This window comes from Phoca vitulina, unplaced genomic scaffold (assembly GCF_004348235.1).
Source record: "Phoca vitulina isolate PV1807 unplaced genomic scaffold, GSC_HSeal_1.0 scaffold4, whole genome shotgun sequence".
Lineage (NCBI taxonomy): Eukaryota > Metazoa > Chordata > Mammalia > Carnivora > Phocidae > Phoca > Phoca vitulina.
In genome coordinates, this window is record NW_022589707.1 from 32,897,353 (window position 1) to 32,969,441 (window position 72,089).

The 72,089-nt window shown below is 37.7% G+C and overlaps 3 protein-coding genes across 4 annotated transcripts; 1 reads left to right on the forward strand and 2 right to left on the reverse strand.

Moving 5' to 3' along the window:
* Positions 1-20,178: 20,178 nt before the first annotated feature.
* DNAJB9 (DnaJ heat shock protein family (Hsp40) member B9) lies at positions 20,179-23,885 on the reverse strand. Of its 2 annotated transcripts, none has more exons than XM_032401757.1 (3): positions 23,782-23,885; positions 21,768-21,994; positions 20,179-20,790 (listed from the first exon to the last, which is right to left on the reverse strand). In XM_032401757.1, the coding sequence occupies exons 2-3, from the start codon at positions 21,982-21,984 to the stop codon at positions 20,339-20,341; spliced, it is 669 nt and encodes a 222-aa protein (XP_032257648.1). In that variant the 5' UTR covers positions 21,985-21,994; positions 23,782-23,885; the 3' UTR covers positions 20,179-20,338. The 2 variants fall into 2 exon arrangements, with proteins under 2 accessions (XP_032257648.1, XP_032257647.1); XM_032401756.1 differs by having other exon boundaries at positions 23,640-23,881.
* A 150-nt stretch (positions 23,886-24,035) lies between these two features.
* THAP5 (THAP domain containing 5) lies at positions 24,036-31,602 on the forward strand. Its single transcript, XM_032401758.1, has 3 exons — positions 24,036-24,247; positions 27,677-27,869; positions 28,374-31,602. Exons 1-3 carry the CDS (start codon positions 24,168-24,170, stop codon positions 29,280-29,282), a joined length of 1,182 nt encoding a protein of 393 aa, XP_032257649.1. The 5' UTR covers positions 24,036-24,167; the 3' UTR covers positions 29,283-31,602.
* A 23,403-nt stretch (positions 31,603-55,005) lies between these two features.
* Positions 55,006-57,235, reverse strand: GPR141 (G protein-coupled receptor 141). The gene has a single exon (XM_032401759.1). The coding sequence runs from the start codon at positions 57,031-57,033 to the stop codon at positions 56,131-56,133; it is 903 nt and encodes a 300-aa protein (XP_032257650.1). The 5' UTR covers positions 57,034-57,235; the 3' UTR covers positions 55,006-56,130.
* Between the last annotated feature and the right edge of the window lie 14,854 nt (positions 57,236-72,089).

The following is a 72,089-nucleotide window of genomic DNA, read 5'->3' on the forward strand; positions in this document are numbered from 1 at the left end:
CTTTTAGTTGAGGGAAGGAAGGTGGAGGAAGAGAATTTATTTGTCCCCATTTTTCCCCACTTACAGGACTGTGAAAAGGCAAAGGCTTAGGCAGATACTTTGTTTCTTAGTCTTTTTAAGATAGTTTCCTCATCTGTAAAAAGAGAGATAACAGTATCTGCCTCACACAGAGTGTTGTGAGGTTTAATTAATGTTCACAAAGTGCTGAGGATAACTGTTAAGGATTATCAATTAACATTGCTGGTTAATCCTGGTTGGGGGAGCCTCAGTTTCACCTCAGGCCCTTAGCTACTTCATTCGGTCATTATCAGCCCGAAAATGCTCATTTTATCTATAATTGCTTAACTGTGGCCTTGTACTGTGTAGTGTGACTGGACAGGTTTTGAACACATTTTATGAACAAATTAGTAAGTTCATAAAAAGGATGAAATTAGAACTAATTTCCACCACTGAGGAAGCTGGGGACATGGGAGATGGCACCTAGATACCATACCATGTGTTCTACAGGAAACTCCAAGGAGGACAGATTTGGGCAACAAGAGTTGGGCAACAATTTAAGTTGCAGATTTTAGTAGTCTTCATTCTGACCTCAAAATGAGCCATGTGGTAAAAAGGGGGGGGGGGTGTAACTGAAAAAGAGGGTTGAGAATTTCTGATTTTCACTGTAGCTCTAAATCTTTTAACCTCGATTTTTGAGAAGAAGGGAAAGGACAAATCTATATAAAATAAAGAACATATTTGCAGGCCTTAGCCCTACTCACTTTGTCTACCTGTAGGCATGGAAGATAAAAGAGGTAGAATATGACCCAGAGCTCTGGGCCCACCTAGCTCTTAGTCCTTAAGAAGGAAGACCTGCTACTTTAGGATCTGCTTGGCTGAGGAAATCAGACCAGCCTTAGCCACTTCCTAACAGTCACTGCCATCTGACTGCTTCCAGTTTGTTGGACAAACTGGACCCCATAGGGCATAGAGTGCAAGCAGAGAGTGACTATGGGTTCTCCCCTCAACTCTCCACATTGGCCCTTACAGCTTTCTCTGCTGTGCTCTTGAAGGAAATCCTGGGCGGGTCTGTAGATATTCAGATCCGTATAGGTAATAAAAAGTCCTCCAGAGTGTTGGTGAGGATGTGGAGAAAGTGCAACTCTTGTGCTTTGCTGGTGGGAATGCAAAATGGTGCAGCTGCTAAGAAAAACAGTTTGGCAGTTACACCAAAAGTTAAACAGAATCAACATAATCCAGCAATTCCACTCCTAGGTGTATACCCAAAAGAATTAAAAAACAGGAACTCAAAAACTTGTAGGCCAATGTTCATAGCAGCATTATTCACAACAGCCAAAAAGTGGAAGCAACCCAACTGTCCATCAGCAGTTAGAGGGATAAACAAAATGTGATACGTACATGCAATGGAGTATTATTCAGCCTGGGAAAAAGGAAGAAAATTCCGACACACGCTACAAAATCCTTGAATACATGATGCTAAGTGAAATAAGTCAATCACCAAAGGACAAATATTGTGTGATTCCACTTATATGAAGTATACCTAGAATAGTCAAATTTGCAGAGACAGAAAGTAGAATAGTGGTTACAATGGGCATTGAAGATGGAAGAGAAAATGGGGAGTTACTGTCTAGTGGGTACAGAGTTTCAGTTTAGATGAAGAAAAAGGTCTGGAAAGAGACAGTGACGGTTGCACGACACTGTGAATGTACTTCATGCCACTGAACTATACACTTAAAAATGGTTAAAACGGTAAACTTTCTGTTATGTATATTTTATCATACTTAAAAATTTAAGTCCTCAAAGTATTTTGGGCGACAGAATACCTGACCAAATTTAATACTAAAACTTTAGTCTTTATCCAGTTTTACTCCCCTCCCCCCTTCCTCCATCTGCAGGACCCACCCTTGAGGCCAGAAAACTCAAGTAGTGGGGAAGCCTCAATGCATAAAAGCTCTTCAGTGAGCACAGTATTAGATGAGCCAAATATGCATGTGAATCCAAATGAGGAAACGGGTCACTGGAAAGGTACGTCTTGATATAGATCAGGAGTGCCATATGCGCATCCTACATGTCCAGGAGCAGGGGGCAGGTGGGGGTGGTGATGTGATGGGCAAAAGGGAGGGACTGAAGGAAAACCCCAGCCTGCCTCAGAGTGGAGCTTGTGCTAGTAGCAGTGCTAGCCTCCGATTTTCCTACTGTCACCGCTTGTCTTGACTCTCTCTTTTTTATGGCCCTCTCCAAAGGACAAAAAGCATGCACAATGCACAATTGATGGCTAGCAATAGAAAGAGCAACAGAACACAGAAAGGGAAAGGAAAAACCCTGTAGAATGCTATTCATTTTGCAGCACACTGCAGCGCCTGGGCGGTCCACAGCTTTAAAGCAAAGCAAGGCCTCCATCTAGTGGGGAAGCAGAGGTGTCCAACGTTGCAAATGTTAGTTGCAAATTTATGAAACCCTCCTCCACCCTCCATATTAAATTTGGCAGCTGTTCTAAAGCTATACGCCAGCTAAATCATGCTTGACAATCACATTTGTTTCTGGCTACTTAATTCATTCATTTAGTCCAGTAATAGATATTAACAACATTATATTCCCTAGAGCAATGCAAACAATTACAGACATTTGTAATGTTCCAGCTTCTGTTGTGTCACAGATGCTAATGCATCAGTGAAACTCAATGAAAAAAATCTGTCCCTCAGGGACAAGCTAAATAGAATCAAGGTGTTTTTCTTCTTTACCAGTAATAATGGAAAAAGTGAACAATCTGGCCATTTTGAAAAAAAGTCTTTTCACCTTTGGGTAATACGTATTTTAATCCATCTAATTAAAACAAACACTACATCTGGAACTACAGTTCAACCAATATATACCAAGTGATTTTTATAAGAAATAATGGCAAAATTTGCAACGACGTGGATGGAACTGGAGGGTGTTATGCTGAGCGAAATAAGTCAATCAGAGAAAGACATGTATCATATGACCTCACTGATATGAGGAATTCTTAGTCTCAGGAAACAAACTGAGGGTTGCTGGAGTGGTGGGGGGTGGGAGGGATGGGGTGGCTGGGTGATAGACACTGGGGAGGGTATGTGCTATGGTGAGCGCTGTGAATTGTGCAAGACTGTTGAATCACAGATCTGTACCTCTGAAACAAATAATGCAATGTATGTTAAAAAAAAAAAAGCAGGAGGGGAAGAATGAAGGGGGGGAATAGGAGGGGGAGACGAACCATGAGAGACGATGGACTCTGAAAAACAAACTGAGGGTTCTAGAGGGGAAGGGCGTGGGAGGATGGGTTAACCTGGTGATGGATATTAAAGAGGGCATGTTCTGCATGGAGCACTGGGTGTTATACGCAAACAATGAATCATGGAACACTACATCAAAAACTAATGATGTAATGTATGGTAATTAACATAACAATAAAAAATTTTTAAAAAAGAAAGAATGGCAAAGTTACTCTTTATGTTGTAGTTTAATGAGGAAAATTCTTCAAGATATATGAAAATTAGCATCTGACTACCCAAGACACAGTCAACAAATAAAATTAAAGGTCTGAGAGTGTAGTCTACACCTTCCTATCCCTATTCAGAGTAGTTAGGGGAAGAAGAGTGGTCTGGCAAAAATGTGACCAAGTACCACCAATGTAAGAACTTATTAGTACAATTAGTGGTATGCTTCCATATGAAATGAAATTGAATCAAATTTTTCCGTGTTTCTATTATTCAGCAAAAGCTGCATAAACTGTTACAAGTCAACTTCTAATTAAAAGCTTTGGGCAGCTGATAGACAAATGATTATTTTTAAAAATGTGTTTAGAATTCAGTGGAAAGGTGGTGAGAAGAAAAAAAATCAGAGAATGGAATTAAAAGAAAGCTTTCAACAAACTGCAACCAGCAGAGTTTGGGGGAAAAAAAAAAACAGAACCCCAACAGAGGATAAGTTCATGCTCATTCCTGACAATCAATGCCTTTAAGATAACAGGACAACAGATGTCTTCAGAAATGAGAACGGAAAGAGTGAGAAGGGCCTAATGACTTTCACTGAGGTAGGAGACATGGTCAAGAATAGAAGAAATGAGACTGTAGTTAGCTGGGTATTGCTGAAAGTAGATGCAAGGTGAAAAAGAGATCAAGAAAGTTTAGTGGTGATTATCAACAAAGAGGGAGTAATGCTATTGCTGGTGAGGATAAGGTCAAAAGGGAGACGCACATAAACTTCAAACAATAGAAATCCTCCAGGTAAAGGACAGTGGGGGGGCTTTACAGACACGTGAAGACTTGAAAAAGTGACTTCAAAAGAATATAAGTGAACAAAATTCAAAATTGATGTTACGTAATTGGTAAGGAATATTACTGGGTACAGATTTGTTTCATGATACTCTGATGCAAGCACCTAATTTTGCAGATAAAGTTAATCTGGTTTGGATCCCTTACCTACCTGCTGATGGGATGGTCAGTATCATCCTTATCGATGTACTCTGCCACCCTCTGAGAAATGTACAGGAATCCTGGGCTAACAAGTGACAGCACAATGGGGCGGGCCTGGCCTTTAGTCCACGTCTGTCACCGCCCTCCACCGTGCTGCCTGATGTTGCCATTAAGCACTGAACCTCTGTCCTCTATGAGACACTGTGTTCGTTTCCTATTGCAGCTGTAACAAATCACCACAAACAACACAAATTTATTATAGTTCTAAAGGTCAGAAGTCTCAAATGGGTCTCACTGGGCTAAAATCAAGGTCTGGCAGACCTGTATTCCTTTCTGGAAGCTCTAAGGGAGAACCTATTTTCTTGCCCCATTCCGGCTCCTAGAGGCTGCCCTCATTCCTTGGTTAATGGCTCCTCCTGACATCTTCAAAGCCAGCAAAAGTAACTCAAGTCTTTCTCCAGATACCATTTCTCAGATCTGACTCTTCTGCATTCTCTTTCCCATTTAAAGATCCTTGTGAGTATATCAGGCTCACCTGGACAGCCCAGGATAATCTTGTTACGTTCAAGTCAGCTGATTAGCAATCTTAATTCCGTTTGCAAATTTAATTCCCCCTTGCCCTGTACCTGAACATATGCACAGATTCTGGGAATAACATGGACATCTTTGGAGGGCCATTATCCTACCTACTACAGACACTATGATAAAAGCTCCACATGGCAATCCTCTTCTAGTGCTTCCCAGCCTCTTTTTACATCAGGGAACATAGTGGAAACGAATATTTTGTAGCATATTGAGGCTATTTTACAGCAACTGGATCACCCTGTTATGCCCCAGCACAATTTTTGGGTAGCCCTGCAGTCTGCGCTGACCACAGGATTGATCATAGGGGCTCACACTACTGCTATTAAGGCTGAGGCACTCATGGGCCTGCATGTACTATCTCCAGAGCAGCTGAGGGAGGGGAAGCTCTGCCATTCAACTTGCCATCCCTACTTCCTCCCATTCTCAGAGGATCACTTGCTCCACCAGGCCAGCACCTAAGTATTACTTCCCCTTGTTCCTGTCTTCCCCTTTCCTTCTACGGGGCAACTCAATGTGATTCCTTGCTGCTCCTGACACTTGATGAAGGGTTTATTTAAGTGATGAGTGCTAGAATTCAACTCAGACTGTCTTAAGCAAAAAGAAGTTATCTTTGGTCTTCCATAACTGAAGAGTCCAAAGGGAGTTCTGGCTTCAGGCATAGCTGGATTCAGAGCTAAAAGGCCCCAAAATCCTCTGTAGAAGCTCTTTTTCAGCTCCCATGAAGTAGCTCTTGGCAGAATCAGGTTCACATCAATCTTTCTGTTAGCTGTCCATGAAGAAAAGACTCTCTATAATCTAAACATGAATTCATTGAGATTTCTTTTGGCCTACTTTATGATCAATTTGAAGATATTCTATATGTGTTGGGAAAGACAAAATTCCTTTGTTTATAATTACCAAATAGGGGAAATTATCACTACACTATTTATTATGGCTTTAAAATGAAATGTAAATTATATGTTTGGGTGCCTATGGCAAGACACACAGCTCAAAGGGACTGGGAGAAGGAGGATTCTTTTAAGGGTTTTTAAAAGATGGCTCCCACAACCCCATTCAGGAAAGAATGTCTATATAAAAAGAGTTAACACTTGACTTTAACTTTTTTTCTGAAGATTTTATTTATTTGACAGAGAGAGAGAGACAGAGAGAGAGGGAACACAAGCAGGGGGAGTGGGAGAGGGAGAAGCAGGCTTCCCGTGGTGCAGGGAGCCCAATCCCAGGACCCTGGGATCATGACCTGCGCCAAAGGCAGATGCTTAACGACTGAGCCACCCAGGCGCCCTTGACTTTAACTTCTTAACTCAGTAAGTTTTTCTAAAGTTCCCCTTCGATCTTCTTATAACTGAGGGGCAGTATCCTAGTTATCGGAGTATCTAAAGAGCCACTAGCATCCATATATAGACTAATTTTTATTTCCTTTCAAGAGAAATTTCTCATGAGACAGTATCTCTGACAGTTTGGACATGGTATATGAACAAAAAATTATTTTCTAACACTAAAATGTCTGACAAAAAATGAGAAAAAATTAAAAACAAAAGAGATGTTACTTGGGATAAAAAAATTGCTGGATGACTGTCCGATTCTCAATATCTTTATCAACATATGTCACTCTTATTTAGTATAGTCAATTCAGATTAATCTTTTATGAGATGAAGGATTCTGTAATGTTTCAGAAAATCAAATTGCTGAGATATGTGCATTGTGTAGGATGTCAAATTCATTCTTTCATTATTTATCGAGTATTCACTCTATGGCAGTCATAGATCTAGGCACTTAAGATGCCCAGTGAACAAAACAGAGATTCCTATCCTAATAGAACTTCTATTCTATCAAGAGGAAACAGATAATAATATACTAAGTAAGTAAATAAGTGCTGCGGAAAAAAAAATGGAGATGAAAAAGATAAGGAGTGTAGAGGAGGATGGACACGGCGTGGTATTAAATAGGATGGCCCAGGAAGTCCATTGGAAGAGTAACATTTGAGCTAAGACTGGAAGAAGGTAAAAGGGTTGGCCCTAGGATAGAAGAGCCCAAACTAGAGGAAATGACTAGTGCAAAAGCCCTAAAGAAGAAGCATGCCTGGCATGTTCCTGGAGGAGTGAGGAGACCAATCTGGCAGGAACAGAGTGAACAAGGGGATAAAATTAGTGAATTAAGGGGGAGAGGTGGGATGATTGTACAGGACTTCATAGACCATCATAAAGGATTTAGTTTTTATTGTAAATGAGAAGGGGGTAAATAAAAAGCTTTTGGTAGAGAAATAATAAGCTCTGATTTATCTTACGAGAATAATACTGATTGCTGGTTTGATAACAGACTGTAAGGGGTAAAGGATGGAAATTTACCTTTACTCAATAATCCATATGAGATGATAATGATATTTGCATTGGGGGTGATAGAAAGTTGTGAGATTCTGGAAATAGTTTGAAGGTATAGCCAGTAGGACTGACTATGGGGTGTGAGTACAAGAGCATAAAAGGAATCAAGTCACTCCAAGGTTTCAACGTAAGCAACTGGAAGGATGGATTTGCAATCAGCTGAGATGGAACAGATTTCACTTCGAATATCACAAATTGCATTTTGGATGTGTTGACAGGAGTTGTACTTTAGATCGTTGAATATATGGAGTTTAGGAGAGATCTGGGTTGGAGGTAGAAATTTGGAAATGGCAGGTATATTGACAGTTTTAAAACCATGAAAAGAGGACATATAAGTAAGAAGTATAATAAGAAGAAAACAGAAGAAAGAAACAGGAAGGAAAAGGAAGAAGAGGAAAGAGAAAAAGAAGTGGAAAGGAGGGAAGAACCAGGGCTAAGATGCAAAAGACAAGAAGAATCAACAAAAGAGACTGCAAAGGAGCAACCAATGAGGGACAAGAAAGACTGAGAGTTTGTATTCTGAGAGCTAAGTGAGGAAAGAATATTAAGGAGGAGAGTGTTGAACTGTGTGTAAGATGAGGCCTGAAAAATGATCAATTTATTTGTTATTTGACATCAATTTTGCAAAGTAGAGCTCATCAACAAGAGAACACTGACAAGAAAGTGTGGGTGGAGTGGTGTAGCAAAACTTCTCCAAAGTAGACATATGAGACAGCAATTGGTTGACAAAGTGGAGTCAGGAGAAGAATTTGTTTTTAATGTGGGAGAAATAACAATAAGTTTGTTCGTGGGAATAATTGAATGGAAAGCAAATCTTGATAAGAAGGGAAGAATTTCTGGAGCAATGTATTGAATGCCCTAAGTGACATGATCCAGGGCACAGTGGAAGGGTTGGCTTTCAGTGGGAACATGAACAGTTTCTTGATGGTAATGGGCTCATGCAAAGGCACAGAAAGTAGAGCTTGTGCTTTAGAAGGATAATGGGAAACTTGGGAAGTTCTTTTCAGATCGCTTTAGTTTTCTCAATGAAGAAAGATCTCCAGCTAAGAATGAATACGGATGCATTTGCCTTTGAATTTTTTCTCCCATCTGAGTGAAGTTTCTAATTTCCCCAATACTGGCTTTCTACATTCATAATTTTTATGTCAATTTCCAGGTGGCAAACAAACAGAGAAGTCAAACATCACTCTGGGAATAAGAAAAGGAGGACTTTTGGACTCTTACTCCTTTTGAGATGCATTGCCATAATCACGGGTATTCTATCTTTATGACCAACATCCAACTTTAATCTGGAGCTTCCTAATATTTACAACAAAGAAAAACAAGGTAACACCATACACGTGTACTTTGCACTTTTAATATAACTCTCCTCAAATCACTCTTGTAATAAATTCCCTCTAACTACCCACAGTAGCTCTCTGGGGACATTAGTCCTAACACTTGTTCATGGAAAGCTTTTAGACTAAAGTTTTTAGAAGTTTGCCTTTTCTGTAAATGTTTGTTCTTTAATTAGATTTAAAGATATGTCTAGTCCACAGTTTCCAAAGAGTATCACACAGAATTCTTTTACTTAACTGGTCCAGAAAGCTGCTCCTTGAAAAAGGATTTTTTGTCATAGATTTTAGAAATGCCTCAAACTGTATCTGCTTCCTGGAGATATCCAACATAAATTAGCATATTAATGACTTTGAGAAGTCTTAGGATAATAAGAAACTTTCATAATCCAGTGTTTACCATACTTGACTATAGAATTCTTACTTTCATTAAACACACATATAATGCATTCTGCAAAAAACTAGTTTAGCAGTATTCCATTTTTTTTTTTAAGATTTTTATTTATTTGACAGAGAGAGAGCACAAGCAGGGAGAGCGGCAGGCAGAGGGAGAAGCAGGCTCCCCGCTGAACAGGGAGCCCAACGTGGGACTCGATCCCAGGACCCTGGGATCACGACCCAAGCCAAAGGCAGCCACCCAACCAACTGAACCACCCAGGCACCCAGCAGTATTCCTTTTATGGATATATAGTATTCCTAATAAAATCACTAGACATATTTTATTTTGCTAATATTTAAGAAAATGAATGTAGCTAATACATTATTGCAGCATAGACTAGCCCATGACAACTAACATTCACCTCTACCTACACAGGAGAAGAAATAGAGGTGAATGGATCATAACCTTCCCTGAAAAGCAAAGAAAAATGTTTTTCTCCCTATCTTATATCCCAGATCTATCTAGGCCTATATTCCTGATCTGTGTGTCAGAGAATGAGAATCAGTATTACCTAAATGACAAGAATGAATACAAATAATCAAATAATGTGCATTAGCAAACACCGGTTCGTTCTGTTTTTAATTATGAAATATGTAATATAGAAAATGCTAAGGTAAAACAAGAAAATGTTGTGGTACTTTTAATTACCTACATGTCAATACATTTAGTTGTAACCGAAAGTCAATTGTTAACTATCAGCAAAGAATTTTATTTTAATGAGTTTTCCCTAATATATGTAATGAATCATGTAATGCTTCAAGTGATTATTATTATGCAAAATTATATTTAAGTAATAGGAAATTAAGTTTAAAATATTGAATAGTTGAAAGTTCTTGCAGTACTGATTTAAACTGCTAATTTAGTGAGTGATAATTACATAAGGTGTCACACCCCAAAAAAGATTCTACCATGAGGCATCCTTGGGGCCTCAGCAGCATAGGTTGGTTGGGGAAAAGATGAAAGCAATTAGTTGGTATGGCCAAGATTAACGGAAATGATCCAGATGTCGATTTGACTCCCTACAGGCCAGTAGATAAAAATTCAAAGCCAGTATTCAAATAAATGAGGAAAAATGAGGTTTGTTTGACTGAGGCAGGATGGGGCAGAACAGAGAGGTGGGTGGCATCAGGTCAATGGGACATGGTAGCAACCATCTTCACACACACACAAAAAAAAGTAGATTATAATAGCCTTAACTTTGATGAAAGGGACTTGGATCTCTAATTTAGTGAACACCATGTAGCAAATAAGTCCCCTCTTAAAATGCCTACATAATAACAAACTATCCACAGATACTTTGATACATAATATTTTGATAAAACTATCCACAGATATTTTGATACATAGATGTTGAATAGGTGGCTAGGCCTGCTTTCTACCTAACAGTAGACTAGTAAGGCATAGAATTCAATTTTGTACTTTAGAAAAATCACAAATTACTGTATTATGGAACTCTGGGGTCTGTTCCAAATAGTTGAAAGCATAAATGTTAAACCTACCAATGCCAAGATTCTACAGTATTTAAAGTGAGGTTGGTTTCTAACTCAAACAAAAACTCAGCCACTATTTGGGGATACAAAGAGAAGAGCCCAATCCTCTGTTAAAACATCTATCTAATAGTAAAGAATAAATCATAAAGGAAGTAAAAATGTTCAAGACCACTGGAGCCTTTTTTTTCTTTTAGTATTCAACTATTCGTGGTATAGACATCCTTCCCTTCCATCCTTCCAATCCCTCTCTAATAGAGCACCACTTCTTTCTCCAGGTGTCAATACTTTTCCAGGAGACCATGAGTTGTAGGGGAGAAGAGCCCCAGTGCACGGTCTTGATTGGCCAAAACCAATCATGGTGGTCATATTCCTTGTTAGTGATTGGTCTAGCTGTGGACATGTAACCACATGAAACATTTCAGGCCAATAAGATGGGAGGGAAAGTTCTTTGAAGACCTTCCAAAGAAGGTTTCATTGCTCGTAACAGCCAACAGAATGAAGCCATCAAGGAGATCAGAGGAAGACAGCTACAAAGAAGCAAAGCCAGATTCCTGGCAAACTCCTAGAGCTATCTGACCTCCAGACTCTTTGTTAGACAAGAGAAGAGAGATTTTATTGCTTGGGTAAATTTAGGGGTTTTCTATTAGCTGTAGACGTACTAACAGATAGACCAGGTTTTTTCCCTTTCTTTTCTTTTCTTTTTTTTTTTTATTCTCTAGGTATATACCAAAGTAGAAAAAAAAATGCATTCACAGAAATTCAAACATCACCGGTTCATGTAAAATGCAAGTTTTCCCTGGCCTCTCAGTGCTATACCTCAGAAATGATGATGTTAGCAACTCTTCTCATATTGGTCATTAAAACTGCAAGTGTGATATATGCTTAAATCACTGGTCTTTGATTTATCAACTTTCAACAGAATCGACTGATTACCTACCACAAAAGATGACAGAATACACTAATCTTTTCTTCTACCTTGCCTTCTTTTTCCTTCCATTTCTCAATATGTGAGGTACATTTTACATAATTCCTATAAAAATAATTAAATCTTTTGTGTACTGTTTATAGATTGAAAAACATTTATAATTATGTAAACAACTTAATTGTAAATTAATTAGATCCATGAAAGAAACAAAATTCTTATTTTCCAAATGAGAAATTCCCAAGTGTCAAATTCTAATGTATGTTTTTGATTTCTTTCTAGCTTTCTTTATTCCTTTATGAAGATGCTCAGCTGCCACTGTCTTGTTTCTCATGCTGTACCCTTTCTTGCACATTGTAATTTAAAGTAAAAGTCAGTATTTCTTCCATAAAGGATATGTGGGTAATAATCTTGGAGTTCTTGCATTTTTAAAATGGCTTCATTTTTGTCTCACCTTCTGTTAATAATTTATCGAAGTTATGAAGATCTAAGTTCAAAAGTATTTTTTCCTAAGATCTTTGAAGACATCGCTCCATTCCACTTCAGCACCTGGTATTATTTTTCAGATGTCTATTAAATTAATTCTTGCTACTCGGTAGGGAAACTTCTTTTAACCCCACTTAGCCAACCAATTTCTCGGCAGCTCTTCCCAACCAAACTCTATACACTGCTTTTCTAGACTCGGTGTCTTCCATCGTCTCTCCCCTTCTCTCTCCCACCATTTTGTAATGATTTTTTTGGTGGGGTTGGGGTTGGGAGAGAAACTAATCCTTATATTCTCTCACAAGATGAGACCTTCTTGCCAGCACTTGCCAGAAACTTTATTATGAAAGTTGGTACTAGGAATAAGGTCAGTAATTTTTTACTTATGCATATACAGAAAAAAAGGAATTAATCCTAAAAACACTGTGATAAATTATTCACTATGTTAGCATTTTGCAGACACAGCCAAAGGATATTTCATCAAGAAAATGTATGTATACATATAGAAATGGGTGTGACTATTCTATTCCTCACTGACTAGAAATAACCTCAATTCACTACTCAACTGTCAGAACCTGTTTGATACCACTAGCTGCTAATACTGGTCCAATTAGTAAAGGATGACACCGTAAGAATCATTTGCTCTTTATCCTAATAGTCACATTTTAATTCTTCTGTTCTCAAATACTATCTTATTTTAAAAATACAATTTAGTAACAATGACTAGTTTTGATTTTCTTGGGAGAATAATAAAGGAGTTCTTCGTTTAATTAAATTGTACTGGCTTATTTTGCTTGGTGATGACTTTTATAGGTGTATAGTCCTAAAAAAACAATGTTTATTTAAATAGCTATAGCAGTGATCAAAAGAAAAGCATGGTAATGAAATGTAGGCAAGACTAAATAAAATCATAACGGGTCTGGTAGGATTTTTTTCAGGTCATAGTTAATTCAAACAGATGAGAGAGAATGGGAACACAGCATATCATTTTTGCTTTACTTAAAGTATTACTATTTAATATGTGTTCATGCACATATTCGAAAGATTATGATTTTTTTACTCAGTTTTATTTAGGTCAGTATTTACCAAAATTTGTCGGTGGCGCACCTGGATATAATTAAAGGTACTCACACTTGAATATAATTAAATGGTTCCATGGTCCAGTAAATATGGCAAACAATAATTGGTATATCTGCTAGAAATTCATAATATCGACTAGCATATTGAAAGCTCTGAGAAGCCACTTAACAGGATTATGTTCTGGGACTCAAAATTCCAATGCGTGGGTGCATGTTTGTTCCCACACCACAAAGCAATGCTCTGACACCAGCTGGGTGTCCTACAATTCAACTTACTTCTGGCACTAGCTACCTGGAGACATCATCAGATCCCACAGGTTAAGGGCTCAGTCCTACCAGACTGCCCCCACTTCCAATGCCAAATGCAAGCCCAGCACATTACTTGTGTTTCTGACTAACTGGCTACATGATTGGAGGTTCCCACCATTTCCTCTGCAGGTTGGATTTATTTGTTAGAGCAGCTCACAGAATGCAGAGAAATATTTTCCTTACCAGATGACAAGTGATTATAAAGGATATAACTCAGAAACAGCCAGATGGAAGAGAAGTACAAGACAAAGTATGGGGATAGAGCATGGAAGTTCCACCCCTTCTCTGGGTACACCACTCTTTCCAAGCTTCCATGCGTTCACTAACTGGGAAGGAAGGTTTCTGAACCTTCTCCTTTTGGGTTTTTACGGAGGCTTCATTACTTAGGCACAATTGATTAAAGCATTGCCATTGGCTATTGATTCAACCTCCTGCCCTTGTGCCCTACCTGGAGGACTGGGGATGGGACTGAAAATTCCAACCCTCTAAACACTTGGTTGGTTCTCCTGGCAACCAGCCCCCTCATTGGGTGTGGTCCCAAAGTCACCTCATTAACAAAACAAAAGACACAGTTATCACTGTTCTCATAGGAAATTCCAAGAGGTTTGTGAACTCTGAGCTATGAACTGCGGACAAAAACCAAATATATATGAGAAATATATCATGATCATCTGAATGACCAAATATATATTTCGTATAATTCACAATATTGTACCCACCTATAAAGAAACATATTTGACAAGGTTTGAATCTTAATCTAGATTTCACAAAATTATTTAAACACCTTTTTTTTTTTTTGCAACATACTTATTAACATCCTATACAAGCTATTTGCTATACGGATGGAGTAATAATTGAAACTCTACTAAAATATCCATGTTAAAAATTCTGTCCAGAAATATATTCACTATAAATTATTTAACAAATAATTTCTTTAAAAGCACTTAGTTGGGCTGCCATTCTCTTAAACCTACTCCAAACAGGTGGGGGAACCCCTACCACCTGATAGAAACTGGTCTTGTCAAACTCATTTCTGACCTCTATATTGATGGAAAAAAAAAACCCACAATGGTCAGTTCTTAGGGATTATCTTACTGGACCTAGGGGCAGCATTTCACAGAACTGACCACTTTCTACCTCTTGATAGACTTTTTTTCACTTTTTCCCAAGACACAAAACTCTTAAAACACATTGGCTGTTTCTTCTCATATTCCTTTGTAGGTACCTCATTTTCTCCTTGTACTTTTAGAGTACCCGAGGGCTCAGTTCTTAGATTGCTTTATTTTTATTTTTATTTATTTATTTTTTTTTTTTTAAAGATTTTATTTTATTTATTTGAGAGAGAGAATGAGATAGAGAGAGCATGAGAGGGGGGAGGGTCAGAGGGAGAAGCAGACTCCCCGCTGAGCAGGGAGCCCGATGTGGGACTCGATCCCGAGACTCCAGGATCATGACCTGAGCCGAAGGCAGTCGCTTAACCAACTGAGCCACCCAGGCGCCCCGTATTTTTATATTTATAAATACTCCCTTGGTGATTTCATTTAGTCTCAAGGTTTAAAATATCATCTGTACTTTGACAATTCCAAAATATACATTTCCAGCTCAGCTCTCTCTTCAAATTCCTGACATATCTCCACCCTCTCGACATTGTCTCAAAGTTGGTGTGCCCAAATTGAACTTCTGATCTTCCTTCTTAAATGCCTTTATCCTGTAGCCTTCCCCATCTTAGTTAATGGTGACTATCTTTCTGGTTCTCTATAAACACAAAGTTTGGAATCATCCTTTTCTCCTCTTTCATGCCTATATCCAAACCATAAGCAAATCCTGCTGGCTCTACTTGCAGATTATGTGTGGCATCCAAACACTTTCCACCACCTCCACTGCTATCATCCTGGTGCACTGTGTGAGCTGCACCAATTTCTCATTCTGGAATGCTGAAATAGCCTAACTGGTGTCCCTATTCCACTGTTGTCTCTCCACATTCCATTATCAACACAGCTGCTAGAATGATCTTTTTTAGTACGGAAGGTGAAGTCATTTATTTGCTCATAATTCAGCTATCATATCACATTGCAAGGCCAAATTCTTTACAAAAGCCAAAAAGCCCTAATCTGTCCTGCTCCCTACTCTTACTACCTTTATGAACTCATCTCTAGCTACTCTTATTTACAGGCCTCTAGCTACACTGGCTTTTTTGCTGTTCCTAGAACTTGTCATACATGCTTCCATCTTTCATGCAAACAACTTAAACCTATGCAAATTCACCTTCTCAGTGAGGCCTACACTGACCATCCTGTTGATAACTGCAACACATGCTTAGCCTGCCTACCCTCCCAATATCATATCCCTCCTCTGTGCTACATTTTTTCTGTAGAGTTTATCATCTAACATAGTAATTTACTTACTTATTATGGTTATTGCCTGTCCCCTTCCACTGGAATGTAAGAATTGGTACTCTATGACATTATTATAATGAATAACAATAAATAGGACTGCACAACAAATTATCTGCTGTGAAGAAGTAAAAATAATTTTCCCTCTTCCTTTCCAGGTTATTGACTGAGACACCTCTTCCCCCATCCCCTGCCCTGTAAAAAAAAAAAGAGAGATTAACTGGAAGAAAACAAACAGATGTTTAATAACATGTATACCTCCTGTATACATGGGAGATACGCAGGAAAACTGAGGAACTCTCCAAAATGGCCCAAGCTATCACCTTAAATACCATCTCCAGAGAAAGACAAAAGATGTTGGGGTTGAGGGAGCCAGTTATGGAAGGTTTTCATGTAAAGCACAGTAAACCAGAGTAAGTAAGGTTGTTACACGGGTTTAAGTCCATGCCTTCTCCATTGATCAGAGTTTCTAGAGATTTATTTTTCCTCCTCTTCCTATTACAGATGGAGACACCCTTACAAATGGAGATTTTCCTTATAAATGTCAGTATCTCTTAGAAAAGGCAACATCTTCTTGGTTTTCAGAGCTTCTCCCTTGTCTACAGTTTGTTTTGTTTTTTGTTGTTGTTTTTGTTTTTTTAGAAAAGTAATCAGCCTAAAATAATTCTTATGCCTTAAAGGCATATTTTGAGGTGGCAAATTCTGCTCTTCTTCACTAGATAGCTCCACCATAGAGCAAGGTCTGGAGTAAAGTTGGGGAGGAGGTTGAGTAGCAAAGCTGAGATAAGAGGAAGAATCTGAATTTTGTAGAAGGGTCAAAGGCCTGCAGGGTAGGGAACATATGTACCACATATTTACTGTTATCTTCCAGTGATTTCCGTTGTAGTTGATGTACATGGAACTTGCTTCATCCAACCTTTCTGACACCATCGTCAGATGGAAAGAAATCTTGGAGAAGCAGGTTAGGTAAGACAAGGACCTACGCCTGATTCATTGATGCAATATTTTATCAAAAGTCCGGTAATAGTAAAATTTTAAATTATCTCCTAGTATTGCAATTATCTCCTGAATTATATTTTTTCATCAGGGTTGGATGTTGGGGTTTCTCTTCCCTGCTATTGGTTTTCTATAAATAACTGATATTCCTTGGACATCTTTTATGAAAGACTACATCAAAATGCAGATAGCTGTGAAAACCAAGTTTCCTCAGCAATTATTATCTATGCCTGCATTAGACATCCATTTTGAACAGAAGCTATGGTTCTGTGTAAGTTGTCAGGACATTTTACCCAGCAGGCACCTACAAGCATGTGGGCAGCATGCAGAAGTTACTGTTCCCTACACATGCCCAAGTAAGGAGGCTTTACTCTGGAAGTGGAATGCTGCCATTATTCACCCTCCTCATCCCCAGGTAAAAATTCACTTTACCTCCACTCTCCTTTCTATGGCACCTCAATACCCTCACTAGGGAGCCTCCCTAGGAACAGGATCATCTGTATCTTTGAAGAGTTATTCTTTTAGGCTTTACCTAAGGGTAAAGCCTAAAAGAAGTCTTTTACCTAAGGGTAAAGCCATCTTTTACCTAAGGTTAAAGCTATCTTTTACCTAAGGGTAAAGCTTAAAAGCTATCTCAGTCAATAACAGTTTAGCTGGAAGAAAGAAGAAAGGGGTGGGGGTGGGGGCTCCCAATACAATTCTTCAATGAATTAGCATGATTGAACATTGGCCCATTCCTTCTTTTTGTCTCCTCCCATCCTCTCCCACACAAATCTAAGCCTTAAAACTTCTCCAGGATACCCTGGCTGTGGTCCTTTGATTTTTCTCTCAATACAATTCCTTCTGCTTTATACCTTCCTGAATGTCTCCGAACTCCTTGTTTTCCAAGCACTTTTATGACTTCATTCTTATATTTTCTGTCACTGGGACCAAGAGAGAGGGGAAACAGTCATGGCTGGCTGATTATATTCAACCTGTCATCTGGAATTGAAGGTACCAGCATTAACATGAATATAAAAACTTTAGAATCCTACTGGTGGTACCAGTATCTTCTTTATTCTGTTTGGCAATGGTCTCTTCTTCCCCCAGTGTGTTCTTTTAATTGCTAAACAAACTTCCATTTCAGAAAATTAAAATAACTACTCTAGAAATGTACAAATTTTTAGTTGCCCTTGGGCAACCTGAATTTTCATAGAACTAATCTCAGAATTGAAACTGAAATTCATAGCACAAAAATTGCCTAAGATCAACCATCAGATCAGGAGTTAATTATGCCAATTCTGGAGCACCAAAAAAATCTCATGCCTACTATATGCCCTATAGCATCCAATTCAAGGCACAGTCAATCCAGAAAACTTGTAGAATTACAGAAATTCATTCAAAAGAAAGACTAAAGTCATGTTATATATATTACTATTTTGCCTAGAAGGAAAAAAAGACTGACAAATTTCATGTGTTGATTTGCATAGGGAGTATAGATTAAGCCATTGTACTGATCATTTTTTAAGTATAGAAGTTTTCCATTTTCTATCTGTACACCTGTACAGACTAAAAAGAAGAAAAAGCGTTAAGTTATCGAGGAAACTTCTATGTTGATTACTGGTCTAATTTCCAGTTGCTTATCTATCGAACCACACACACACACATACACACACCACACACCCGTAGATTACCTAAGTATCTTTCTGATATTTAGTTTGTACCTTAAGTGCGTAGGATTCAGGGTCCATTTTTTCCTTGCAAAAATTATGCTTAAGAGTCAAAAAGGAGATTAAAAAAAAAAAAAAAAAGGAGAGGGTTGAAATAAATGTTTAGAATGGGAAAAACAAGGGATAATCAGGCCCTGAAGAAAAAGGGGACATAGTTAATCCTGATTTGAAAATGGCTTTTTTCTTGCCTCATTTGTTCTGTTTGATAGGCTAGGGATGATCCTTAGACCAAAATTCAAGGTGTGGCTATTTTCTTATTATCAGACAAAAGCAGTAGGTATACCTTTCAGAAAATAAGATACATAAATTTAATAGAATAATTTCATTTTCTTCACAGTTTTCAAATTAAAGATTATAATTAACAAATAATAGCTTTATGCAATGTCTCTCCTTTTTCCCAATGAGGCCTAAAGAGGAAAGAATACTTGCTCCTAGCAAGCAAATACAACAAAATTATAATTAACAAAATCTTTAAGCTACCAAAATTTCTGAGGGAAGGAGGATAAGAAAGAGAAATTGTAATGTATGGTGATTAACCTAACATAAAAAAAAAAAAAAGAAAGTAAGAGAAATTACCAAATGGCAATCAAACAAGGCCGTATCAGGGTTTTCTAGTCAAAAGTAACTTCTGGAATATGGTCTGTGGTCAGCATAAGCAGCCCCATTGTTTATATACTATCCATAGCTCTAGAATTACAGAATAAACTTTTAACAATAAAATGAGAACCAAGAACATCATATTGTAAATATTGTATTTCTCTCCCTCACACACAATGTTGTATGAGACATTTACTAGTTTTAATATGTATCCATAGGATTAATACTCATATGGAGTATAATGCAAAAAGTGCCGAACTAAAGAAATAAGTCTATATGAAAACAAAAGCACACATTTCTTAGGATTTAAAAATATTGCACATAATAAGGTTGCACAGAAATTACTGGCTGTTTTTACAAACAGAATGAGGTATTAGTCAATCTCTAGATAAAGATGAGTGCAAAGAAGAGGAACCACACACACAAAAAATACATAAATTCATATAAGACCTACTGTGCCAACAAATAAAGAAATGTGAAAAGATGTATAAATTAGCTATGATTTCAACGCTACAAAATCATTAGCCAGGGACCAAACATGTAACAATCTCTTGGTAATATTTCAAAAGTTTTCAACTTTCTTTCAGCCTAAATGGCTATAAGCAATATAATAATTTCCTTTATTCCAATTTTACTACAGAAAGGTATGGTTCTGTGGTAAATATTAAATTATGCCTTTCTGAAGCTCTCAGTGGAAAAGATATGCTATCCTTTGCTGAATGACTCAATTACAGTTTCATGTACATTTAGCAACCCAAGTCAGAGATGCTGCAGAGCATGCAATTTTAAATTAGCAAAGGTTTCACTGCAAAAACCATTCAAGTTCACACAATTTAAATCTACAATAAGTTTCAAAGTTTACCCTTTAAATATGTATCAGGCAAACTCAATCTTATCTTGGTAATAAAACTGGCCACGCAAGTAAGCCCAAGGGCAGGTAGAGAAAAAAGACCAGGCAGAATTATAGTATCTTTTTTTAAAGAATCTTTCCTAATCAGGAGAATTAATAATTAGCTATTTCTCTACTTAACTGAGTGTTGTTGAATTTGTCAAAAAACATTTAAATACATTTAATATCTATATCAAGTGAAATCATGCACTTGTCAAAATAGTTCACAGAAAATTGTTTTGCATCAAAGATATTAAAGAAAAGTCAACTAGTTGGGTTTAGTGAGAACAAAAAATAGTGAACTACTGTCCTGAACAGTCAGTGTATGTAGTAACCATATTTCCTCTTCGTTGAGTGACAGTCCTGCAGTGCTTGCTAGATCCGTGGAATCTATTTTCAGTCTGTACTGTATGCCGATTGGTTGTGTCAAAACCACTAAAAGAAAACATTTTCTCCATATCTTCAAACATGTCATCAAACAGTCCACCTCCAAAAGAAAACTCCTGGAAATGATGTCTTTGTCTACTGGAACCATCCTGGCGTGTCTGGAAGTGATTCTCAAAATGCTTCTTGGACCGAGTGTTTTGGTTTTGACCAAAAAACCCAAAGTCTTTAAATAAGTCATCAAAATTGAAGTTAAATGATTGCTCAAAAGGACTTCCGCTACCTCTTTGTCCTTTACCGTTAGTAAAAGCACTGTGTCCAAGTGTATCATACTCTTTTCGCCTATTAGCATCTGAGAGTGTTTCATATGCTGAAGGAAATAAAAATACTTTAGTAACTGAAGATAATTAAAATTACATATACCCAAACCTCTTCAAATAAATGAATTCAACTCTCTATTTTAGGGAAGGATTTCACACCACCAATAAAGCCAAAACATTACAAACATAGGAAAAAAGTTAAAATGAAAGCTACAAAAGGTAGGGCCTTTGTCCTATTTGCTATGTAGTATCAGCTGTTAGAATAATGCCTGCTCCTAGTAATATCCAATAAATATTTTTAAATGAATGCTACCATTACTTACAAATAAGCATGTGGGAAACAATTACAGAGTTATTTTTCATATTATTTGGGAAAACCATTACTTGTATTAAATAACTTAATGGTCCGATATAACCAATTAAGAAGAATTCAGATTTTTCACTTCCTTACTAGTTGAAGTGTTTAACTCCAACTCTCTACTCAATTACCTCCACCCACCATTAATTACTGAACTCTCAGGAGGTGCAATTTGTTTTAGAACTAGTGTTAAATCAAAATGTTTCATTTTTCCTTCAAAGACAAATGTGGCTTTTAAATATAGACCAAGTGAAGAAAAAAACCAAAACAGTTCAAAGTCTATTTAAATTTTTTATACTTAGTATTTTTTATATCTAATCTCCATACTTAGTAAAAACTGTTCCATAAGTTAGCTTAAAAGTTTTGGGTACCTAAAATTCCTTTTAACATGGAAACAAGCAATTTCATAAACAATAGAAGAATGAAGTGATACATTTTCAACATTTTAAGATCTATGTGACAATAAAAATTTGTACTACCATTCATCCATCCATCCTGGAATCCAAGTAATTGTGATAAGAAGATAGTCTCAAGAATCTCACTTTATTTAAATGTACACCCCACTCTGCCACCCATCGTCACAGTATCTCCAAATACACACACTTCTTAGCTATCATTCTCCTTTACTAGTTAGTTTCTGTGAGACCTCAGAGATAGCCATTTACTTACCTTCTGCAATCTCTCTGAATTTTGCTTCAGCATCAGGGCTCTTATTTTTGTCAGGATGGTACTTCATGGCCAACTTATGAAATGCTTTCTTGATTTGGCGCTCTGATGCTGATTTTGGCACACCTAAGATATCATAGTAACTTTTTGATGCCAAAATTAATTCCGTTATCATTAATATGCAGATTGCAAAGACGAAAACTGACTGGGGAGTAGCCATTTCTAATACCCTAAAAAAGAAAAAAAAATTATCCATGCAGCTAATCTTAAGACTTTTTCTTTTAAAAGAAACCCAGTGAACTTTTAGGATACAAGGTATACTTAATGAAGTATCAAAATGTTAAGCATATAATATCTTGTACTTGTTCCCATGTTATTTTATTTTTACAGGCTTTATTACCTCTTTGCTGGTTGTAACCTTCTTAAAAGCAAATGTTATTCAACCAAATTGAGAAAAAAATCTTTCTTCGCTTTACCTTTTCACTAATACTCTGGTCATACACAAGTAGACACAAAAATATACTCAATGACTGTTTTTTACCAGTAAATACCGAAGACTCATCATTTGTAAACATTGTAAAAAGGGTGGAAAATCCAAATAATTTTTAAAAGGATATCAATTTTCCTTTCAAGAATTCATATTCTAAGAGGATTAAAAATAAAAGTAACTTCATGGGAAAAAAAGTACATTACCAAGGTAAACAGCCCAGTATGTCTGAATTGGTAATCCTCCCTCTCTAAGAAAGCACCAACTTCAGCTTTCATTTCGGCAAGGTCAGAAAGGATTGCAAATAGAGAATTTCAATATCATATTAATATTGACAATACTACTGAATGTAATGATTTTTTAATTGTAAGATCCCAAATATTTAACCAAAAAAAAAAAAAAAATGTATAAATGGGTTCTGCTAAGGCTACCAGAAAAATAAACTTTCATAGTCTGTACTTTAGATAAGTTAAATACTTAAGTTCAAACTTCTCCGTAGTCATTAAAATATTTCTCTAACCTTAAAGAAGTTTTACCTAAGAATTCCACTTAGAATTCTGGAGAGTACAGATTTAATGACTTGGGATGGAAAACGAATGTGATCCTGTTTTTTGAACTCTGTACTAGGAGTTCTTAATAACCTATGATGACATAACAAGGCTGACGAAAGACACTATGGTTTGTGGAAACTGCCTGCCTTCCTCTCCTGTGGCCTCTTCTGAGCCTAATTAGCAGACGGATTCCTGCTTTCCAAAGAGTTACTCATAGTCACGGGTACTAAAGATCAAGTACAACCCCTCGTTTAAAGAACGCAAACCGGGCGAGTACTGTGTGGACGCCACAAAGACTGCAGGTACTTCCCTAATCAAAGGGCCGGTCTAAAACTGACAGGGAGGCACACTACTGGTTTTTAATAAAGGTTACTCCACAGCTCAAGTTTATTATCTGACGCTTTTTTAGTAGGCCCACTTTCGTATTATACGGACTTCTCCTTCCCAAGAGGGACCCACGGGCCGGAGGCCTGGGCCTTACTCCCCAGAGCCGACAGCCGGCTGGGTTGCACCATCCAGCCTTCACCCCAAGATGACCGGTACTCGTCCTGTCCGTCCAGGCGCCGCCCTCGCGGCTGTTCTCTGCCGGGAGGCCAGCCCTGGGAGGAGCTGTCCGACGCCCGAAAAAGCCAGCGGCCAACACAAAACACAAAACGCCCTATTCTTTGGTTCCGTCATCTCCTTTTCCCTAAACCCTCAACACCACCAGGCAGCCTGAAGCCCTTGCGACGACCGTGGCGGACTCCGAGGCCAGGTCAGCCCACAAAGACCCGCCGAGGCCCTGAGGACGCTCTAAACACCCTTCCCCGCGACCCCGGCCTCATCCCTCATCCGCACCCTCAGACGGCTGCAGCTCCTCCGCAGAGCAGACGCGCCGGGAGACGACTGGCTGCACACAGCTGCTCGGCCCGGCCCCTCGCCCCGGTCTCCGAGGCCTCCCGTAGCCGGCGCGCGCCCCACTCCGGGTTTCCACACTGACCTAACGCTCCTCCAGCCGCCGCCGCGTCCCCTCTCAGCCCGCTCCCCACTGGCCGGCGGCCGCTGCTGCCGCCACCTCCGGAGAAGACCTACACGAAACGCTTCCCTATTGGCTCCTGCTTCCCCACCTGACCCTGGCGCCCTACGCGCACGTGGAAAACTGTTGTTGCCGCTCAGCCTGTGCGTCACTTCTGGCCCCAACCTCCAGAAAGGGCGGTGCTGAAGCCTGCAGAAGCGGAAGTGAGTCGACGATTGCGACGTCTTTCCTCTCGGCCTATTCCAGCGCAGGCGCAGTGGCTCGGGAGGCCTGGATTTGCCGTTCAACCTTCGTCAAGCAGGGCCCGCTGCTTACTCGCGGGCCCCGGTTTTGGGAGCCTCACCCAAGCGATGCCTCGCTATTGCGCAGCGATTTGCTGTAAGAACCGTCGGGGACGAAACAGTAAAGACCGGAAGCTGAGTTTTTATCCGTAAGTTGTCTCTGGAGTAGAAGCGTCAGCCTTACCTTTGGGCCACGGTCCTGTGGCGTCCGCGGCTAGGATTTGAGGTATCTGGAAATTCGTCCTCGGCTCTCCCGGCGTGGTTCTTCCCTGCGCGGGAGAAGGACGCGAAGGCTCGAATTCAGTTTACCTAGAAATTTCCTAACTGAGCAAGGTCACGGGGCTGGTGGTGAGGCATAGGGGCCTTTTTGGGTGTTAAATAACCCACTAAAAAAGTACAGTTTGGGGCGGTGCTCCGTGCTTTTCGGAGCGTTTCTCCACCTCAGCTGATCTCATGTCACTGAAGGACACTAACCACCTCTTAAGGTACACATCACATCTGTCAAGCGGAAGGTGCACTCAACAGTTAACTTACACCTTCTGTGAGTTAGTTTACATAGGTGTTCCTTAATTACATTTTTCTCCCGAGGAAACCGAGGCCTTTTAGAAAGTAGGTTACCTTGAAAGTTTTGTGAGAGAGCCAGGATTACAACCTGTCCTGCTCAGGGCTCTATATATACTCTTCGTTCGTACAGCGAACAGGGTGAGTGTTGTCCCGAATTACTACTGCCAGGAAATAGTTTCCGTGAAACCACAGAAGTACCCATTTTTATTTAGAAGAACAGGGAAGCGGTAATGTGTAGTAATGTAGAGTCCAGGCTCCAAAGCCGGACTCAGTAGCTTCAAAACCTGGCTCCACCGCTCTGTAGCTGACTGACCTTCTGCAAATTATTTAAACTCTGTATGCCTAAGATCTCTCACCTGTAAAGTGGAGATACTAATTGTACCTACTTCACTTAGTGTGTAAATAGGTAAAGCAGCACTTGACATTCAGTACGTGCGTAATATGTGAGAATCAACATATTTACAATATTTTATTTCCTTTTTTCTTGTTTGTAAAAATAATTCATTTAGCTCTAACCTGGCCGTCTTTTACTCTCTTAGATTTTCACCAGCTATTTTGTGAAGCCTGTTTTTCTTTAGACCAGAAGCGCTCTGTTGATGGACACGGTTGCTTTCCATTATCTTAACTAGTGGAAAAAAACCTGATAACCTAAAATAATTCACATGTGGCAGTATTTCCGGGATTGTTTCCCACTTGAAGCCCATGAGATGCAGAGAGAGAGTTTTAGGGAAATGCTAGTATATCAATAGCTGTGGCTCTTGAAGATTTGTAAAAAAAAAATCATCTGGAACTTGATGTAGCCCCATTTCCCAGATTTATTCGGCCTTCATTTTGGGGGGGAAATAACCAACCCCAGACTCCCAAATTCTTTAAATCTTTCCATAGTTACTGTTTTTAAGGAGGGAAAAATAATGTGAGAGGAAGTCAGTTATAAAGATTTTTTTCCTCAAAATGTGAAATTACTGAAAGTGGATGTTTTATGAGTTTATTTCCATATGTAATCCACAAAGTAAAAATTGAATCACTTTTATTCCCCTAATAGCACCAAACTTGAAGAATTGAATTTGTTAATGCTAACACTGTAGCAAGCTATACTGTATATTAATTTGAGAATTCAGCTTATGTACACATATAGTGTTAAGTTTATACTGTGATTATTTTATGCTTTTTGGGGAATTAATAAGACAGTGAAACAAAATTACAAAACAAAATGAACCACTGTAAAGATACTAAGTTATTTAGGAAACCTATTCCAGGAGGTTGCTTAGAGATTTACCTGCTGAGAAAGCATTGCAATCCAGTTACCAGCAAGGATATTCATAGGGTGATTTTTTTTTTTAATTGTTTGGTAACGTAGTATATAGGAACAATAGAAATAATTTGCAAACAGCATCCTTATACATGAGATTACATGTGAAAATATTGTAAAGGGCATATTCTCATTTTAGATGTAGCAGAAAAGGTATGAACTTTTCTATGGCTAACAGAATTCAGGTCTTCTGAAAAAATTCTCTTTGTCTTTAAATGCCTTTTCTGGTTATGTCTATTATATTTATAACCTGAATTCTTGATGTGTGCAAGGTTAAGGACTCTTCAAACCATGTGTGAACATTATATCTGTGGTAAGAATTTCCAAAGGTAGATCATCTGATTTTTCCATGTAAGGGTATCTGGGTTAAAAATTATTTCCTACAAAGTACCCATACTCCTTTTCCTTAGCATCTTAAAAAGTTACCAATATTTGCTGGGATGGGGGGGAGGCATGCTATTATAAAAGCATAAACTAAATGGTCTGGATTGAGAGGGAATGTATAATTGCTGCTTTTTGTATGGGAAACCTTAGGTTATTATTTTTAAAAAAAAATATGATATTAGATTGTTCTCATAAAATCATTGAAAGAAACAAATACTATTAACTGTTTAATACAGTTTTAACTGAAACCTATTTAGACTGGTAGGAAAAAGTTTTCTGTGAGATTCTGTCATTAGCCTAATTTTGCTTATAAAATATATTTCAGTGTGTTAGCACCAACTCTAAATAAAGGTTATTGTCAGCAAAGAACAACACATATAAAGAACTTTCTTTGTATTTTCTATTTGATTTATTTCATGTTATAAAATATCTGAGTGTTCTTTATAACATGTTTAGTTCTTGTTTCAGTTTTCTTTCAAAACTTGAATTTTAGGGTTCTCAGTTTAGAAATATTAGACTAAATTACATATGGGTAGAATTGAGGCTGATTGTGGTAAAGGGAATGGAATATTAGTAGTTTTATAAGATTTAGTATTCATTTTCAATTAAATCACTTGTTTGAACTAATTTCTTATTTTTAAAATGTTAATATAAATAAGAGCCTAAAGCTTAATACTTCCTTGAATTACAGACAAGACACCATTTGACTTGTAGTATTAGTATAGAATACATTTGAATGGGACTTTGTAATTTATGTAGTTCTAGGCAAAATATCCAACAAAATAAAAATAAAGTATAATCCACAGAAAATAGGAGTAGATTTTACCCTTTGTTGGAACACACATATTTTACTTGAAAGGACTTAAGTTATGTTTTACCAGCCTTTTTTTTTTTTTTTTTTTTTTAAGATTTTACTTATTGAGAGAGAGAGAGCGTGTGCGTGTGTATGCATGTGCAGGAGCAGGGGAGGGGCAGAGGGAGAGAGAGAATCTCAAGCAGGCTCCACACTCAGCATAGAGCCTAACATGGGGTTCAATCCAGGACCCCGAAATCATGACCTGAGCAGAAATCAAGAGCCGGATGCTCAACCGACTGAGCCACCCAGGTACCCCTACCAGCCATTCTTCTGAAAAGCTTTGCCTGCACATCTTATAGCTTAGTCATCTTTACTGTAGAGATGATGTAGTAATGCCGTGAAGATGCTCTTACATGGTGTGGATGGTTGCCTTTCCTTTTTTGCAGCACTCAATGCATAGGTTACCTGTATATGCAGTCCTGGAATTTGCAAAAAATACAGCGAAGTTTCCTTTTTTAATTTCAGGTTTCCTCTGCATGACAAAGAAAGACTTGAAAAATGGTTAAAGAATATGAAACGAGATTCATGGGTACCCAGTAAATACCAGTTCCTGTGTAGTGACCATTTTACTCCTGACTCTCTTGACATCAGATGGGGTATTCGATATTTGAAACAAACTGCAATTCCAACAATATTTTCTTTGCCTGAAGACAATCAGGTATTGGAGGAAGAGCATAGGGGAGTGGGGGATAATGCTGAGTAGGGTGGTAGGTTGCAGGGTGGCAGGTAATGAGGTTAAGGGAGGGAGAGGGAAAGGTGACTGCTGGGAAAAGATACTTAAGAAAAAGGAAGACTAATTGACACTTTTACTAAAAAGTATGATAATTTAAAAATTTTAAACCATTAAAAAGATTTAAACTGAAGAACAAAAGATAACGTGTACATAAATCATTAAGTTATTAATGTAAGTTAATGATCTAAGATTTTGCTAGTGGTCTTTGAGTGATCTGAAATATTTCCATCATATATTGAATATGCTTAATACTTTTTAAAAAACACTTTAAGGTGATTTTGAGTTGTTATATGCATAGAACATTTTTTAACTGCATTAATTTACTTGGCCAATATACTGCTCAAAGTTATAATTAAATATTCAGCACTGACTAAAAAGAGAATAAGGTTAGTGAGGACATCTTTAGAATTTGAAAATATTATTTTCTAGGAAAAAGACCCTTCCAAAAAAAAATCTCAGAAGAAAAAATTAGATGAGAAAGAAGTGTGCCTAAAAGCCAAGTCACAAGAATCATTTGCATCAAATGAGCTAAAGAAAAATACAGTTAATACAGATGTCCTCCCTGAACACACAGAATTACTTAATTCATCTACCTTGGTGAAGCTACCAGCTCCAAAACCAGAAAATATACAAAATAACATATTAACTCTTAATCTGGTTAAACAAGATATTGGAAAACCAGTATCTACCTTGGAAACATCAGTTACCCAAGACATAGATATAGGTGGTTTTCACACATCTTTTGAGAATCTAAATTCTACAACTATTACTTTGACAACTTCAAATTCAGAAGATGTTCAGCCATCTTTGGAAACCCAAGAAGTGTTTGAAATAACTACAAATCATCTTGCTAACCCAAACTTTACAAATAATTCCATGGAAATTAAGTCAGCACAGGAAAGTCCGTTCTTATTCAGCACAATTACTCAAACAGTTGAAGAATTAAATGCAAATAAAGAATCTGTTATTGCCATTTTTGTACCCACACAAAATTCCAAACCAATTAATTCTTTTGTATCTGCTGAAAAAGAAACCATGGAAATGGGAGATCTAGACATTGAAGACTCCTTATATAAGGATATAGACTATGAGACAGAAGTTTTACAAACTGAACATTCTTACTGCAGACAAGATATAAATAAGGAACATCTCTGGCAGAAAGTCTCTAAACTACATTCAAAAATAACTCTTCTTGAGCTACAAGAACAACAAACTCTTGGAAGATTGAAGTCTTTGGAAGCTCTTATAAGGCAGTTAAAACAGGAACACTGGCTATCTGAAGAAAATGTCAAGATTATAGAAAACCATTTCACAACATATGAAGTTACTATGATATAGAGTGTAAAGAGGTTTTAATGCTATGACTTTTATAAAGCTTTTTGTAGCCAAACCAAATTATGTGTAAAGTAAACTTTTTCCTGTATAAAGTTCCATCTTAAGCGAAAGTATTCTAACGTTAAAAACTGCATCCTGTTCTTGTAGTAATGCATTTTTAAAAAAAACTAGAGTTGTTGGGCTGTAGAGAAAAAGTTTCACTACTTGGTAATCTTCCAAATTAGAGTGAATAAATAATACGATTCATAAAATGAGAGAACATGGATACGGTGAAAGGAGCCCAGAAGAGAAATCAGGCTCAAGTATCAGTCCTGGTTCTACCATTGGCATATGACTTGGGCAAATTCCTATTGAGCCTCAGTCTGTAATCTGTAAAATAAAGGCACTTAAAACCTAGCCTGTTTATAGTTTCTTTCTATTAAAATACTTTTTTAATAGAAAAACTTTTTTATAAGGTAATATATACTTACATTATACTATATGTTGGCTAGTATTTGATGTTATTTACTATTGGATTATCTTCAAAATTGAATTCCGTGGTGTTTGACTTGTTGACTGCAGTTATTTGTAATAATAAAGGAAAGTACTCCTTTTATCGTTTTATTCCAGTTGAACTAAAATAACCATCCATTAGCCCAGTTCGTAGGAGGGGTACTTTAAACTTAAAAGAATGTGTATTTTGGTACCTTATATGTAGCTGACCATCATAATACATAGTCATTTAATCTTAACATTCTGTATTTAAGGTTGTAATTTATAAACCAAAAATTTTAATGAGGTTAATTTTTTAAAATCTATATATTACTATATTTTAGAAATCATAGCTTGTATCTATTTAATGTGTAGCTTTTTAAAGTATGTGCTTTTGTCATTTTTAAATTCCAGAATGATTGAGTAGTACTTGATATTATACATGCCCATTTACATACATTATATTAAAATTTATAAGCAAGAAATTAGATATATAGTAATGTTCTTAGACTAGGAAAGGAATGATGGTGATATTAAAAAAAAAGAAAGCAAAGACTTGGAGCAATAGAAATGTGAAAAACAATGATCTTCTAAAATTGGGAGTTAATATAATTAAATATAACTGATTATATTATTGAGCAGGTTCCTATCAGTCCGATTCATACTTTTCTCATCTTTTTTATAAAAAATACTATTACCTTTCTCAGAGGGTTTTGAGAATTCTGTGAGGTAACATGTTTTTGGTTCTGGAAAATGGGAGGTGCTCGATAAATATTAGTTGACTGCACAGCAGATAGTACACTAATTATTTTGTAAATGCATGGTGAATATTTTTGGCCACACTTTTGTTTTTTCAAGCTAATAAAATTAATTGGTATTATATAAATATGTACTAAATACAAAAAGTTGATTTAGAGATATCTTTATTATGTGACCATGGGAGGGGGAAAAAAACCTTAATTTTTTGCATAAATTATGTGCAGATAATTGGTAGAATTAATATGTTATTTTTAAGTATTCCCATGTTGCATTTTACAGTACTTCTTCAAAATAAATAGTATAGATGAGAATAACCTTGATAAGTCATTATAAAATAATGTTTCAACTCTGTTTTTAATTGTGTATATTGTATTTCCTCTTTGAAGTTGTAGTTTACTCAGGAATAATTTAACCTACTTGTATTTCTTTAAACTTAATAAATTATAAATATTTAAGATATTTTCTTGGCTTGCCTATACTCAGTTCAGGATGTTTCCAACCTGTTAATTTCTAAATATATTTGGGGGCTCTACCCAACTTTATTTCTTAGTTGGATTATTATAGGTTCTCTTAACTAATCTTGCCAATATTTTCAGTCCTTTCTGTATCTTCTATATTCTGCTGTCAGCTTTTTTACTTCAACTTGTAGATCTAACAATATCATCCATTCACTACTTACTTTCCCAGCTCAGAAATCTGAAATTACTTTTGAATATCTACAGAATAAAGCTGAGCTTGTTACCATATATTGATTTGCTTTATCCTGTGTTCTAGCCACACTGGACTACTTAGCATTTTCTGAACATGCCATGCAGGTGACTTTCTTCATCCTTATTTTATTCCCTAAATCCAGCCAGTCAAAAGTGAAGCTTTGGTTGAATTTTGTTTCCCTTTTTCTAGTCAAAATGGTTTTCTCTCTGCTCTTACAGGGCTTTGTTTTATAACGTAACAGTGTTTGCCTTATACTTTTTTATATTATGATATCTTTGGCTGTTCTTTCAACTAGATTGTAAGCTTTTTAAAGCAGGATTTTCATTGATCACTGGTTTCTTTGACAATGTAATTCGCTCAATAAATGGATGAATATTTTGAATTTGCCTACTTGATTCTTATCACTTAAAATCAAGAACCTTCTTAAAAAAAAAAAAAATCAAGAACCTTCTTACAAAATAGGTCCTTAATACCTTTAGAATGTTTAGGGAAAGACCTAGGTCTTCACATAATCTTTGAAACATTCTGTGTCTTCAATGGATAATACAATTTACCAAGAATCTGCTATGCCATCTATGAATTGATTTTCATGTGGAAGGCTATTCCCACCCCAAAATATTTTCTGCTTTCTATCCTATATAATTAAAAAGGAAGTAAGTCCAAATATGGCTACTGAATATATCTCATTCTATTTTCTCTAATATAGTGTGACTTTGTCACTCCCTTAACAAGAGGTGGAATTTATTTTTCTACCTTTTTTAATCTGGTGGGCTTTGTGAGTGCTTTGACCAATAGAATACAGTGAAAGTGATAGAGCCAGCTAAACTTAGACCTTAGTTGACCTGGCAGCTTTCACTTCCTCTTTGGAACAGTATCTCTTAGAATGCCAGATGCCCTATAAAATGTGTGATTACACTGAGACCATGCTGGAAAAGCCAAAGCCACATGGAGAGGCTCTAGAAAATGAGACCTCAGACACATTAGTGAAGAAGCCAACAAGCAACTCAGTTTCTATCACAGAATCATGAAAGACAGTAATTGAAGTCAACAGATATCTGGAATTAGAGGAGAGGGTGTGAAGACATGTTAAAAAAAAATGCAGTTGTTATTAACAAGCAGTAGTCATCCCACACAGCTTGGCTGGTGTCCCTCTTCTAAACTGTCAAAAGATTTGGAAGTTTATTCTCTAGAGAGGATGAAACAAGTTCTTCAGAAAAGATAATGGGCAGGGATGCCATACTGCAAAGAGGTATTAAGTGAAAGTTTATAAGCTGAATAGTGAGCTCCAACCCAGCCTGTATCACATATTTGGTTTCCAGAACAATGGCAACCAAGCTTATACCCTCTAGTTTTCTCTTGGGAATTTGACAAACATCATGAGAAAACCAGATTTCACATTGGAGGTTCCAACGGAGTCCAGCAAAGTCACTCTGCAGCAGTGATTCTTAACCTTTACTGCATCAAAATCACTTGAGAAGTTATAAATTTTTTCATTACCCAAACTGATTCAATTGGTCAGGTATAAAACCTGAGTATTTGTGGTTTAAAATTTTTCTCCGGTGATTCTCATATAGAGCAAAAGGTGAGAATCATTGCTCTGTAGTAAGGTTATGGAAATGACTCATCCCTGAGTACTGAGATTTTCATCAGTGTCCTGCCAACCGACAGTCAACAGTCTGAAAGTTAATATTAAAGATAACAAGTAGAAAGCAATTTAGAGAAAACACTAGAAGAAACGTTAGGGGAAAGAACCCAACTGTACTTAACATTTACTCAGAAGTATGTTGCATACTTAAAACAAAAACTATGTTTTTTAAAAGAGTATTAAAAAGAGCTCTAGTAATTTAAAGTGTGGCATTAGGGACACACCAAAGCACATTATTTTTAAAAGTCAAAACTTCAGACACAGAGGATCTTACTTCCAGCAAGGGAAAAACCAAAGGGGTCAAGAATAGAACAGCTTCAAATTTCTGAATGGCTACACTGGAAGCAAGAAGACGAGATCAATGATCTGAAAGTTCTGAGGAAAAAAGATTTCCAAGATAGAATTCTATATCCAAAGTCTCAAAATATTGTCTCCTCTGTATCCTTTAAGGCAGCTATTGGAAATGCATCCTACAGAAATAAGGCTATAAAAGAAAATCAAGAGAATGGCTTCTAAAGTTATTTCCTAGATGATCATTTATCATTCAATTGATCTATAGATTAGAAATAGGAAAAAGGAAATCCAAATCAAGAAGGAAGCAGAGGGAATTCCAATTTGGTAGTTAGGGGAGGTCCCAACATAACAGCCTGACCACAGGCGTAGAGAGCCACCAGTCCAAACTGGAGTAGGTCAAAAGGTTCAAGGATAGAGTTCTTCAAGAAGAAGAAAATTGATAGAATAACTAATGTGTTAACACCTTTAGAGGAATCTCACATATCTGGGGTAGAATTGAGGGTTGAATTAATAATAAATACAAAGAAAACTACATAAAATCAGAACAAATATTAACATAAAATATGTAGAAAGGTCAAGCCATTATATTTTAGTACACACTGTATTTACATAGTTGAAATCATGTAAATGCAATATAAACACTAATATATTAGGAGGATGGGTGTGTGTGTGTGTGCGTGCATATGTTTGTGCTGGGGCCAGGAGCAAGGAGTAGGATGTAATTAAAGAAAGCAAAGTTCTCATCAACCATAGTGGAATATCAAAAGATAATGCCTAAATGCAAAAACTTTAAAAATAACAAACATGTTGAGGTAAATAGGTAAATACATAAAGAATCCGCATATATCATTGGAAAGGCTGACTCAGGAGCAAGAAATGAAGGAGGACTGCAGTTTTTTGTAACAAGGCTTAGAGAGTACTGACTTTTTAAACATATCTTTTAGACTAATGGGTTCATTTCTATTTATCCTTTAGGACTATTATTTTATCTAGAAAGCCTTTATTTGCCTTTCCAAATGACCTTTTTATCCATTAGCTACCTTTACTTACCCCTCTTATAATAACTATCTTCCAGTATCATCATTGCTTCTTTACTTGTTCTTATACCCCCAATATAAATTTTCATACCTTCAAAGTGTAAACTTTTTACAAACTTTTAAGCTTCATTGTGTAGCACAATTTATTATTTATTTTAAGATTTTATTTATGAGAGAGAGAGAGCATGAGCAGGGAGAGACAGACAGAGAGGGAGAAGCAGACCCCCTGCTGAGCAGGGAGCCTATTGCAGGGCTCAATTCCAGGACCCTGGGGTCATGACTTGAGCTGTAGGCAGATGCTTAACTGGCTGAGCCACCCAGGTCCCCCTAGCACAATTTCTAATACAAAGTAGGAGCTCCATAAATATTTGTCAAGTGAACAACTGGTCACGTACTAAACCATACTTCAGGAACTATTTTGTTGGGTCTAATTCTGTCTCCACATTGAGACAGTCACCAGATAACCAATTTGCAGCTCCACGATGCATTATGCCCCCATTATTCAGGCAGGCTCTGTTAAATTCATTATAATGTAAATAATGCTACTTTTATTTTTAAATTTTTTTATGTTTGAAGATGTTACAGCATCCAGTGCCTGCAGTTTGCAATCTATACAGACATTTTCTGTTAATTTCACAAAGCTTGAGAAGTAAGCTTTGACATGTGTAATGCTACTTTAAATCTTTCATTGACATACTATAAATAGTACCTAGTAAATGTGAAGTAGCATTCCTTCCAGACTTGAGTTTTGTAACATGGAGTCTGAACTATAGGAAGTCTCCAGGAGGGTCACTAGATACCCTAAAATTTAATGCAAAATATTACATGTATAGACATTTTTCTGGAAAGAGAACCCATAATTTCTATTATGTTAGGAAAGGGATAAATGACTCTAAAAAATTTAAACAGTGCAATAATACCATACATTTTACATTGTGCCATAATTCATAAATCAAAAGCTCTTTACATACTTTATTCCCTAAGCACTCTGAAATAAAAAAATGGGAAAGCTTCTATTCTAGATTTGAATACACAAAAAATCCCACCAATTTAGCTATGTGGAGTAGAACTGGGATTAAAAAGAAAATCGGCCCATATCCAAAAGTGGGCTGGGTAAATTCTACACAGAATTCTTAAGAGTTTCAGACTGGTGTTACTTCATATTTTCTGAAAAATAAATTTTAATGATTAAATTACTACATAGACTGTCAGAAAAATAAATTCAGAGATTATATAAATACTATTTTGATTATTGGAAAATACTATTTAAGTTCAGTTCACTTGTTTCTTGGTTACTGAAATATAATTCAAAGTAAGAAGCAATGGGGCAGAAGCCAAGTTCAGAGGGAGCCTAATCTTTATTTCTTTCAGTGCATGGTTCAGGTTTTCCATTAGTAAAAATGTGTAGTGTTTTAATATGTACAACAGACTAGAATATCATAAATGTGAAGAGGTTAATTTTATTGAACTTGCTAACTTGCTTAGTCTAGGTGAAAATGAACTTACTGACATGAGACTAGAATATATCTGAACCATGGATGAAAAAGAAGTCAATCAGTTCAATGATGGGGTATTAAAATATGAGAGGGAGTTTTTGAGAGAATGAGGTGGAGGAGCAAGGCCCTCAATCAGATTTTCCAAATAATCCCCAGTCACTAAATAAGAAAGCATTCATCTATTCCTCTTTGGAATATTAAGTAATATGTTAAAGAGAGATTTGGTTTGCTTTGTTAAATTTGATGCTTTGGAGGTCTGAAACATCTTTTGGCATATCAACTTGCAGGCCACCTGCAAGTTTAGTTTTATTAACTTGGGAAGTGAGAAAATGTGAAGGGAAAATATGTGGTAGAATATAGGAGGGGCATAGAGCTGAGACTCATAAGACTGAAAAATCTGTCTTGCCTCAGTAATATAATCTAGTCTCCTTTGTCAGTAGGCAGAAGCACATTACTGGGTATCATCACAGAAATACATTTCTGAAGAAAAGTACTGTAATCAAAGCCTTTTAATGAGAAAAAAAGACAGCCAAAGCAGTCCAAGTCACACTGAGGTAAGCTCCTTCCCTAGCAATAGCAAAATACTGAGGATGAAGAGACACCTCTACTAAGAATAGAGAGTGGAGCATCTAGTTTTAACAAGTAATGTTTGGTGTAGAAAAAATTGCTTCCAAACTTAGATAAAGTGGTCCCACAGATCTCTCCTTTCTGTCTTCTTCTTTTGTTAATCTGGGCAGAACTGAAATAACTTCATGAGGGGTGGGTCCTAAGTATCACTGAAGAACCAGTTCAAATGTCACCTTTTCGATGTGGTCACACACACACACCAGTTAGTTGTTCACTCCTCTGTCTTCACAAACTCTTATTTATATCATTATAACTAGATCATTCTTAGTCGTAATTACCGCCTTACTTATCAGTCTCTGATATGTAAGTCTCTGCAAGTTACTGAGAGGTGGAGATCAACACTTACTCATCTTTGGCACTATGGAGGAAGAAAAAACTCTGCCTTCTTAGATTCAGTGTCTGGGCCTGCAAAACAAACTTGATAAAAACTAGATTAACCAGAGAAAAACAAACAGTTCATTCACACATTAACACAGGCGTGGTACATATATGTGGGATAACTCAGTGATGGGTAACTCAAAGGGCTGTTTAAAAATTGGGGCTAATGTAGCTTTTTTTTTTTTGGCAGAGAAGGAGAGAGAGTGTGTGTGCACATGTGAGAAGGGCAGGGGTGGGGGTGGGGTGAGGTGGGCAGAGGGAGAGGGAGAGAATCCTAAGCAGACTCTGTGCTGAGTACAGAGCCTGGCATGGGGCTCAATCTCACAACCCTGAGATCTTGACCCCAGCAGAAATCAAGAGTCGGATGCTTAACAAACTGAGCCACCCAGGCACCCCGCTTACATAGCATCTTAACAAAGAAAAGTGATAAGACAAAGGAAAAGGGGTTGAGGTCCCTAGGGATGGCAAGCTGTGAGAAGGTAAAAATATGGGGGAAGATAAGGATTGTTTTAGTAAGGGTTTGTATGTAGCTTACTTTGATGCTGATAAGAGTCTAGAGTTGTCTCTGGTGATTTGGAATTATCCTGCTCTTCCTAGTGTAAGAGAGAGCAGGGAGGTTTTTTTGTGTCTGCTTCTTCTCAGTTGTCTTCATCTGAAAACAGTCCTTATGTCGAAGCATGACATACTCTGAACCCCTTTAGCACCTCAATTCATTTTGGAAAAACATGATAATAATATGCTAACTCTTGTGGCTGTATTTGAATGATGGATGGTGGATAAAGTATATTGGATTATGCTTAGATCTAGTTACTGTTAAATGCTATAGAACACTAAAAAAGTATTTTAAATTGTTAGTCTCAAAGCCTATTCTAATTTTGTGCTGGCTCTTTTGCCCTAATGTGTAGCATCTCAAATTTACCTGTTAAAAGCAAATAGAAGAAGCTTAAGATAGTTAAAAATATGGATATCACTCTTTTCAATTTGAGGCCCCACCCAGAAAGTCGCAAAATATTTAATCCAAGGCTTCTCTTTTCAAATGCAATATGTAGAATGATTTAAAAATAAGTAAAACTCAAAAATCTAAAAATCCAGTAGTGCTAAAGGTAGCTTATTGGCCATTACTAAGTTTTCCTTATGTTGGATTTACCTAAGTTCTAAACTGAAATTTTTTAAGTCAAGCCTTTAATTCAATACCAGATAATTATCTTCATCTTGAGGGATTTATCTCTTGATTTGGATTTTATTTTATGAAGTTTAAACTCTACCTACATTTGTTCTATAACTTCAAAGAACTTCAAAGACATATTATTTCCAGAAGTGTTTGTTTCAGTCAGTCATGATTCTTACAATTTAACTGAGAGCATATTAAGTATACTTGGAGCTTTATAGAGAACCCTCCATTTGGCCTTACTGCCATGGAATGTTTGCTGCTAACTCCCTTAGAGTGACACACATTTACTGTTTATGATTGTTCTGGGAACTACACTTAACTATTTTACACTTAACTATTAAGAAAGTCACTTTCACTACACTTTAACACAATGTGGATTTTCTCAATGCTACATCTTAACGTGAATAATGCTATGCTTCATTTACTGATCTTCTTGAACCTTACATCAGTTCATTTTATGAAGCAATTCAACTATTTTGTCATTCTTAGAAATGTGTCTATTTTTTAAAATACTGCATCAAATTCCACATAAAATATGGCAAGTTACATTTCTCTGAGTAAGACAAAATGAAAAAAATATAATTTGGAATTATCTTTCCTGAGACGTGTGTCTAGCAAGTTTGATTCTTTCTTCCTCCTAAACTTGTTTTACTGCATTTCCTATGTGGGATTTAAAGAGAACCTGTAGAAAGTTTGTTTCACACTCATTTTTACAACTCCTTTGTTTTTTGGGGTTTTTTTGTCTTTTGTTTTTGTTTTTTTAGCCTGTGTCAATGTCCTTTTTTATTTAGAAGATTGAAAGCTTTGACCATGGATTATCTCATTTTCTTCCTTGAATGTTTGGTAGCAAAATTACCTGGGCCTGGAGTTTTTTGTGTGTAAAGAGGTTTCTGAGAACAAATTCAATTTTTAAAATAGAAACAAGGCTATTCATGGGTGCCTGGGTGGCTCAGTCGGTTAAGTGTCTGCCTTCGGCTCTGGTCATGATCCCAGAGTCCTGGGATCGAGCCTCGCATCGGGCTCCTTGCTCAGCGGGGAGCCTGCTTCTCCCTCTCCTGCTCTGTCTGCTTGTGTGGTCTCTCTCTGTGTCAAATAAATAAATAAAAATCTTAAAAAAAGAGAGAAACAAGGCTATTCAGATTTTCTTTTTGATCTTGTGTTTGTATTGGAAAGTTGTGTTTTTCAAAGACTTTGTTCATTTCATCTAAGTTACCAAATTTATTGGCATATAGCTATTCATAATACCCTTTTATTATCTTTTTGATGTCTGTAGACCTGTAATGATATCTATTCCTTCTTTTATTCCTATTATTGATTGACCCCTGAGTTAAGTATCATCTTTAACCTCCTTTACAAAAATAAGGCACCAGTGGTAACTTGTATAACTTGCTGGCTCAAGATGGCATGATTTGCTATTAGCCTCTGATTTGCAGTGCACTGTATTTTTCCATGTGTATGTTTACCTGAAATATCTCACAAAAATTTATTTGGCAAGCAGTCAAAACTATAACTGGGTTGAAAAATAATATGAAGGAAAATTCAGATCATGTAGGTCTTGGATACCCTTAGCTAGAATAATTCAGTATAGCTATCAAAAATACTTAGAAATATTTCAGACCTAGAATTGAAAAATTAAAGATCACAGTTGCTACAAATTGCAGCATTTTAAAGACAACTTTTCTTTTGGAAAGTAATCTTTTGGTGATGCACTGCTTAGCATTGGTCCCTAATCATCATGATTCTAGTACTATCATGATGATAGATGGCTATCATCAATTTTTTTCCCTCCCTGTACAAGCATGTCCTACTATCAAGAAGTAGCAGATAGGGGAGCGCCTGAGTGGCTCAGTCATTAAGTGTCTGCCTTCGGATCAGGTCATGATCCTGGGGTCCTGGGATTGAGCCCCTCATAGGGCTCTCTGATCAGCGGAAAGCCTGCTTCTCCCTCTCCCACTCCCCGTACCTGTGTTCCCTCTCTTGCTGTCTCTCTCTCTGTCAAATAAATAAATAAAATCTTAAAAAAAAAAAAGAAATAGCAGATAGAACCTGTTCCTCCCCTTGAATCTGGGCTGGCCTTAGTGACTTGCTTAATGAATAAAATGTGACAGAAGCGATGTTCTGGGACTTCCAAAGCTAGATAATAAAAAGCCTTGCAGCTTCTGCCTGGGCCTCTTACTCATCTTGGGGAAACCAGTTACAATATAGGAAGCTCACCATGTTCTAGAAGCCATGTGAAGGTGCTTCAGTCAATAGTAGCATTCTAGCCATATCCACCAAAGCACCAGACATGTAAGTAAAGCCATCTTGAACACTCCAGACCAGCCAGTCTGCCAGCTGAATGCCACTAAGTGACTTTAGTCAATGCCATATGGAACAGAAGAAGCCATGCCCAAATACCTGACCAATGAAATTTTGAAATATAATAAAATGTTTTTTTCAAACATTAGGATTGTTACACAGAAGATAACCAGAACAATGACTATTATGTAAATGGTGGCAAATATCCCTGCCATCTAGCTTTATAAAGACATAATGTGATATTCCTGATTAGTTGAGAAAGAGCCTGGGAAAATGCCACCCTCAAGTCTGCCATGCTAAGTGGTATATCCTAAGCAACTTCGTTCTCCTCCACAGTGCTAAGATGGGAATACAGTTGCTAAAATTTATACCAGTTCTTGCCAACACAGTTATTTCAATTTAATATTGTTAACTATTTCTGGTCTTCAGCCAGTACAGACTTGATTTTATGTTTAAGATACTGTAATGAATAGGACTTTCTGATTATTGGTTGTCATCTTGAAGAGAAAATAAAAACATCTTTATGTATAATGAAATATTTGAGTTGTAATGCAAGAGTTGAGCTTTGAGGTTTTGGCTAGCTCAGATTTCAGGATGCTTTGAAACAAATCTCTGTGATTGAATGAATCTGTAATAGAGGATTTGCTTCCTGAGAGAATTACCTCTTACTAGAGTGTTAAAAAGCTTTATGTTGGATGCCCATGTAGCCTCATGCAACTTAAGTTGCATGCATGCAGCTGTGTTAGCCAATAAGATCATAAACAATATAACAAAGGTGAATGTATAAAATAAATGTCTGCTAAATTTAATCAAATCTCTAGTGCTTTTTAAACAAAACCCTGGATCATAAATTACTTTTAGCAAAAGCCTAATACCTAATTTTGCTTGGTGAGAACTTAATTGGAAAGTGTATACAAAGTAATTGAATATGTCTATTGTGAATTTTTAATCTTCCTTTTTATTCTTTAATGAAGAATAATTGTATAGCAACAGAAAACACAGTCAATATATAAAGTCATTGATTCCTTTGCATGCAAGAATCATTCTCATTAAACAAACAAAAAAATGTAGAGAAATAGTTATCATTAAAGGATCATCTTCTTGGGGCGCCTGGGTGGCTCAGTCGTTGAGCGTCTGCCTTCGGCTCAGGTCATGATCCCAGAGTCCTGGGATCAATCCTCGCATAGGGCTCCCTGCTCAGCGGGAAGCCTGCTTCTCCCTCTCCCACTCCCCCAGCTTGTGTTCCCTCTCTCATTGTGTCTCTCTCTGTCAAATAAATAAAATCTTAAAAAAAAAAAAAAAGAATCATCTTCTTGGCATATTAAAAATCATTATAAGCTTTCAATGAATGCCATATTTCTATAAAGTTAGCTTTTTGTATTTAGCTTGAAAGTGATACTATCAAAATTGTTCAGATCACTGAAGAAAATAAGAGAAAGTAAACTGGCTCACATGCCCACTGAAAGGAAACTGTTGAATGACTTAAACTTCCAGTCTTGTTTTTAGCTCAGAAGGGCAATTGTTAAAGTATTTTTCTATTGCCTTAGCAAAAGTAATTAAATACAGGGCATATTTTTTAAAGAAAATGGCTTGTAAAAACAGTAAATCATATCTTTCCTAAAGTTCAGTGGTTACATAAGTTCAGAATCACTATTTTAGAAAGTGTTCATTTCTCAGGATACACAAAGGCCTATGTCAGTAGTAGAGTGGCTTGTATTTGACAACCATTGTGGGAAAATGAGTAGAAAAGCTATCTTATCACTTGAGGCTAGTAAATTATAGATATTTTACTCACTGAGCAGACCAAATTGTTTCATGGCTTATGATTACGTTTTAATGCAATAAAAGCCATAATAAAAGCTGTTATTTCTGGTTATTTATGTATGTATCAAAAGATACGCTATGGATTAGGAGCACCTCAGTGGCTCAGTCGGTTAAGTGTCTGCCTTCAGCTCAGGTCGTGATCCCAGAGTCCTGGGATCAAGTCCTGCATCAGGCTCTCTGCCTCTCTCTCTCTCTGTCTCTCGTGAATAAAAAAAGAAAATCTTAAAAAAAAAAGATACATTATGGATTATTCCTGTGCATTGTGGAAGTTATTGCTCCCTCCCACACCCTGAAGGATTCATTAATTCATTATTCCTTTATCAACATTGAGCGTATATTGCTAAAAACTGTTCTATATTCTGAGTTTGCAACAATAAACAAACCAGAAAAAAAATTCCTGTTGTCTTGAGGCTTACATTCAATTTGAAGAGAGAAAATGGATTTAAAATTTCAAGTAAATGTATTATATAATGCCAGAGAGTAAGAAATAGTATGAAGAAAAATAAAGCAAGGTATGGAATATAGTGTAATAGGAGTACATTTTTGGTGGGATGGTCAGTGAAGGTCTTTCTGGAGATGTGACACTTTTTTTTTTGTTTTTAGATGGTTGTTTTTTTGTTTTTTGTTTTTTAAGTAAGCTTTATGCTTACTTAAAAAAAGTTCAAACTCACAACCCCAAAATCAGGAGTCTATGGTCTACCAACTGAGCCAGCCAGGCACCCTGGGGTGATACTTTAGACAAAATGTAAATGAAATGGAGGGGAAAACCATGGAAATATCTGGGGAGAGAGTGTTTCAGACAGAAACAGCAGGTGTAAAATCCTGAGGCTGGAACTTAATTGGTATTTCAAAGAATAGCAGGAAGACCTGTGAGGTTGGAGTGAAGTGACCTAGGGAATGATTGCCATGATGCTGGAGAAATGGCCAGTACTGTGTGATAAGAAGCCATTAAAAAGTTTTGAGCAGGGAAATAAGAGATTCCTTTAACTGCTGCATAAGTGACAATACAGGGGCAAATAAGAAAGCCCTGAGAGCATTTAGGAGCATTTAGGAGGCTATGGCAAGAAAAGATAGGGCCCTGGATTAGAGTATGTTCTAGATATTTTCTGTTTGCTTCTCCAGATGAACTTTCCATCCTTCTTCATGGTGTTTTGTGCCCCAGGAGGCTGGTTTGATTCAGCCAGTGGGGGACTCTGGCAGAAATTGGAGGGCAGGAACAGAGTAAGGAGAGTGTCTATTGTCCTGGCTCACTTCCTGCAGAGTCATAGGAATTGATCTGTTCCTCTGCCCCTAGCTCCTCCCAGGCAGCCCTCTTTAGATGTTTATTCTTTTTTTTTTTTTTTTTTTTTTTTTTTAAGATTTTATCAACTTATTTGACAGAGAGAGAGACAGCGAGAGAGGGAATACAAGCAGGGAGAGTGGGAGAGGGAGAAGCAGACTCCCCGCTGAGCAGGCAGCCTGATGCACCCTGGGGTCATGACCCGAGCCAAAGGCAGATGCTTAAAGACTGAGCCACCCAGGCACCCCCAGATGTTTATTCTTTCCAGGTTCTATGACATCTACCATTCACCCCTTCAAACCCATGCTAATGAGGGCGCTGCAGTGTTCCTAACCCTGAGATTTCACACTCTCTCTTGCTGAGTTTCCTAACTCTACTTACAGCTTTAACTAGTCCCTTCAATACACCCCCAAATTACCGAGCTTTAATGAACCACCTGTTTCTTGTTGGGCCTTGATGGCCCAGAGTGGTAATGGTGATAAGAAGTGGTTGGATTTGGGATCTATTTTGACAGGATCTTCTTAAAGACTGGTTGTGTGCATACAACATGAGATATGGAGAAGGGATACAACTTGCTTTTCCCCTTAACAATAGGGAGGTTTTCTTCCAACTCAAAATATATACCTCTATTTTCAATTAATTCATAGAATTCCAAAACATGGATATACCATCCCACTTGAAGACATTTAGTTCTTTACGACTTTTTGCTAATATAAATAATGCTAGTAGTGTGCCCTCAGTGTATATACCTTTGCAGTATATTTGTGCATGTGTGGATTTCTTAAGGCCCGGTATATGAAAGTAGAATTGCTATAGCAAGAGATAGGTACCTTTAAAATTCCAGTAGATATTTCCAAATTGCTCTTGAAAAAGCAGTACTAATATACCCTTCCAACAACAGTGACTTTTACTCTCACAATCCAGAGGTATTATCAAACTTCAAAAAATCTTATGATAAAAATGTTTTGTTATCTTACTTGCTTTTTTTTGAATGCTAGTGATATTGAACATCTTTCCATGATAGCTGGTCAATGTTTGATGAGGAATATGATTACACAGATTCAAAATAGCTCCCACAAAATACTTAATTAAAAAGAGAAAAAAAGAACTTCACAGTGGAGGAATCTGGCAAACATTACTTTAATCAAGTGACCAGGGTGCCTGGGTGGCTTAGTTGGTTAAGCATTGGACTCTGGATTCAGCTCAGGTCACGATCTCAGTGTTGTGAGATAGAGCCCTGCATTGGGCTCTGTGCTCAGTGGGGAATCTGCTGCTTTTCCTGATCTCTCCCTCTCCCTCTGCCCCTCCTCCTGCTTGCACTCTCTCGTGCTCTCCCTCTCTCAAATAAATAAATAAAATCCTAAAAAAAAAAATCAAGTGACCAAAGTGAGTGTCATCAGTAATGGGACAAGTCAAAATTGTGGACCACCTAGTGGTAATGAGATATAATAAGAAAATAACATCACTTCTGTGGTCTTAACTACCAAAGATACGTAATATGAATCTAAACATGAGGCAAACCCAAACTAAGAGATAAACTACAAAAAACTAGTTTGTGACAAGGTCATAGAAAATAGGGAATGACCAAAGAACTATTCCAGAGTGAAGGAGACAGAAGAAATGTGACAGTTAAATGAGGTCTGTGAATTAGATGGTAGTCATGAATCAATATTAACTTCCTGATTTTTAAGCTTCTATAATGGTTTGTAGGAGAAACAGTCCTTGTTTGTGGAAAAATCTCACTAAAATATTAGGAAGTGATGGGCCAACAGGTCAGCAACTTATCCTGAAATGGTTCAGGAAAAAGAAGTCATTTATATTCTATTTGTAATTTTCCTGAAACCTTCAGATTATTAAAACAACAACCAACTTTTTCACATTAGAAATCACAATACATATTCCTCATGAATACTTCTCTGCTTGGCACCCAGTGGACACCATATATTTGTTCTTGTGGCAGAAAGAATAAATCTTATCTTGCTTTCTCTTCCCTGGATTTTTTTGGGGGGGGGGGCTAATATAGGTTTCAGCAGTCATAAATTACATCCTAGTGGTTAGAGAAATATCTCATCACACTATGTACTAGTCAGAAGAATAAAGGTTTCTGAGAGCTGGTCAAAGGCTGTCACTGGAGGGAAAGACTTAAGTAAGGTACGGGCTTGCTCCTCATAAACTCCAGCCTTTTCAAGGTTTCAAATGTAGGGAAGTTTCCTTTGAAACCCTGTCGTAAAAGCATTCAAACTATGGAAAGAGCACAGATGTCCACTGACAGATGAATGGATAAAGAAGATGTGGTATATATACACAATGGAATATTACTCAGCCATCAAAAAATGAAATCTTGCCATTTGCAACTATGTGGATAGAACTAGAGGGTATTATGCTAAGTGAAATAAGTCAGTCAGAGAAAGATAATTTTCATATGATCTCACCCTTATGTGGAATTTATTTATTTATTTATGTTTAATTTAACAATGTGTTTTATTTTTTTAAATTTAATTTAATTTTATTATGTTACGTTAGTCACCATACAGTACATCATTAGTTTTTGATGTAGTGATCCGTGATTCATTATTTTCATATAACACCCAGTGCTCCATGCAGTACGTGCCCTCCTCAATACCCATCACCGGGCTAACCCATCCCCCCACCCCCTCCCCTCTAGAACCCTCAGTTTGTTTTTCAGAGTCCATAATCTCTCATGGTTTGTCTCTCCCTCTGATTCCCCCCCTTCATTTTTCCCTTCCTTCTAATGTCCTCCATGCTATTCCTTATGTTCCATAAATAAGTGAAACCATATGATAATTGACATTCTCTGCTTGACTTATTTCACTTAGCATAATCTCCTCCAGTCCCATCCATGTTGATATAAAAGTTGGGTATTTGTCCTTTCTGATGGCTGAGTAATATTCCATTGTATATATGGACCACATCTTCTTTATCCATTCGTCTGTTGAAGGGCCTCTCAGCTCTTTCCACAGTTTGGCTATTGCGGACATTGCTGCTATGAACATTGGGGTGCATATGGCTTTTCTTTTCACTACATCTGTGTCGTTGGGGTAAATACCTAGTAGTGCAATTGCTGGGTCATAGGGTAGCTCTATTTTAATTTTTTGAGGCACCTCCACACTGTTTTCCAAAGTGGCTGTACCAACTTGCATTCCCACCAACAGTGTAAGAGGGTTCCCCTTTCTCCACAACCTCTCCAACATTTGTTGTTTCTTGCCTTGTCAATTTTTGCCATTCTACTGGTGTAAGGTGGTATCTCAATGTGGTTTTGATTTGAATTTCCCTGATGGCTAATGATGTTGAACATTTTTTTCATGTGTCTGTTAGCCATTTGTATGTCTTCTTTGGAGAAGTGTCTGTTCATGTCTTCTGCCCATTTTTTGACTTGATTATTTGTTTTTTGGGTGTTGAGTTTGAGAAGTTCTTCATAGATCTTGGATACCAGCCCTTTATCTGTAGTGTCATTTGCAAAAATCTCCCATTCTGTGGGTTGCCTCTTAGTTTTGTTGACTGTTTTCCTTTGCTGTGTAGAAGCTTTTTATCTTGATGAAGTCCCAAAAGTTCATTTTTGCTTTTGTTTCACTAGCCTTTGGAGATGTATCTTGAAAGAAGTTGCTGTGGCCGATGTCAAAGAGGTTACTGCCTATGTTCTCCTCTAGGATTTTGATGGATTCCTGTCTCACATTGAGGTCTTTCATCCATTTTGAGTTTATCTTTGTGTGTGGTGTTAGAGAATGGTCAAGTTTCATTCTTCTATATATAGCTGTCCAACTTTCCCAGCACCATTTATTGAAGAGACTGTCTTTTTTCCATTGCATATTTTTTCCTGCTTTGTCAAAGATTATTTGACCATAGAGTTGAGGGTCCATATCTGGGCTCTCTATTCTGTTCCATTGTTTTTGTGCCAGTACCATGCTGTCTTGGTCATCACTGCTTTGTAATATAGCTTGAAATCAGGCAACGTGATGCCCCCAGCTTTGTTTTTCTTTTTCAACATTTCCTTGGTGATTCGGGGTCTTTTCTGATTCCATACAAATTTTAGGATTGTTTGTTCCAGCACTTTGAAAAATGTCATTGGAATTTTGATCGGGATGGCGTTGAAGGTATAGATTGCTCTGGGTAGCATAAACATTTTAACAATGTTTATTCTTCCGATCCATGAGCATGGAATGTGGAATTTAAGAAATAAAACAGGATCATAGGGGAAGGGAGGGAAAAATAAAACAAGACAAAATCAGAGAGGGGACGAACCATAAAAGACTCTTAATCATAGGAAGCAAATTGAGGGTTGCTGGAGGAGGGAGGAGTGGGGGGATGGGGCAACTGGGTGATCAGCATTAAGGAGGGCACATGATATAATGAGCACTGGGTATTGTATAAGACTGATGAATTACTGAACTCTACCTCTGAAACTAACAATACACTATATGTTAATCAAGTGAATTTAAATAAAAAAATAAAAATAAAAGGAAAAAAATTGGCAGGCATTCAAAACAAAACAAAACAAAAACAGGTCACTGAAATCCCAATCCTCTACAAAAACAATTGTGTACTCTACACATAATTTTAAGAATCAGTTTAATTTGGAATCAAAAAATTAGTTGCAACAAACCATTATTAAAGTACAAAAGTCTCTAAATATGAGCTAAGTCAAAAAATACTTGCTTTCAGAATTATTTTTGCTCTTATAGCTAGAGCTATATTTTAACAGTATCTTCTCAGGCAACTTACCACAAGAAAACAAAGTTGCTATGAAATATCTTTTTAAGAAAAAAACCCCCAAACCTGAGGATCTAGTGCAGAGTTCTGAAAATGCTAAAAAATTATTATTTTTACTTCATTTTCTCTTCTCTCCCACCTCCTGTTTTTAAGTAAATTAAGCTTAAAATTCAAGTAACAAGCTTTGAAAAGTAGATACAATTTGTTACTTTGGGCTGCCATCTAGTGTTAAAATAAAGAAAACATTTGCCTTTCCTTTTTTGCCTTTGTAAACTTTTGTATTGATAATATTTTCAATATGACAGAAGGATTAAAAGATTTTTTAATTTTTAATTTTTTAAAGATTTTTAAAAATATTTATTTATTTTAGAGGGGGGAGGGGCAGAGGGAAAGAGAGAATCCTGAAGCAGACTCCTCACTGAGCCAGGGAGCCCAGCTCCATGCTCAGTCTCAAGACCCTGAGATCATGACCTGAGCCAAAACCAAGAGTTGGCCGCTTAACTAACTGAGCCACCCAGGTGCCCCAAAGATTTTATTTTTAAGTGGTCACTACACCCAACATGGGGCTCGAGCTTACAACACTGAGATCAAGAGTGGCATGCTCCACTCCCTCTTTAAAAGGTTTTTTAAATAAAAATTAAATGCATTTAAAGTGTATAACATGCTGATTTGATACATATATTCATAGTGGAATGATTACTACAGTAGAGCTAATTAACATATCTCCACACATAGTTACCATATTTGTGAGGAATGCACTTGAAAGCTACTCTTTTAGCATATTTCCAGTGTTCAAAATTAAATATAGTCATCATGCCTGTACATTAGATTTCTAAACTTATTCATCCTACAAAGCTATACATTTGAACATTTTAACCCGACATCTCCCCATTTTCCCACCATCCCAGGATCTGATAACCACCATTCTACTCCCTGCTTCTGTAACTTTGACTTTTTTTTTAGATTCTACATACTACATGTAGTATCATACATACGTACATAAGCACACACATGCACACACACAGTTGACCCTTGAACAATGCAGGGATTGAGGTACTAACCCCTCACATAGTCGAAAATGCATGTATAACTTCTGACTCCCCCAAAACTTAATACTAATATACTACTGTTGACTTGGAAGCCTTACCAATAAGATAAAAAGTCAATTAACACATATTTTGTGTGTTGTATGTTTTAGCCTACAAAAATAAGCTAGAGGAAAAAAAATGTTAAGAAAATCATAAGGAAGAAAAAATACGTTTACAGAACTGTACTGTATTTATTGGGGAAAAAAAAATCGGTGTATAAGTGGACCTACTCAATTCAAACCCATGTTGTTCAAGGGTCAACTGTATATATCTTCTTTATCCATCTATCCATTGATGGACACTTATGTTGTTCCCGTATCTTGGCTATTGTGAATAATGCTGCAATGAACATGGTGGGGGTACACATATCTCTTTGAGATCTTGTTTTCAATTTCTTTGGATATATACCCAGAAATTGGATTGCTGGGGCATATGATAGTTCTATTTTTAACACTTTTTACTGTTTTCCATAGTGGCTGTACTAATTTACATTCCACCAAAACTCTACATGGGTTCTCTTTTTTCCACAGCCTTATGAACATTTGTTATCTTTTGTCTTTTTGGTGATAATCATTCTAACAGCGTGAAGTAATACCTCATTTTGTGGTTTTGGTTTACATTTCCCTGATGATTAATGACTTTGAGCATCGTTTCATGTACCTTTTGGCCATTTGTAAGTCCTAATTGGAAAAATGTCTACTCAGTTCCTTTGCCCATTTTTAATCAGATTGCTTGGGGTTTTTTTTGCTATTGAGTTGTATGTTCTTTATATATTTTGGATATTAACCCCTATCGGCTATATGATTGCAAATATTTTCTTTCATTTGGTAGGTTGTCATTTCGTTTTGTTGATGGTTTCCTTCAATGTACGGATGCCTTTTAATTTGAGGTACTCCCACTTTTTTATTGCGTTTGTTACTTTTACTTTGGGTGTCAAGTCCAAAAAAATCATTGCCAAGACTAGCATCAAGGAGCTTACTTCCTGTGTTTTCTTCTAGGAGTTTTATGGTTTCAGATCTTAAATTTAAGTCTTTAATCCATTTTAAGCTGATGTTTGCACATGGCATAAGATAAGGGCCCCATTTCATTCTTTTGTGTGTGGTGGTTCAGTTTTCCCAAACTTTTATTGAGGAGACTATCCTTTCCCTATTGTATATGCTTGGCTCCTTTGTCATAAAGTAATTGACTATATATGCATTGGTTTATTTTGGGGCTCTTTATTCTTTCCATTGATCTATGGGTCTGTTTTTATGCCAGTATTATACTGTTTTGATTACTATAGCTTTGTAATATAGTTTGAAATCAGGAAGTGTGATGCCTCCAACATGGTTCTTTCTCAAGATTGCTTTGGCTATTTGGAATATCTTGTAGTTCCATACAAATTTTAGGTTTTTGTTTTGTTTTTTTTCCTATTTCTGTGACAAGTGCCATTAGAATTTTGGTTTTGCATTGAATCAGTAGATTGCTTTTAGTGGTATGGACATTTTAACAATAATAATTCTTCCAATCCATGAGCATGGAATATCTTTCCATGCATCTTCCTCAGTTTCTTTCATCAAGATCTTAGAATTTTCATTGTACAGCTCTTTTACCTCTTGGTTAAATTTATTCCGAAGTATTTTATTCTTTTTCAATTGTAAATGGGATCGTTTTCTTAATTTCTTTTTCTGACAGCTTGTTGTTAGTAGATAGAAATGCCTAGAAAGTAGATAGTAGATAGATATCTAGATAATAAATAGAAAACTGTTTTTTGAATATTGATTTTGTATCTTGTAACTTTATTAAACTCCTTTATTATAATAGTGTTTTGGTGGTCTTTAGGGTTTTCTATATATAATATGTCATCTGCAAATAGAGACAGTTTTACTTCTTTCTTTTTACTTTGGATGCCTTTATCTTTTTTTTTTTTTTTTGGTCTTACCTAATTGTTCTGGCTGGGACTTATAATACTATGTTGAATAAAAGTTGTAAGAGTGGACATCTTTGCTTTGTTCTTGATCTTAGAAGTAGAGCTTTCAGCTTTTCAAGAAACCACTCATTGTTAATGACATAAAATACTAGGACAAAATTCAAATAAAGCAATGATATCCAGCATCTTCTCCTCTTCTGTTCAAAACTGTCTTTCTTAAGGGCTGCCTTTGTTGTCCTATCTGCTTTTTAAGAGCTTAGCATCTTCCTGCTGTCCCTTGCTTGCTCAGAACTCCTAGCCAAGCCTTACTCAGGCCCCTCTTCCTCTCAGCTACTTGTCATCAGACACAATCTTCTGTCCCTCCCTGATAGCTTCTGCTGGTTGTCCATATTCCTCTTCATCTGAAGGCTGAGACTGAGCCTAAAGCATAAGGCTTTGAGCAGTTTCAGCATCTGTCCCCACCTTTTCCATCCTCACCACCATTGGTAATCCTACCCAAAATGTGGTGCCTGGTGCTGACCGCTGGGCTTTTACAATGTGTCCCAGGTTGAAGCCTCCATCTGGTACATTTTGATATTAGGGCCCAGCTCCTAATCTCGGGAAGTTTCAGACAATACATTTACTCCTTCAGGTAATAGAACTTGCTCATTTTTCTGAGTTCTGTCTTGTCAAATACCTGGCATGCCCATTCTGTTACAGAAATAGGCTCAGCCACGCAATGGCCAAAGTTTTTCTCAGGGTTCAGCTGATGCCTAGTTTCTGATATCTGTTGATGCCTTTTATATCCTGAGCTTTCTCGGCATTATCCAAGCAAATCCACCATCACTGTGTCCCTTTACTATAGGGTTTTTGTCACCAACTATTTCCAATTTGCTGTAATCAGCCCCTATCACAAAGAGAGTTTCCTTGTTCTTCCCACCCCCAGTAAGTGTGAGAGGCCTTGGTCTGTGCCTCATTTTATTAGAGATTAAGTGGGCAAAAATCTGCATAATCTAAGAAATGGCAACTTCACACTTTCACCTCACTGACTTCCCACTCAAGAGTTGATGACTGAGAACATCTCAGCTCAGTGCCCTCCTTCACAACTGCTTTATTAACCTAGGAATGCAGTTTTAATGGCAGGAGGATTAGAGGAGGATTTGGGGATTTTCACCACTTCTTGAATCATTCCACACAAAGCTCATTTCACCTACAGGTAAAATAGTTTCTTTCTCCCTAATTTATGTCAGGTTAAGGAAGAAAGGAACTCAAAGAACCTTTCAGAGGAAAATTAAGAAATGAACAAAGGCTGAGTAGAAAGCTTTTTAATGGGTGCCAGAAGCAATCTTTCTTTCTGTGCCTCAAAAATTGTCATTATCCCTGGGTTTAAAATCTGGTAGATATTGACCATGAACCAATTTGAGAGTTGTGAGGCTCAGGGAAATGCCTTTGTCTTATCAAAAAAACAAAAACAAAAACCCACATGTTTTATTTTCTTAAAAGTTGTGTTTACTCTTTTAATCACTACAGAAGCAAAAGAAATAATTTATAATTGAATCAAGCTGAGGTTATGTATTCCCAGAATAGGGGTACCTGGGTGGCACAGTCAGTTAAGCCTTTGGCTCAGGTTGTGATCTCAGGGTCATTAGATTGAGCCCCACGTGGGGCTCTATGCTCAGCGTGGAGCCTGCTTGAGATTCTCTTCCTCCCCCCCTTCAGCTCACATACGTGCACATGTGTGTATGCACTCTCTCTCTCTAAAAAAAAGTATTCCCAAAATATAGGAATATTTTTTCTGTTCATAATGTCATAATTGGTAAATCTCCCCTTTAAAGTGATTCTGGGGGCACCTGGGTGGCTCATTCATTAAACATCTGCCTTCAGCTCAGGTCATGATCCCAGGGTCCTGGGATCAAGTCCTGAATCTGGCTCCCTGCTCCACAAGAAGCCTGCTTCTCCCTCTCCCACTCCCTCTGCTTGTATTCCCTCTCTCGCTGTGTCTGTCTTTGTCAAATAAATCCATAAAATCTTTAAAAAAATAATAAAGTGATTCTGTGCTAGCTCAATTGGTCTCAATGCTTGCAGACCCAAAACCTTACTTTTTATCCCAAATATTTGGTAATACTTTTACCATTCTAAAATAAAATTTACAGGGGCGCCTGGGTGGCTCAGTCGTTAAGCGTCTGCCTTCGGCTCAGGTCATGATCCCAGGGTCCTAGGATCGAGCCCCGCATCGGGCTCCCTGCTCAGCGGGAAGTCTGCTTCTCCCTCTCCCACTCCCCCTGCTTGTGTTCCCTCTCTCGCTGGGTCTGTCTCTGTCAAATAAATAAATAAAATCTTTAAAAAAATAAAAAATAAAAAAAAATAAAATAAAATTTACAGATAATATAACCCTCCTACAGTATTATATATATAGTATTCTAACTGTAACATAAATGAATAATGAAGGAGAAAGTTATTTATAATAAAGTAATATATTTTAATGTATAAATGCTCAGAGATGATCACAAAAGGAGACAAATCAGGCAGTCTGATGTTGGCACCTATATCTAGTATCCTACCTGAATACAACTGCTACAAATACTGTTTACAGGTGTGTTGTGTTGTATTTTAATGCCGCAGATGGTATTGACATTGATACTGTGCTTTTCCAAAGGAATGAACAACTCTTGGTAAAGTTCTGAGGAAAACAGAATAAAATCTTTCCTCCAAGGAGACGAACCATGAGAGACTGTCTCTGAAAAACAAACTGAGGGTTCTAGAGGGGAGGGGGTGGGGGGATGGGTTAGCCTGGTGATGGGTATTAAAGAGGGCACATACTGCATGGAGCACTGGGTGTTATACGCAAACAATGAATCATGGAACACTACATCAAAAACTAATGATGTAATGTATGGTGACTAACATAACATAATAAAAAAAAATCTTTCCTCCATATCCATGGTAGCTACATTTCTGGAAAATTCAGAAAATTAAAACTGTACCAAAAATTACTATGTATTTGTGAAAACTAAATAAAACCTGACTATTATGAGCATATGTTTCATTTCATAAATGTCTGGAAGAACATTCAAATACACAGCAAGACCTGATAATTATTTACTATGCAGAGAGTTGTGTGCAAGGCAAGATGTCTAGTCTCTGGCCCCAGCAACAAAATGCCAGTAGTACATTCTTATAATTTTGATATCCAAAAATGGCCTGAGAGGCCAGTGATGCCCCCACTCCTGCATGAGATTCATTTTCATAGCAATTAGAGACAATGAACAGACAAATTGAAAATTTCCAATTATATTCTAAATATTAATGAATAAGTTATTTTATATTAGGGAATACTGCATCTCTGTATGTTGCATAGTATTTCTTATAGGTCCAAAGAAATAAGCCCTTTATTATAATATATAATAATACAGGGAAAAACACAATCTCCTGAGCTCAACAAATTTAAAATCTGGAAGAGATTGTAATAGAATTTACAAGTTAACAGATAGTATGATAGTAAGACACAGATATATAAGAAGAGAAATTTGATATAATTTCCATAAATAATTGTTTAGAAATTTTAGTATTTTACTATTTATATCATTCTATACTATTTTTATTATATTTTACTATTTTATTTATGGGTGTAACAAATTTTCTTAAAACTTCTATGGGTCTTAGAAATTTACAAATGTTATAAGTCAAAATGAGAAGAAAAAAACTAAGAAAAAATGGGAAAAGAAGACAGAAAAGAAATAAAGGAAATATAACTTAAAAAAGAACATAAATTTTAAAGCAGGAAAATTTTGGGAACAAGTCTATGAAGCATGTTGCTGCTTTTTCTTCCTCAAAATTAACTTCTATGACTCAGTAATTTTAGTGATTATAGGAACTCACAGGGATATTTCTTACTCATCTGGTAAATTTGTAGATCCATAGAGTATAAACAAATTTAAAATAAGTCTTTAAATTCTGATCCTTTATTTTGCTGGGAAAAAATTTTTACCTTAATTCATTCTATTCTTCTATTCCTATCATAAATTGCTTTAGTTCTGAAGTATTAGATATGAAACTGGATCAGTTCCTCAGTAAGTTTCAAAATTATGAAACTTTGAAGGAAATAGTAGAAATATGGGCAAGAAGGGAAAAAGCCCACAAGCCTATGTATCAACTTAGCAGCCTAATCTCATAGTCTAAATTAATTTTTCTATATATTTCTCAAAAGTTCTTTTTTTTAAGAATATTGTTTTCATTTATTTAAAGACTCATAACCTTAAGGAGAGAAGGAAACTCTAAAGAGTGTAACTTTCTGTTTCCAAGGTAAATCTAAATTAACTGTGGCCCAAGACATCTAGAGATTTTTCTCAAAAAACAGGAAGGGAGAAATGTAATCACTTCCCTCAGGAACTCATTTTAATGCTTAGCAGCATATTGGTCAGGAATATTCTTTAACTTATAGTTTCACCCTTATGCATATATGTTTAGTAAGCTTTTAAATGATTTTTGGAGTTATTGAGGATGTTGATCCCATGTCCTTAAACTTGAACTTTCAAAGGACAAATCTAGATAACCTTGTTATAGCAGAAAGTCACAAGGACTTCTGTTTCTCTTGATTTCTAGATAAGTGACTTCCCACGAAAGTTATGAAATCTAGAAAAGTTTCTTACTGTTCTCCCCCTTTACCTGCTATTTGTCAGGGTGGGAGTTGAATGGGTATCTTATCTGGTTAGTCAATAGAGTTTGTGTCTTTGGGGCTGATTCATTGCCAGGGTTAATTTACCTAAGGTTAAGTGAAATGAAAAGAACTAGAGGGCTGAATCCAATCCAAAGCCTACAGAAGATCATGCTTCAAACTGATGAAACTAAAATAAGCTGGTGAAGCTCAGAAACCATTAGGCCCATGGTGCCCAGATGGGCCAAGTAGACCTTTTGTATTGGAAAATAATGCAGTATTGTAACTCCAGGTGGACTGAACATCACTAGTCTTTCTAAAGGCATCATTTAGAGGTGGTAGGGATTAAATAAGGACCGGAGTGAATGCTCTGACATTTTATAGTCCTTTTATTTGGGCGCATTAAGGCATGGTTTTAATCAAGTAATGAAATAACCCCTCCTACCTGTCTATGCCCATTTTTGCTCCCAGTATAAAGGAATTTTGAATACCGTAGTTTGTGGCTAACGGCACAAGAGGCAATTCCATAGGTCAGTTATCTTTTGCTTACAATGGCTTCCTCCGAGAACAAAGAGCAACAGATCAAAGCAGCTAACTGCTGTTACACTCAAGAAGATTTCGTTATAAAAGGCAACAGTGTCGTTACAGTCATGTGAGTGTGCCACCGTGTACAAGTAATAGATCCTAAAGAAATGGTAGGGAAGGAAGCAAATCAGGATGACTCCGATAAAAAATAGGTTTTTCAGCTGGGCCCAGAACTCCTGGTGGGATAGTAAGGAGTGGCGTAGCTTCCGCACCATTGACATAATGATGAAGATCTGGAAGACCAAGAGAACCATCGCCGTGGCTATGACAGTAGTAACTATCATATAGTTGATGGCTCGCACGTATACACGATCAAGCTCCTTGTGGAATTTAAAACAGTGCTGCTCGTCGTATGCCTGGTGCGTTCCATACTGAGCAGCAACCACGGGTACCACAATGACAATCACCAGCAGCCACATGCCAGCACTGGCAGCCACAGCATGCAGCTTTCTGTAGAACTCCACTTTGTCCTTGCGCTTGAAGAAGATGAGGTACCGAATGACCAGGATCACCACGTAGAACAGCAATGTGAGGTACATGTGGATGTGTAGCATGGCACTCACAAATTTGCAGAAGCGCAACCCAAACATCCAGGTGTGCTTGATGAGATATGTCAAGCGAAAAGGCACCGTCAGCAGGAAAACACTGTGGACCACCACCAGGTTAACAACCGCCGTGGTAGTTACAGATCGGGTGTTCATGTTCACCAGCAGGAACAGAATGGAGATGATGCCTGCCAGCCCTCCAATGAGCACTAGGAAGTAGAGCCTGGTTAAATGGGGTGTCAGTATAGGGCTGCAGGAAGAAATGTTGTGAGCCATACTTCAGAAGTCACCTGGAAGAGAGGAAACACCAATATAACTGACAAACTTCCAGAGCTTTGTTCTTCTCTCCTTCTTAGCACTAGCAATGTGATTTTGTCATTTATCTGTTTATATGATGTCAACTTTATGTACCTTAAGAATAAAGACTATGTCATATGCCTATCTGTATACCCGAGACTGAAAACATAGTAAGTCATTGATTCTGAAGCATTAATAGGTTAAAGACCTCATCGAGAGGCCCCCAAAGACGTCTGTGTGTGCATGTGTGTACATAGTCAAAACAGTTTGCATAGGGACGGCTGGGTGGCTGAGTGGGACTGCCTTCAGCTCAGGTCATGGTCCCAGGGTGCTCTCTCTCTCAAATAAATAAATAAAATCTTAAAAAAAAAAAGAGTTTGCATAAAACTAGATTGCAGACCATCTGAAGCTGATTCATGGATACTAGTACTGCAGCTGCCAGTGGGGGGAAAATTACAACATGGAAGGAAAGTTGAGTGCGTGTGTTAAGTACACAAAATGTTTTCTTTATGATTCTAATTCTCTAATTCCTTTCAACTCATCAGCAAAAGATTTAAGAATATACATAATTCATTTAGGATACTGATTAGTTTGGCCAAAGAAAATTAGCTAAGTCAAAGCAACAACAATCAATAGGAGTGTATATGTGAATTTCTTGCCATATGTTATCATCTAGCAGTGAGACCTTGGCTAAGTTTTCATGGGCCCCACTGAAAATGCAGCATATCACCCAATTCTCCCATTCCCACACCCTCAAATGCGTAAAAGAACCACTATCATTTTTCCTCTGGAAAGATCCTTTCCCTAAATAGTCTTGGTCCCTTCTAACTCATTATCCATGTTCTAGTTTATTATTTATTAAGTGAAAGATTTAGTAATCTTTTAATTACACTGATCAAGTCCTTTCATTTTCTTATTTAAATCTCTTCAGTGGCTTCCCATTTCTTTTAAGATTAAAAAATCCTTCCATGTCTAGAATGTTCTGGGTCATAGCAAAATCTGATCCCTTGAGACCAGATTCAGGAAATAATCTAGAGGTGGGGCACCTGGGCGGCTCATTCGGCTGAGCATCTCATTTCATTCAGCTGGGGTCATGATCTCAGTGCCTTGGAATCGAGCCCCGAATGGGGCTCCGTGCTCAGTGTGGGGAGTCTGCTTATTCCTCTGTCCCCCCAACCCCCCCCATGCTCCCTCTCTATCTAATAAATAAAATCTTTAAAAAAAAAGAAAGAATCTAGAGGTGAAATTGATAGAATTTAATGGATTGTATATGGGGAAACGAAGGGAAAGAAGGTATCTCAATCACTCCTAGATTTCTAACTTGAACAATTGTGTGATTAGAGATCTGTTTACTGACAACAGGGAGACTGAGGATCAAATTTGTGGAAGAACAGTAGTTGAATTATACTTAGTGCCTTTGTAACACATTTGCAGTTAGTTTTACTCACTTCATGAGTGTCTCTTCATATAATTAAAATTACCCAGCAACAAAAATGAATCTGATGAATCACAAAAGCATTATACTTGCATACATGTAAATCATATTCTCAAAAGTGTATTCCTGAGGTGTGAAAAAGACCTTACTTTCTATGTATAAATCATAAACATACATAAGTACATAAACAGACATAGAGTATATCTATGGTATTAAAATTTCATAAGGAGGGGAGAAACAAGGAACAAATGGCTAAAAAGGCTCTTTATAAGGGCGATAATTTTAAAAGTTAAGAAACATTGTACTAAATAAAAGATGCCAGCCACAAACGACTACATATTGTATCATTTCTTTTTCTAGAAAATCAAAATTAATGAGACAGAAGATCAATATAGCCCAGGGCCTATGTTGCAGGGGAAGGGATTCACTTCAAAGGGGTATGGGAGAATTTATGGAGGGATGGACTGTTTTATATTATGTCGGTTACAATTCTAGTGATTTGTCAAAGCTTATCAAATTGCACACTTCTTGCATATAACTTATTTCTCAATAAAACTAATTTAAAAAAATAATAAAAATAACCTGAGCCCAGGGAAGCTCTGCTTTTGTGGGCATGGAATAGGATTTCCATGTACCCACTTAAAAGATTGCTTCATGTTATATCTGTTCTATGTGATGTGTAACCTCTGTATTTGTCTTTTATTTTTCCCTTTGAAAAGTAGTTCCTTCAAGTAAACATGTAGTTATATTGTGTTTGTATCTGAATCGGGGTGAATGTGCCATCGTAAGTTCTGTCCATTATTTTCTCCAGCTATTGAACTAGAATCTGGACTGACTTCTGAAAGAAGAAAGTATCATCAGTCGCATATCATCTGTCTCAAATCCTCTTTCTTTCTTATAAACTGCCATGGTCTCTCTATAACAACCTGGTTCCAGACATTCCAAGATACTTTGTAAGGTATTACAGACTATGGACGCCTCTGCTTAAACCAGCTAAAGCAGACAACCTGCAATTAACAACCCTGTTCAGAAGTAACATGGGATTTTTTTGGTTTTTGCTTTGTTTTTTGAGAGAGAAGAGGGCATGCGCACTCGCGTACATGTGTGGGGGGGAGGGGAGCTGCAGAAGGAGAGGGGGAGAGAGAGAGAATCTTAAACAGGTTCCACGCTCAGCATGGAGCCAATGAGGGGCTCAATATCATGACCCTGAGATCATGACCTGAGCTGAAATCAACAGACACTTAACCAACTGAGTGTCCCAGGCACCCCAATTTTTTTTTTTAAAGAGAGAGAATCAGGGATGATCCTAAGGTTTTTTTGTTTTTATTTTTAAAGATTTTATTTATTTATTTGACAGAGAGAGACACAGCAAGAGAGGGAACACAAGCAGGGGGAGTGGGAGAGGGAGAAGCAGGCTTCCCGCAGAGCAGGGAGCCCAATGTGGGGCTCGATCCCAGGACCCTGGGATCATGACCTGAGCTGAAGGTAGATGCTTAACAACTGAGCCACCCAGGCACCCCACCCCAATTATTTTTTAATAAATGAATGGGTGAGATAATGGTGAAAAACCATCTTGACTTTATTAAACATATTCTTGATAGAGCCCCATTTGGATCTAATCCAGTAACTGATGTCAGAATCCCAGAAATAAACTATAGACCCAAAGCAAACTCTCTTAAGGGAGCGGGACTGTCTCCCTGTTTCTCCATGAACCACCCTTGCCTTGGCAGGGATCTCTTCTTATCTGTGATTGACCCCTGAAGCTCAGCAAGAAGCCTGGCCGCACATTCAGTTTCCCTCTGCCCTCTTTCATTCCCCTGCTTAAAATCCTTCTTTGGTTCCTTTGGCACCTACCATGTCTTACAAGCCTTTTGCAATCTGACCCCAACTTATGTTTCAAGGCATACGTCCTGTTATGCCCACCCCCACCTCTATTTCCTCACCCTCATCCTATGCCCTGGACTTGTAGACTTTCATGCCTTTCCTACAATGCTATCTTTCAAACCTCCAGGTTTCTTCTCTCTGTAGACCCTAAATGTACAGCTAGACACTGAGTCTGAAGTCCAATTCTATGATAAATTATTTTATGTCTCTTCTTAAAAAACTTCCCCTGGCCTCCCATTGTCTCTTGATGTGTAAACGTCTTAGCATGCCATGCTAGATCCTTCCCACTGGCTTTTGTAGTTCCATATCTAGCCTCTCTGCCACTAGAGCACCAGGATTCTCCTGTCCTGCTTGAATGATTTCTTCATTATTCTGTTCTGACCTCAGCCTACGTACTGCAGAGCTCCTCAGCTTAGCCTGTGGTTTGGCTGGGGGCTATTTCCCTGTGTCTTGGAAGTTCCCTTCCCAACGCTTTGCCCACAAACTTGCTTGGGCCTTGGTGGTCATTGCCCATGGCCTGAGGACTACCTTAATATCAGAAGTGAGACGTGGAAGTGGCTTCTGTAGTTGTTTTATAAGGAATCCATGATAGAGCCAACATCAGATACCAGTCTACAAAGTGAGAGTCCTAAGAAATTTATAGAGTCCTACAAAATGGCAGTAAGCAGTCCATGTCTTCATGAGTGCATAAGACCGTAGGTCCCAGACCCCCTTATTTCTAAACAGAAAAGTGGCTACAATCAACTTGGGATTTTTCATTTCATTTAATAAACAATTCATGTCATTGTGTCTTTTGTATAGCGCATAGTAAAGATTCTGAGATGAACAAAACACATCCCTGCATTTAAATCTCTGTCTGATAGGGGAGGAAGAGGTACATAAATTATTTACAACACCTATAGGTACATAAAAAAATGCCACAGGAATTCAGAAAGGGGAGTAGTTTATTTAACAGACAGTGGAGAGTGAAAGCATCAGAATGTAGTGGCAATAGAGTAATTCTTGGGCACAGATGTATAACAGGTGCTGGATCTTAAGGAAAGCTTTGAAGTTCCAGATGCAGACAGGAAGAGATAGAGTACTCCAGGTATAGACAAGAGTCTGAGAAAAAGCATGGATGCATGTTCAGAGAATTACCTATACTTTGATGTACCTGGAACATAAGGTAAATGAGTAGAACACAGGCGAATGTAGATGTGGATGAAGCTTGCCAAATACATAGCATGTTGCCACTCTAAGGATTTTTTATTTTATCCTGAAAATTATGAGAGATGCAAATTTTAAAATATAAAATGCCATTTAGTATTTCAATTCCAAAACCTGTTTTTTGGTTTTATTGGAGAAAAGATTAGAGGAGGGCAAGATAAAAAGAGTGATACCATTAGCAGGCTATTGTACTGATCAAGTTTAAATATCATAAGGATTGGTGCAAGGTGGTACCACTTAGGGGAATTTGCCCCCAAAGTAAACAAAATTGAAGACTCTGGGGTTGGAGAAACCAAAAAATGTGAATTTAAACTCTTGATGAAAATTAAAGAATTAAAATTCTTGGTGAATAGAAGTTGGTATGGCTTACAAAAGAGAAACTATCTGAACTGAGCCTCTGGTAGTGAGGGGGGAGAGAGAGAATCATTATTGACAAGGCAAAGAATAAGACAATCAATGGTGCTAAGCAATGGACTGCATTCCTGTTGGGGCGGAGGAAAGAAGTGTAACTCACAGGTCCCTGATTAGACAGCTCTGTGGCCACAGTGCCAGTGGGTGACCTGGCCAGGCCCATGATAAAAGGCCTGGTCCCTTTGACCTTACACTTCATTCTTCTTTGCTTCCCACCCCATCCCTGGATTCACTTCCTCCTGCTGTACTCTGAACAGATGGGACTGTGGGCAGATTCATTCAGTATGAGATAACAAGCCCAGTCATTTTCTTCATAGCGCTTATCACTCTTGTCTCAGTTTTTCCTTGTTTCAATACCCATCCTTGCCCCCAGAAATGAAGGAGCCATAAATGGTGTGTGATTCACCACTGTCACCAGGACTAGGGGAACAGCTGTGCCAGGGATCAGAAGACAACATCACAAAATCTTAGCACTAGAATGAAACCTAGAGATCACAGTATCCAGCACACCATTTAAATGGAGGCAGACACTGCAGCCCACACAGAAACCTTTGTTACCTAACAAAGTAGTCACTATCTAAGCTTCCAGTCTCCTGTTCCAGTGCAGAACTGTTTCCATAACACATGACCATTATAGAAAGACTCCAGAGACCCAGAGAGATGAATGACAGCTTCTGAGTGGCAGAGCCATGCTTTAAGCATCCCCAAAAATCCCTCTTCAAGGATATCAGGAGCCAGGATGAATATCCAGCCCAGCTAGAAGAGGCAGAACAATGAGAAAAGGTTGCTGGTGGACAAACAGCTTTCTCTGCCTGTGAGCTATCCTTAGATTATATTTTGTTATGTTTATTGAAAAAAAAAAAGTAGGAGCATTCACTTTAATCACTCTGGGCAAACAAGCAGCATTTTATCCAAAATATTTTGATAAAAGACTCTGGAATGACAGCTCCATGTTAAGGATCACCTCAGGGTAGCTAAAAAAAAAAAAAAAGAAAATCTGTCTGAAAATACCAGAACCAATGTGGAAAACAACAAAACATAAATGTCAACCCTATAGAAATCCATTTGACAGAATGATATGTCTAAGTAAATATTAAAAAATCGCCCTGCATTTTTTGTGTGTGTTTGCAGTCTCTCCTTTGCTATCCTATTTCCAAAGTTTGAAAGGAATCTCCTGGGTCTTCAACTAAAATTGTAAAAAATGCTTGCTTAGGCGGTGTCAAAGTTAGATCTACAGCCTCACTAATCAAAAATATCAATCCTAACCAACAATAACATTCTGAGTTCGAGCTATTATTTCTCCGGTTACTTGAGATGTTAAACACTGTTCTTGACTTTACAACTCCTGGTTACCCATAAGGGAAGTAAGAGCTGATGTCAGAGTCCCATGAGGTTGAAACTCAGAGGCTTTGTGTTTGCACAGAGTGAGAGTTACACTACTTCATAAGCCACCTTAGCACACTATTTACCACATATTTTCTCCCCAAATGAGGAGCAGTCTGTGAGGTCTTTCCATTCCTGGGGAGAGCTTTGCACACCTCTGTAGGTCTGTACGTATTAAAATGTGCTACGAAGTCTGAACCTACAGTGTACGCAGCCCTCAGTGAGCAAAGCCAACAATGGAAGAAAACTACCAGAAGTTCTAAAGGTTCTATCAGTTCTCCTGTTCAAATTGTGGTTCCCTTCCCATCTAAATACAGCTCTGGAAAAATCACTGACCTCTGCCTTGGAGCCCAGTATAATCTGCCAGTGAGTGAAGGTGCAAGTGGCCAACAAAACACCTGAGGAGGACTGAGAAATTACTTTGGAGAATGTTGAGCCTCTTTATTAAGGGAAAGATGGCATTTCATTTGAGAATTAACCAACATCTGTGGTAGGAGGGCACCATAGCTTCAAGGTAAATGGGAAATATAAGCTTACTCAGAGCAGAAAGACTTTCCTCAAAAAAAAAAAAAAAAAAAAAAAAGAAAGACTTTAAGTCAAAGCTGCTGAGAAATTAGCCAGACAATAGCCAGAAATTAGCCGAAGCTCACCCTCCTCCCTTCTTTAGTCCCAAGTAACTCTGAATTTATGCTTTCTTACCAACAGTGGACATGTCTATTGAACACAATTTGTTGGTAATAATAGCTGCCCTGCCCCCATTCTTGGCACTATGATGGAAATTTCACATACGTTACTTATAATCCTCCCAAGAAGTCTAGGGCATGGGTATTTTTTATCCCAAATATCAGATGAAGAAATTGAGGCTCAGTGGGTGACTCAGTCGGCTAAGCAGCCGATTCTTGATTTTGGCTCAGGTCATGATCTCAGCGTCCTGGGATCCAGCCCTGCTTAGGGCTCCGTGCTCAGCAGGGAGTCAGCTTGAGCATTCTCTCCTTCTCCCTCTGCCCTTCCCCCTGTGCATGCACATGCGCACACGTGCTTGCTCTCTCTCAAATAAATAAATCTTAAAAAAAAAAAAAAGAAAGAAAGAAATTGAGACTCAGGAGAGTTAAGTAACTTTCCCAAGGTCACTCAGCTAACAAGTGGCAGCACGGAAGCTCAGATGTGGAGTGTCTCTTCACTGGGTTACAGCAGTACAGAAGTCCTCCTGGACATAAAAAGTGGACATTCCATCTCTGCTTGTTTCTCCAGTGCACTTGTTTATGTCTCGTGACCAGGGTATTTAAAGACAATTAATTTGAATACTAGCAGGAGACTTAGAGAAGTAATTAAAATAGGTCCACTCCATATTCTCTAAAGTCAATAAATGTTTGAGAAGCAGTTATCAGATTGCAATATAATTGAAAAAAAAACTGCATTAAAATTTAACTACCAAAATTTAATTTGTCCTAAAGATAGATTCCTGAGCCCCTTTCTTAATTCCTTTTCACTTTTTGAACTATTAAGTCCTTAACACCCCCTTTTTGGGATTGAAAGTCATACTGAAAGATTGTTATGGTAGGCCTTGACCAGCTGCTCAACCTCAGAGAGCTCTAGCCCAGGAAAGCCCATCTGTAGCCATTGATAGACATAAGGGGCTGGTATCTGCAAGGGTCTGCTGCCCTGTACCCAGGAATCCCTGGATAAAGAGCTGAACAGCTGGGGCACATCCCTCTCCTAGGAGTGCCAGACTTGAGTCATGCCAATCTTGCCTCTGACTGCTCTTTTGCCTGGTTCCTGGCTCACTTCCCAGCCTCCCTAGATCTTGAGCCTTCCCAAACCCCGTCTACTTCTCCTTGTTTTGGCACTCCTTTCTTTCACTCCATGCCCTCCCTTTTATTTAGTTGTAGCTTTCTGATCAATGACCCTTCCAGGACCAGTCAGCTCTTCAGATATTGGTTCCAGCCTGACTCTAAAGTTCTTTAGGACCTACTTCCTCAATTATTCCTGCTGGCCCCTGTTTCTAAGGGCTGCTCCTACTTCTCTTCATCCTTGATTTATTTCTAATGGAATCCCTGGAAGGATTCAAGCTTTGCCTTATGCTCTTATGCCCTCAGCTCTTCCTTTCAAAGTTTATTCCCCACCCTGTCCCACAGGGGCTGAAATAGTACCCTACTGAAATCCCCAGAGTAGGAAATGCCATGAATGTCCTCAGTTTCCCATCTAATTCTCAGCTTCTTTGTTCTTGGTTTGCTATCCAGCTGCTCCTGAATTGCACATTCTAACCATGGCCAAGGTGAGCTCAAAGATTAGACAGTTTATGCCCTTCTTACAACAGTGACTCATGACTCTCAGATATATGTGGCAAAGGGTAAGTTTCAACATTTTTGAAGAGAGGAACTAAGCCATTAGGAGCATTTTGGTTCTTTATACGGGAAGACAAGGACCAATTTGTCTATTAAACAGAAGGTAAAATCCATGTTAAAATAGAAGAAGCTGCTAACAAATGCTGGATAAAAGAAGAGGCACCAGATATCCAAATATGGATCAGAAAACTTCTTAGCAGATTGTTGTACAGATAAATCATCACTGAATCTGATGGTCAAATAAGATGACCATTCTTGAGATTCTATGATTTAACAAAGACATGGGTTTTGCAGTCATATCTTACTCCATCTCTTAGCTCCTGCAGACTTCCACCTTAGGCTCAAACAACAGAACTACCTACAATAGTCCTGGTTACCAGGCAGACAAAGACATTTCTTTTGGGCTTTCTGGTTCACCTTTCATCTTCTTAAAGCTGCCTGATACCAAATCAGCAGCTTCTCTGGATTCTGGCCACAGAATTAACGTCAATCTTGAAGGGCCTTAAAATAGAATATTCAAAAAGGACTTAGGCCTTAAAGTTCCAAGACTGTCTGAGGGGGAAAGGTGGCATTCACTAGAGATCTCAAACTTGTGTCATTGACTTAGCTTAAAACTCTTTCCCTGGATGACACTTTTTCATCTCGACATGCTAGTATTGCTATTAATGTTCTATATTTATTTATAGCTACAACTGCTATGTACAATGAAAGCAGAAATGCCTTGTCTTTCCCATATTTTCTGAGTGGGATGGTGTAGTGGGGTTGAATGGTGGCCAGCCCCCAAAGATATATATCCAAGTCTTAATCTTCCAAACCTATGAGTGTGATTTTATTTGGTAAAAGAATCTTTGTAGATGTAATTGGGGATCTCAAGATGAGATTATCCTGGATTATCCATGTGGGCCCTAAATCCAATGACTGTTGTCCTTAAAAAAGACATGCAGTAGAGAGGCAGGAGAAGAGAAGAAGGCCATGGGAAGACAGAGGCAGAGATTTAAAATATGCAATCATAAGCCAAGGAGTGCCTGGAGTCAGTAAGAAGCTGGAAGAGCCAAGGAAGGATTCTCCTTTAGAGCCCTCAGAGGGAGTGTAACCCTACTGGCATCTTGATTTCAGATGTCTCGTTTCCAAAGCTGTGAGGGAATAAACTTCTGTTGTTTTAAGCCAACGAGTTTATGGTAGTTTGTTATAACAGCCCTAGGAAAATAATACAGGTGGCCATAATTTTGGTGTTTGCATTATCACCAGAAGGAAATCTGGATTATGGCGGAGCCTCTGGGTCTGTAATGTCAGAACCACCCAGATCTGTTTGGACATGTTCAAATACAAATTGTGCTGCATACCACAGCCTTCCCAGATTACAGGAGAAAGTTAAGATCATCTGATGAAACTCCCCATTTACAAATAGTAAAGCTTAATCTTCATGCCCCTATAATGTCCCCCACAAAACCTATCAGGAAAACCTAAAATAGAAGAGTTTTGTGAATCTGAGCTCTGCTTGAGATACTGTATCTTCAAATTCTAGGCTGTTGGTGGGCATGTGAAACTTAAAATCCTTGAAATATTTTCATATTCTCTATCACCCTTGTTATCTCAGAAGAACCCACACTTATGTGGATGAGGTATCTCATATCAGTTCCTCTCATTCCTCTTTAGGGTAAATGTCATGTTTCCTTTGCCTATGAGAAGCTTTTTCAAGAAATTCCATGAATGCATGTCATCATTCCATTTACTTCAAATCAAGGCTCATCAGCAGAAATGACTTTCTAACCCTCATTTTCTCTAAAGCTTCTGTTTTATCCTGAATCACCATTCCCTTTCTTCATAACGTTTAATACAATGTCTAACTATAAATGCCTGTTATTTTGTACATTGACTGACCATTTCCCTCACTAGACAAGAATCTCCCATGAGGGCAGTGACCATGACTATTGGTCCATTACTATAGTATGATGGTAGGTTCATAGTAAACGTGAAATATTTTGTTGAGTATTTGTTGAATTTAAGACTTCTCCTCTCCCTTACTAGGTATAAACCTTTTAATGATGGCAACTTTTAATGTAATTAATCAATTTCATCCCAAAGAGAAGAAGCAATACTTGGCAAAGCTATGAGAGCAGAGACCTATTTCCTGGTATGTTACCTTTAAACAATTTTATTTAAGATGTATATGTTTTCCCAAGAGATGTGTAAAGATTATATAGTAATGAATGATGGGCACAAGCATGAGAAGACACCGTCCTACCCTCAAGCAGCTTATCATCTACTGAAGGAGGCAGATACCTGTAGTAGAAATACACGAAGGTAGAATGCGAGGGTGCCTTAAGAGCAGAGTAGTGGGAAAAAAAAGCCTAACTGGGAGAAGGAGAAACCCAGAAAGGCTTCACAGGAGAGGCTGCTTTTGGAAGTGGAATTGAAGCATAGAAAGGATTTGGTAGACAGAGTAGGGGAGAGGAGAAAACAGGAAATGTCCGGGGATGACATAACATGAGCCACAAAAGACAGACACCAAACTTCGAAAGATTTGTTTAATGAACAGCACAGTCTTCTTCATTACAGCCTGAACACATCAATCAGCAAATAAAAAAAGTCTTTAAAAAAAAAAAACACTCAAAAAATTGAAATATATCAATAATGAAAAATTCTTGTAATAACATGTTTTGAAGAACTCAGGATAAGATAAATAATGCTCAGGAAAGAAACTTCATCTTCCAGCTTTATTGAGGGTAAAACTAACCAAAATCAGGACTCATTGAGTTTTGCAAAACTCCTCTAATGCTTGATACAGAGATCAATGGCAAGCCATTGCAAATAAAATAACAGCTTACATCCTGTTTCTGCACATCAGAGGAACAAACCATGGTGCAACAGCGCTTGCTACAAAAATGGCAGATCAAAACACAAAGAAAAGTCAATTCTTGATTGCTTGCACCAGATCTGTACATTAAAAAATGTTCATTGGAAATTGATTTACTTATTTATTATTTATTTATTTATTATTTATTTAGGGTTGTTTGGCTTCTTTTTGGATTATTCTATAACTTGAATTGTTAAAGAAGTTATTAACCAGCAATCAGTTACCAAGAGTTCCAGGTTATTGAAGAATCCTGTTATAAATCTAACACTCTAGAACCTAGTCGACTATAAGACTGCATAGTAACTCTCTTCTAACAAGATATTTTTAATTATTTTATTGTAATGCAAGGAATACTCACTCTATTATTATTCCCAAATTCTTCTAGAGTCTTAAAGGAACATACAGTCCTTTGGAGTCAAGTTAACTGGCTAGTTCTATTACCAAAAATGCACATTGTCATTCTTTCAATTACTGTGATTAAATGTAGTAATTTAAATGATGTAAAAGAAAAATAGTCTGAGTCTAGGTCCTGGCTCTGCCACTTATTAACTATATAAATCTCTTTAGTTCAAAGTATTAGCCCTCTCAGCTTTACAGAGGATAATAATACATGCCCTGACACACCTGTGGGCTCTCAAGAGAATAGAAAGGGTCCTGACCAACATTTGCCACCAAAACAACTGGCATAAAACCTACCCCTCACTGTATCTCAGAGGAAAATCTAGAAACTCAGGCCTGGGGGTAGGTGGTGGGTAGTGGGGAGGGGGAATGAAACAAAAATCATGCAGAAAATAATAGGAAAACCATTGGCTTTGCAGCTGAATACAACCATATTTGAATTCTGATACTATTACCAATTTGATCCTTAAGCAATTTACCTAATCTCCCTGGGTTCAGTTCCCCCATTTGTATAATGGAAATTATACTATCAACATTGCAGAATTGCTAAGTGAGACAAAGAGCTATAAAGGGTCCTGTATAGAGTCTTGCATTAGGAACTTGTTAATAAATGGTCTCTGAAATTACACAGGATATTCAAGTAGAGAAATAAAGTTTCAGTCATGTAAATATATAACTAATGGGTACTTTGAGCCATGAATTGGAGGTTATTTAGCAGCAAGACAGCATGTATTGAAGATGACATATACTTAGAGTGATGGAGCAGTTGAAGCTATAGAGTTGGGATCTTTCATTAACTAATAAGGCTCTATACAGACAGGTGTAACATTGGCACCTTGTGGAAAACATAAAAAGACTTTAAAGAATCTAAACAGCAAAAGAGGAAGAGAAATCTAAACAAGAGATACCCCTTGGATACATTGGCTGAAGTATTTTTTTAATAGCTTACCCATAAGAAAGCATTATAGATTAGCATCAGAATCTAATGGTATTTTATCTGAATTTTCTTATATGTAATAATATTTAATTTAATTGATAACACACACTATGTATATTTGTGCTCAATTCTTCGCTCTCCTATCCCATGTGCACACCCTCCAACATGTGACTTTGTAATCCCTCCCACTGCAGGAACAGCTTATATTTCCAGCCCCCTTGACTTTATGTTTGGCCAGGTGACTGTTTTGGCAAATAGGGTAAGGTTAAAGAGACAGCATGCCAGTTTTGAGCTTAGACCTTAAGAGGCAGTATTTCTACATATTCCCTGTGCCTCTGCCATTACCAGGAAAAGAGCGTGCTGGGCTAGCCCCTCGTCCCAGGAGGAGGAAGAAAGACACATGGAGTGGAAATTAACCATCCAATAGAGCCCAGCTTCTGTCAGCAGGCACCAGATGAAGGAGCAAGCTGAACTGAGATCTGCAGAGCCACCCCACTAAGCCTAGACCAACTGGCTGACTCTCAGACAACACATAGGTCCATAAAGATAAACAATTGCTTTTTTATGCTATTGAGTCTTGGGTGATTAGCTATGACTTATTACACAGCATTTTGCTGGCAGTAGCTAACTGAATACATTATTCTTAAGAGGCCTCTTGTTTTTTAGGGTATTATCCCTATCTGCTTATTCATTGCCATCAGAAGGACAACCACTGTTTGCCATCTTTCAGGTATCAGATATGCTTAAAAAAAAATCCTTTGATTTATGACTGATACATTATCTAGAGAAGGAGAGAAAGGTGGTCTGAAGAGTGAACAGCAGTGTAGTTTTTATAGTCCAAACAAAAGTAGTATCAAGTATGCAAAATTGATCACTCTATTACCCTTTTTGTTTTTGTTTCTTCCATGCTCTTTAGTACCTATCTTCCCCACTCCCCACAGGTAAACATGTGAGTAATCTGAGTCTCTTAACCACCAGTACTTATCCTTGGGTCCTTCTCCTCCATACAATAGCACATGCACCTATTAACACAAGCCTAGGAAATATGGAGGTAGATAAGTCACTGGTATCAAGGGGAGACTACAGGCAGGAACTCAGTTACTCCTCTCCTCTTATGTCCCAAAGCCTATAGAAACTTGTGACACAAAGCCTCTAGAAACTTGAATAAGGGGACCTTATTATAACATAAGGTAGTTATTCCGAGATTGCTGAGTGGTTATGAAGTGAAGGTATTTATCTTGCCTTTGGGGTATCTGTCGTCTATTTTTACCATAGACAGACGGCTGAGATTTCCAAACCTCTGACACTTCTGGCTGCATTTAATCAAACCTTGAGGCTATTACTCAGGTAAATCCTATATCTTTTATCTGGAGTTGGGAATTTGCATCTCTAGGATACCTAGTTTGCTAAATCACTCCTTATTCAAGAATGTCTAAACATATCCTGCAGAAAGTATTTGGGCATAGAAAGGGATACAGGCAGAAGTTGTGAGATTTCAGAGATTTCCTACAATAGGAGACTCACATAAAATTTCCTGGTGGTGTTCGAAACAGGCTTAAATTGAAATCAATGGCTTACTTTGCCAGCAGAGGTAGAATTTTTTTTTTTAAGAATCTGATTTTTAAAGGAGGGATTAACCTAGAGGAATTAATCTGTCATGAAAATTTGAAGACACCAAGTAGACTGAGGGAGGTAAGCTACCTAGCCAACTCACAATTCACCTGCTTGGGACCCCATGACTTGATTTTTGAAGCATGTGCTCACAGTGCTTTTCCAGGTAGCTCAAAGTGAGTTCATCTGTGCTTTTAACAAAGCTGTAGCCAAGAAGATGCTCACTTTCGCCATTTATCAGGAAACCTCTAGATCGGTGCCACTCAAGGTTAGTCCATGCACTGGCAGCATTGACTTTACCAGGGACCCACCTAGACCAACTGAATCAGAATCTCTGGACTGAGCCTCAATGATCAATTTTTAAACAAGTTCTCCAGAGGGTTCTTGACCATATTAATATTTGAGAACTACTGACTTAATTCACCCTGAGCAAGTCACCTCTCTGTCCTTGGGGTATCTGTTCACAAAATAAAGAGGTCAACTTGGATGATGTCACTAGAGCCTGTGGAGCTCTTCTAGGATCAGTCTCTCTCCCTTCTTCTTCTTTTTTTTTTTTTTTCCATTTTG

Coding starts and splice junctions, on each gene's coding strand:
- DNAJB9 (XM_032401757.1), bottom strand. CDS start 21,984: ATGGCTACTCCCCAGTCAGTTTTCGTCTTTGCAATCTGCATATTAATG. Junction 20,791..21,767: donor ATTCAGAGAGATTGCAGAAG/GTAAGTAAATGG, acceptor TATTTCCTTCAG/CATATGAAACACTCTCAGAT.
- THAP5 (XM_032401758.1), top strand. CDS start 24,168: ATGCCTCGCTATTGCGCAGCGATTTGCTGTAAGAACCGTCGGGGACGA. Junction 24,248..27,676: donor CGGAAGCTGAGTTTTTATCC/GTAAGTTGTCTC, acceptor TTTTAATTTCAG/GTTTCCTCTGCATGACAAAG. Junction 27,870..28,373: donor CTTTGCCTGAAGACAATCAG/GTATTGGAGGAA, acceptor ATTATTTTCTAG/GAAAAAGACCCTTCCAAAAA.
- GPR141 (XM_032401759.1), bottom strand. CDS start 57,033: ATGGCTCACAACATTTCTTCCTGCAGCCCTATACTGACACCCCATTTA.